At 39.7% G+C, this 72,089-nt stretch overlaps 1 protein-coding gene across 1 annotated transcript; it reads left to right on the plus strand.

Moving 5' to 3' along the window:
* Positions 1–5,418: 5,418 nt before the first annotated feature.
* Positions 5,419–50,451, plus strand: tafa5l (TAFA chemokine like family member 5, like; the record flags this gene model as incomplete). The annotated part of the gene is made up of 4 exons (XM_083894472.1): positions 5,419–5,515; positions 21,036–21,185; positions 34,874–35,001; positions 50,428–50,451. The coding sequence occupies 4 exons, from the start codon at positions 5,419–5,421 to the stop codon at positions 50,449–50,451; spliced, it is 399 nt and encodes a 132-aa protein (XP_083750598.1).
* Between the last annotated feature and the right edge of the window lie 21,638 nt (positions 50,452–72,089).

Genomic DNA, 72,089 nt, shown 5'->3' on the forward strand with positions numbered 1-72,089 from the left:
TAGTTCTTGTAAAGTAAAGGAATATGTAGTTTGAAATTTGATTTCTAAGGCTCCATCCCATTTCTACCCCTTAAAATTTCCACTTGGTTTGGAGTAACCTCAACTGTAAATTCCCCTGGCTGAGGGAAGTGGCTTCCCTATGGAATTGGGACACCAATATATGCAAATTAGAGTAGTGAACGTAACGAACGTTCTACATTAGTGTTCAAAGCTTAACGGTCCTTTAGATGTATATCAAACCAACAAATGCCAACACATTTCTACATTTTAATGTGCTTATTTGCAAAAAATATACTCACGCTCGCAGAATTCGCAAAGCATCATGGGTAATTTGGGTCAGTGCATGGTTTACTGTCATCATTTTTCGACTTTTTGCACACGTTAATGCCCGTACTGCTACTCATCTCTCGCAATAACATGTAGTAAAGTGGATGAGACAAAAGGGACGGTCGTTTGGTTAGAAGCCAGGGGACGTATGGAGGATATAAAAATTACAGTAATGAACAGACACTTCATTTAAAGTCTGTAATAAAGTATATTCACCACTTTTCAGCCAGCGCACAAACTGTACACTCACATGTCAAATATTGGCTCTAATGACAGACGACACTAGCATTAATGAAGTTTTGCATAATAATCACAAATCCAAGCCTCCGCAGTTATAAAGCATAGGCACAAAGATTTAGCATGAATAAATTGCTTTTTTTTTTTTTTTTATGTTTTTGTTGAGCACAGCGATTTTTAAAGTGCAATGTATTGTGTTTCTGGAATTACAATTACACTCCACTCATGCCTGAATGCAATTAAAAATAAGTCTGTATAATATTAGTAAACATGCACATAAATGTGATGGATTAAAAAAAAAAAAAAAAAGAAAAGAAGCGGGCTGGCAGAACTTTTGCTCCCCCTGTCAGTCACAGCGATGAATTATGATTAATTACATTGCAACCCCTGCTGCTACATCACCAAGACAGACTGAAACATGGTGCTGGAAAACAAACCTCTGAAAACAAACCTTGTCACAGCAGCTGAGCTCCTCCTTTATTTATTTATTTCATATCATACCTGCAGTAAATAGGCCAGAAATTAGATTTTTATCTGGATCTATGTGTGTGTGTGTTTATTTTTTTTAAATATTAACAATATATTAACAATAACAATTGCTCTACATAACATAAAGAAACCATCCGTGGCTTGCCCATGTTTTATTCTTTTTAAAGCACACAAACATCATTCAACCAAATTGAGAAGGCGGGTGTTTTCAAAGAAAATAGAACCTCATTTTGGTCGACTGTGAGGAAGATATAGAGGAAGATATAATATATCTTCCTCACATTATTATAGTAAAGCCAGATTCAGAGGAAGACGATCACATTCTGGGTCAGATTTAATTGAAGATATAACGTATGTTTGCAGGGGGAAGTGAGTTTTATGTGAATGTTTTTGGATTTTTAATGAAACAATTATCAGCCTGTCTGCTCTATTATCTGTGCGACGACAGATTTAAAGCACCTGGACTGGCATAAATGTTTGGGACCATAAAATCCCAAGTCAGTGTGTTCTTTTTCTTTTAAAGAAAAATACTTTTTGTTGCATGTGTGAGTGTTTTTTTTTGTCCTGGAACTCACATCAACATACTGTAAAGATCTGACAGATGAGTCTATTTTAAATAGTGTTTTGATTTTCCTAAATATAAATAACAAGGAGCATTAGACTGTAAAAATGTTTTATTATTTCAGGAGAAACCATCGTCCTTTGAGAGGTGGCATGGATGTATTTGAGAGATATTGCCTGTCAAATATCTGATATTGCATCAGTAAGATTTCTTTTACCATGGAATGGAAACAAAGCCTATGTTTTTCACCTTATATATCATTCTATAGGGTTTTCCAGGAATCTTATATCTGATTAACAAACACATTAAGAAATATGAAATTTGATGGTCTTATACAAGTGGTGTGTGATCACTTTCATCCTATTTTGTATACTATACATTGCTGCATTTTTATATTTTTGTAAATTGTTGCTCAGCAATATCTTGTTTTTTTCTTTTTTTATCCAAGCCGTCACTCCCTTCCTCCTGAGTACTGTAAAATACAGAATATGCCATAGAAGAGGTGTAAAGACAAGATTCCATACATCCCAATATAATAGTAAAATGTAACTCTAGTCCTTTAACACTTTGCATTACCGCAATTACGCAACGGTTTGTGCTATCGGAAAAATTCCAGAGGTTTCGGAAAGCTGTGTGGTTGCACGTCAAATCCATCATGTGGTTATTACGGTAATTTCACTCACGCTGTTGTAGGACGCCAGCGAATCAGCGTCTTTGTGGCCAAAGTGGGAAAAACACCTGTTCATAGTTTCCATTATTTGGCATTTTTTTAGACATTGAGAATTACATTTTATTTACAGGTTTTATATTGTTCAAATTCAAATTTAATATGCAAAATCTGGTGCTCATGTGCAACTACAGTGTTTTTGTTTTTCTTCATTTTAAATTTTACCATTCACCATTTTAGCCTAAGTAAATCAACAGTAACAGCCAGATATGGAAAGTTATTGTGGAAAAAAATGGGCATTTTATGGTTAAAATAAGCAAAAAACATTTTGAGGTTTAGGTCTTAAAGGGCTAGAATCCATTCTATGAAATTCATAATAATCCCTAGTGAATAAAAAGAAAAAACTTTTAAACTGTTTTTTGAATATGTCAGCATCTTAGTCAGTCCTGAAATAGTTCAGACTCATTAGTTTCCAAAACAAAGATTGGACACTTTGACTACATTTGGGATTACAGTGGTCAGATAATGAATCCATCACCTTTATTCTCCCCTACATTTGGCTCAGTGCAGTGAGCTGCTCCAGCCACTTACAGTGATGCTCAAAACATCAAACGTTCAAATATGTGACGCCCTGATGTGGCAGCGAGGGGGAATATCGACAAAGTATCACGTTAATACATCAACGAATGTAAAAAAAAGTCTTTGCAGTGCGAGTAATTTTTCATACATTACACTGATGATGTGACAGGTCCTTGCTTGGCCTGGGACAATATGTCATCGTAAAAGCCATTCAGTGAGAGGCTGATAGCACAGCAGTGCATTTGGGGAAACTTCTCCATCTACTAATACAGTGCACATTTACTGGTCATGGAGTCTGTGTGTGTCTGTGTGTGTCTCTCTGTGAGTGTGTGTGTGAGAGAGAGGGGTGAGTTATAGTAATGGTCTTTGAGAGGCAAGGGAGTCTTAAATGGTGCTCTTTCAGAAGATAGACTGGCATCTGCAGAGCTTTAGCTCCCCCTTCCTCTCTCTGTCACACACACACACACACACACACACACACACACACACACACACACACACACACACACACACACACACACACACACACACACACACACACACACACACACACACACACACACACACACACACACACACACTTGCACACTTGCACATACTGTGCACCTGTGTGCACACTTCTTATTACACACTGCATCATATGATAACTCCTGCTTTGAAGAGCTCTGAGCTACTGCCCGTGCTACGACACCAGTCACCTGAAAGCAACATCGTCTCAATGTTTTTATTATTTTTTATTTCCCAGAATGCAAGTGTGCTAAATGTTTACTGTCGTCGCCAGACCATGCAGCCCTCAAGGGCATTATTCTGTGTGAACGAGGCCATAAAGACACGCAGAAAAGTAACAGGTCGTCATATGGGGAGGTTTGTGCTGCTGCTGTGTGTCTGTATAAATAAGCATCATCATGCATGAAATCTCAAAGGATTTTTCTTCCACTTCCAGCTTTGAGAGGGGAATTAGGACAGTGTGTGTGTGTGTGTGTGTGTGTGTGTGTGTGTGTGTGTGTGTGTGTGTGCGTGTGTGTGCGTGTGTGTGTGTGTGTGTGTGTGTGTGTGTGTGTGTTTTCTCTTTAGGACCTTTTCTGGTATAAACACAGACTTTTTCAGGGACTTATGGAGACCAGAGCCTGAGCTTTAATGATTCAGAATCTCTTTTCTGGGTTGCTTTAAGTCATGATTGAGACGAGAATTGTAGTTAGTTTTGATTTGGCTGTCCAAATGAAACATGAATAACAAGAGGCTGCTGTCCTTAGAAGAATAGTGCAAACCTGAGTGTGTGTGTGTGTTGTATCTTTGTGAGAACCACAAGAAGTGAGGAGGATTTTTCAGGAAAGTGCGGACATTTTGCCTGGTCCTCACTTGCTGTCACACCTTAAAATGGCTGTTAATGTGTTGAGACCTACTTTTTCTTTTTGGGCTATTGGTAGAAGTGGGTTTAAATTAGGATTAGGTTCATGGTTATGTATATGAGTGTCCTCACTCACATAGATGAACAACAGTGTGTGTGTGTGAGAGAGAGAGAGAGAGAGAGAGAGAGAGAGAGAGAGAGAGCGAGAGATGGATTAGATGTAAATACCAACTCAAGGTAACTCTAGGCGCAGCAGCATCATCGCTGTCTGAAGAGCGAAATCCTCTTCGACGTCGCCTGCATGCAAATGGAGCCAACTGCACGGGACAGACTGAGGCTATAGTTTAATAACAACCTCCTCTACCAGCACTTGTGAGGAGGGGAGCTCTTCAGCAGCTCACCACCACCACAGACACATTTCCAGAGCCTCCTCGAAGGCTCACACAGGTGACGACGACTGTCTCTATAACTTCACCGCGCCACTGACGCGCTCGCCGTGCGTTTTCCACCCGGCGGCACTGCGCCGCGGGAGCCGCCGCTCCTGTTTGGACGTGACATTTTTGCTCCGCGCTGCGGCTCACACACACATGTGGCCACAAGATATGACGCATTTGCGCCTTTATAGTTGCTCTTTTCTCGGAGGGGGCGCTGGAGTCGTGCAAAGTGTGTTCGACATGTCGAAGTTGCGCGTAGACTCACACGGAGCCAGAGCTCAGTGCAGAAGTTGTTTGGAAATAAAGACGATGATGGGATGGTGAGAGTGCAGAGCGCAGACGAGGTAAAAAAAAAGGAGGTGACAACGGCGTCCAGTTGGTTTTGAGCGGCTGAATCCCGCACCAGCATCATCAACATCTCCGTGTGAGGAGTCTGCTGATGCTCACTTCTCTACCTCCACACTCTCCCTGGTTTTTGCACAAGCCTGACAGTGAATTTTCTGCACAGCTGCGCAAACTTGGCCAGACCTGGTGACAGCGTATGTGTGTGGGCGCGCGCGCGCTGGGCAGCCTGGATGGATTTGATGCTCACCGAGGGAATTTGAACAGCAAGTGGGGATTATATCAGTCCCTCTCCTATTATAACCTCAAAATGGATGCCGACAACAGGCTGCGGAGACGCCACTGGATTAGCCACTCACACACTGATCTACTTGTCATCTAAACGGCACAGGCGTTGAAAAGTTTGGATAATCTGAAAGGCTAAAGGTGCAGGATGCAGTCTGGAGTGAAGACGCTCTCCGCAGGTGGAGGTGCGTCACTCTGCTGCCTGCTGCTTCTCTGGCTCATCTACTCCCATCTGCTCAGAGAGGGTAAGGGCAAATGCAGCTGTTTATTACTTTGTGAGTCTCTGAGGGCTTCTTATTGGGATGCAGCTGCACATGCTGTGTAACATTATGTGATCCCGACAAAAGAAAAAAAACAACCCAGTGTCCAATAAAACTGCCCTACAGGGACTTGAAATATGTCTCAGCTCACAATTGATGGTGACCTTCTTGTACCTCGTGGTGTTTTGTGATACAGGGCCACCATATGGTACATTTGGTACATCTAGTATAATCATTTGTCTGGAAATATCGCACCTGCCACCATGAGATATAGAACGTGTTCATTCATATAAATGACACCTTTTAAAAGTTCCCAAAAAGCTTTTAGGGATCACACTCTGATATAGTGAAGCCACAACTGGGTTTAAAGAAGCAAACACACATAACACTGCTTTCATTTGGTGCAGACAGGAAAAGACCTTCAACTTTAATGTTTTTATAATTCCACTCAGTTTAAGGCTTTGTTTTCCTATCCGTGTTTTCCTCTTTAATAATAGATTTCACTGCAATTACACCCTCACCCTGACACAGAATAGAAAGCAAAAGGATGTTTCCCTGCACTTTATTGGCCACTGTCCATGTTAGAGCATTGTAGATGCCAGTGCTGTCAGAGACACAGAGAACAGACTTAAAGCACTGGAACTTGTTTGGAGAATGTTGAACACAAAGTTTGCAGATTAGATCTTTTAATCAAGAATTGACCAGCAGCATAATTACCCGTGTAGAGAGGGGGGGGGGGGGGCAGTGCTTACATCAATGTCTTTGGCAGTAAGCCAGCTAACAAAAGCAGACAGTGATGTGAAAAATGAACTGCCTGTGCACTGAAATGTGCCTCCTTTGCCTTTAATTTGCAGTGTTTTCTCCCTGAATGCTACTGTCACCAGCAGCTTATTGCTTCCTGTGATTTGAACCGTGAATTGTTATTTGTCTTTCAAGCCTTTGCGAGGAGCAGCAGCAGCAACCCTCCCCTTCCCCTTTGTTATTGACTCATTTTCAGCTGAAAATGATCTCATTAGTGAGTTACTGTAGAAAATCCTTCATTCTCCTGTGAACTTTATTACCCTTGGTAGTTCTAAAGTAAATATATTATCTGGTGTTTAGCCTGATAGTTAAAACCACTGGATATGATTTGGGCTTTGACACTATCTGCATGTTGCTCTCCCCAATTCAATTTTAAGAAGGAAGCGTGTCATGTTTTTAATCCACAATCCTTGTCTTTCAGTAACCTGTGAGTTATTGGACCAATCACTGGTGTGGTTTAAGTATTCCTGTATTTCACCATTTCATCAGCTGGGCTAATATTTGACCTTGGCTGATGAATATTTCACTTATTTTAGTGTGTTTTGTGCTGCACATCATTAAGAATGTCAAATCGCCCTTAACTTTCCAATACCAGATACTATCTCTTCCTCACTTCCAACCTCATGACCCCTAAGGCCCTGGAAACTGTGACAACTGTGGGTAAAGCATTGGGCAGAGAGAGAGGTGAAGCTTTGTGGTGGTGAGTGGCTGTGTCGCCTCCGCCCTCTCCATAGCTCATCTGTCATGGTGGCAAGACAGGAAATCAAAGCACAGCAGTCCTGTCCACGCACACCAGTTGGCCAACGCCCGCCACGATGAATGGCCTGTCAGCAACTCTCAGTGTTGCCAGTTTATTCTACAATAAATTTGGAAATGTCTGGATTTTCCTCGCCGGACCAGATTCCGGTTCAGCGGTGCAGTTAGAAAGCGGTGGCTGCCTCTCTGCTTAACCGCAAACTGAGGAGAGGTGGTGGAGGTGGCGGTGTGTTCTGCACGTAGATGCTCACATGGTCTTTGCTCAAACTCAACTCATAATTCAACCTCAAATGGCAACACGAAAGCAACTCACTGTTAAGATTCTTAGATCAGGAATGATATGAATTAATACCTTAATTAATGTATTACCAAGTTTTTTGATAACAGGTTAATTGGCCTGGCCATAAAAAAAAAATAAAAATATATATATATATATATATGTATATGTATATATATATATATGTATATGTATATGTATATATACATATACATATATATATGAGTGGTTTGAGGGCATCCTCATTTACAGCTTTATGAAACATGGATAATATTAATATTTCACCAGCTTCTGATATTTTATGGACCAAACAACCTATTGATTATTTATTAAATAATCAACATTTTAATTAATCAACGATGGACATAATAATTAAATGAAGCCCTTTACTTAGCAGTATAGCAAGTCAAGAAGTCATGAAAGCGCTGTATCTGCCAACAAACATCATATAAAACCCTGCTTCAAGTTTCCTATTGAAGAAGTTTAAAGCACATCTGAAAGTATCTCTTAACTTGGGATTAAATGGACTGGCTTTGTAGAAAGTGTGTGGTTGTGAACCCGCAGAGAACTCTGCTATTTAACCCCTTTAAGCTCATTGTTGTGGTTTTCAAGCTCACACCAGTCATTTGAGGCAGCATCAGACAGCTGCTTTCAACAAAGTCTACCTGTGAAACATTAAACAGAATAGAGATAGAGAACTAATTGTCAAGCTATTCATTTAGCAAGTCAGCATGTAGATCATTTAAAACAGGAAACGTAAAGGCATGAAAACTAAATTTTCATTTGCATTAGGAATAAACTAGTGGATCAACGTTAATGCATGACGCGTTTCCATGACGAGCAACCGGAAAAAGACGTGTGTACTTTAGACACTCATTTTAACAATCGGAAGTCATGTAAGCATGACGTCACACGCGTCTTTTTCCGGACAGTTGTCACAGAAACGCGACAGTTGGCGCTGCTCCATGTGTGAGGTATATGTTAATAGGCAATTGTTAATTAATGCTATTGCATTAACTATTTGAGATTAACATCGTGTCAGTTGCTGTGTTTTGATGGCACAAAGAAACCAGCTATTGCACCTTTAAGTTTCTGGTAGTTGTCATTCTTGTGTTTTTCCTCTTAGTCACTTATGCCAATCACTTTCCCCCCTACACGGCCTTTTCAGCTTCAAATAATGTATAAATGTTTAACATCCCTTTCTAAAATTTTGGGAATGACAAGCGGCAATTTGTATGAATCTGAGTCAAGAGACATTCTAAAACTGGTGTCACATTAGGGCTACATAGTCGTGCTGCTTTTTACATTGTGTCAAAGTTAACGTGTGGTACAGTATGATCGGACCAGTGCTTCTGAACAGAAGAAGCAGCGACTGGAAGGTGAGAAGCAGACACATCAGTACATCCTGTTATCCTGATGTGCAGTGCAAGCTGCTGGTGAGAATGACGGCACCCATTTTATGAGAAATGTCTACAGGCTGTACCTGTACCTAAATTTTGAGGTGACTCACTTTGGCTTTTACTGTCAGTACGTGGCTCCACTGGTGAAAAGACTCCCAACACGTTTCTGAGATTTCATGTCCAAATGTAATAACGAGACCAAATGGGTTTTATCCCACTTAATTATCCTGGATGCTTTCACAGCCTTAACAAATCAGCTTCTGTGTGCAGTTACAGAAAGGCGTCATGGGGTACCAGACTGAGAAATTCAAAAACCTTTACTTGGTATTCTGTTTAAACTCAGGGAGCATGGGGCTATCCATCCAAGCATTACAGTCATCAGAGCAGCAGAGAATTACAGACCTTTTGAAGAAAAAAAGGATGACTTTAATTCCAGTCTTCTTCAAGGCAGCATTAAGCATGCAAAGGGACCCCCACTTCGATTATGACCTTGGCTGTAAATTGTAAGCAAATAATTGCAGTCTGCTTCTATAGGCGGCAGAGCTGTGAATGTATGAGCAACTTTAAGGAACAAAAAGAAAATATTTTTTCTCCAGCTAAAACATTTTGGCAGCACAAAGCTCATATCTCCTAGCACCCTGAATATGAATTCTTTCTAGCCGTCAGCTTTGACCTCCCTCGTGGTTGAGTGTGGTGCACAGCTCAGTTTATTTCTGCATTGTTATTTTCTCTGCAAAGCTCAGGGCTTGAAATTGCTCCTTCATTGGCAGATTGGTGTAAATGATTTGTTATATTCCTGCAGTCTCATGACCTGTTCTGGTTTCTCCCTGATGTCATGATCGTATTTCTGGGAGGGCCAGTTCTTGAATATTAAAGCCGCTGTCACACATTACTGTACCGTTTCTTATGGAGCCATAATGGTCTCCTGAAACCCACCATTTTCTTTGTGTTTGTATTGAAGTAGGAGGGGATTCTGGAGGGCTATCTGAGGGAAATGTGAAGTGACTCACAATAGCTTTACAATTCTCTTTGTGTGACATTCAGCAGAGCTGTTTGCTTTTGCAAGGCATATTGTATATTCACTCTTTATGCCGAGAGCTTGTATTCATCCACAGCTGTTTTTTACACTCTACATGTTAATATCTCTGCTTCACTGTGCTGCATCACTGCAACAGCAATCTATCAGGAGCCTCCATCATGTGTACTGTACAAGACACGTTGAAGGCCAGACCTGAATTACAGCATCAGTCCTAGCTGGTGGTGTATTGTATGGGGAATAGTTTACATTTTAATGCTGCCCTTGGCAATGTCACACAGTGGCAGCGTTGAATGTTGGTGAGTGGTATCTCACCAAAAAAACCCAACAACAATAAGTCTTGTGCAGTGACGTTAGCAAGCCATATACATGCACGCTCTTGCTTTCTGGTGCGCGGAAACAATCTTGCGCTTGTGAGTCCGGCTTCCTCCCAAGGGAGCGCCATGCTACTGCTGCTACGAGAAGTTTCAATTTGTCATTCCCTGTGGGTGGAGCAGTGCACACACCTGACATGAGAATTAAATTTGGGCAAATAGAGCACATCTCTTGCGTCTCAGTTGTTTTATGCAGGCCTACTGGGTGTTTGTGGTGGCATAAAAATCATGCTTGGTGCAGCTTTACAAAAAAAAAAAAAACCTCTCCACATATAAACACAGCATCACATATAAAGGTTATTTTTTTTAGAACAGAAACTGTTTTTTTTTTGGTGGACTGACCGTGGGCCACCATAGTGCTGATTTTACTGCTTGCAGATAAATGAGCTTCATCCTATAATAGCATAACATAACCCTCATCTCCAGAAGTCACCACAGCTGCTCCCACACTTTCCCTTTGCCAGCGTTCCAGATTCACTTCTGTCAGATCCAGATTAAACTGCATATTTAGGTGCTATCACAGGTCCTCCTACACTTCAGTAGAGTTGCCCCCTTGCATAAATATTGATTGGGCTGCTATTGAGCACTGAAATGGTATGTGAAATCACGTGTCAGTGTTCCATGTAAACTGAGCACATTAAAATTATTCTTTTTTTTTAAAGGGTGGTTATATGAGGCACTGACACATAGTCAGAGCTGACTGCGCTGTGAACACACATGCACGTGCTTGCTCTCAATGAAAACGTGGTTGTCAGCAAGGATTTTAGCCATTTATCAAAAGGCACGCCTAATACAATCTCTGTAAATCACTCACTGCCCTGCACCAAAGTCAAGAGAGAAAATCATCATTTGTAGTGCTTTTACACTGGCAAGAAGCAGCACAGTTCCTGTTTAGGTTCAAGTTCATCTCAGAACCTTTATGCTCTTAGCAAACCAGCCTCCACTCGCACCAGTTAACCAAAGTGAGAAGCTCCGGCATTCTGAGGAGGGACGTTATTACGTGAGCAGAAGTGTACATGATAATGGCAACATGGCACAAGCTTTCCTTCTGTTCATTCAGAACATTGGTTCTCAAACGTTGGTTCTCAAACTGGAAATATGCTGTAGATAATGTGCCAATGTATGTGTCCTTCCCTCATATAATCACACTTTAAAATAAAAAAATCATCTGTCCCTCTAACATCAAATGGATGCTTTGCTCCACTGCTCCGCTGTTGTACTAGTTAAGCAGCAGCAGGTCATGACGGTGTCAGGAAGCGTATGGCGTGGGGTCAGTCGAGCATCTGCCTCTCTCACCTGGTGTCGTATTACAAGCTTCCTTGTGTGCTGTACATGTCAAGTGGTGTTAAGGTAATGAGATGCACTTGGCAGTGGCTACCTTGACGGGCATATGCTCTGTCAAATTGCTGTTTGATGTCAACCAGAGTTGTTAATGGGGGGTTGTTGTTAGACTGGACTTAACATGAGGGACGATTTGGTCTGAGAATTGCAGCAAAATAATTATTATTCCTCACTGATATTCCTTCCTGAATATATACGAGTTGGTGAGATGTTTTAAAGACCAAAAAAATATTGAGGTCGCTGTCCAGACTGTCTCACAGAGCTGTATTGGGACAGAAATAAATATGGATGGTTTCACATATCAGCTGCCATAAAGTGCCCTTTAAATCCAAGTGCTTTGCAACGTAGATGGGAGGCACTAAAGTGGATGTGACTCTAACAGATATAGAAGAAGGGTATATGCACGTATTTCATTGCAGGTGCTATTGGGTGTTATGAGGAAGGATGTTCACTATAAGAGAACATAAATGGATGCAGGTTTTCTTAAATCACAGACATTCTGATTCTTTTATATGGCCCATTTTCCAGTTTCATCTTCTCAAGTATGGGGATTTGCTACTTGTGTTGGAGGGAGTGTAATGTTGTGGGGTTCTTGACTGTTTGTGGACAAAGCAAACAAAGTCATTTCCATTTTATACTACACACACCTACCAACAACGACTTTTATTTTGTTTTCTTTTTTTCTTTTGAATTATCAAATATATCAATAACGTCAAAATGACATCGATTATCGTCGGAAATTTCGATAACGATTTAACCATTTTCAATATATTGCCCAGCCCTAGCAGGTCATCCATAAATTCTTAGATTTTTCTGAATCGTGTTTGTTTCTGAACAGCAAATCTCGCCACCCCTTTGTCATCTAAAGCATTGTATAAATGAAGTGTATTTTAATGATATCTCGATGACAAATAATCAGCTCAGCCCCACATATGAGGCTACAAGAGAATGAAAAAGACATCACTGTATACACTGACCCTGATGTAAACCGAACAGATGTCTTATTTAGGATTTTGTCGTGGTAGCAGTAGTTTAGTGAGTGCCCATTATGTTTGAAATAATGGTAACTGCAGCCACTACAAATCAATGTCGACTGATTACCTGCATCATTAATAATCGCAGCATCCCAGTGTTTCTGATCTTCCATAAAAGATGAGTTGAATTCATATCTGATTTGATGTGTTAATATGATTGTCATGCTCTCTTGGCTGGTGTATTGTTGGCAGCACTGCTTTGATCCTTGAGGATGGCACTTCTATCAAAAAAAGAGGGAACATGCAGTATTAAAAAGAAGATATTCACTCAGACCTTTTATTGTATGCCAGGGTAGTGATTAGATGCTGATTGGGCCTCTCAGGGAAAACTGGTTGGATTTGGTGCCAGGTTGTTAATGCTAAGCCAGCACAGAACAGCTCTGCATTATCGCCGTCTACTCATTAGGAACAATACTGAATACAATACATACTGTAATGAATAATTAACTGAATTAGCTGTACAAGGATTCTTAATAAATACGGTTCAAATCTGTAGTTTGCTAAATTGCCCTTCGTATAAAAACCACTGTCAGACCTAACTTCCATCTTTTGCAGCCCACAAACAATTACAATCTGTAAAGGAAGATTATTTTAATATGGAACTGGAATCCCTCTCATTGTTCACTCACTTGTGCAGATTGTCATAAAATTTAATGGAAAACTCCCAGAGGAGAAGCAGACCCTTTCTCACAGCTTCCATATCTGGGCTGAGTTGCATGTGATTGCCTGTTAAATCTGATATAACTATTTTATCAGTTAGTTGTCGTCTCAGTATTAATTAAAAACTGAGGAGGTAAAATGCAGTTTGTGGAAAGATTAATAGAAAGAGTATTTAATGCATAAGACTAACAACAACAGAAACACAGAGAGCTGACCAGGAACACATAAAAAGCAGAATATGAAAAAAACCAGAGCAACAGACAATAAATAAATATAATACTCTAGAGAGGCAGAGACAATCAGACACAGGTGAAATAAACAGACCATCAAGACAGGACAGAAAGTCAAATTAAACAATGTACATACAACGAAAACTCAAGCTAGAGAAAACAACAAATAGTCCAAACTGAATAAAATGTATTCAGTTGTTGAACATTTAATGTTCAACAGAAATCCAAACAAGTGAAAAGCTTGAATGAATCAGTTGAATTGTCAAGTAGTTTTTTAGATTTTGTTGTCTCCCAGAAAGACGACAAATGATGCTTTCCTATATCCACTGTTGGCTGTTGGGGTCAGCCGGTGCAATTTCATCTTCGCTTAAACAGCCTCATCATACCCACCAGTTTTTTTTGGCAATTTGTCTGGCAATGACGCACACTGAATCAGTGGAACATTGTGAAAGTGATTGTGGACTGCTAGCAGCCTATTCCAGGCACAGATATTAAGATATTTGTGCTCCTGTGCCACGGTGATCAGTAGTGTGTCTGATCAAAGTGCTGATATGTGCAGCACAGACACATCTTTACTCTGAGCTTGTGTGTGCATGGATGCCTGTGTGCATATACAGTATGCTGCCACTTTGTACTTGTATAGTGTTGTGATTTAGTGATAAGGTCACCCAGCTGCCAGTCAACGCTCAAAGCCACTGTGTGTGTGTGTGTGTGTGTGTGTGGGGCTTTGTAGTGGCTTCCTATTGCCCTCTATATGTCGGTTCTGACAGAATCCAGAGCCCGGACAGCAACGCGCCATCATCCTTCACTGGGCACGTTGCTCACTGTTGCTGCCTCCGTATACACATGTCATCATATGAAATAGAGACGGGGCTAAGTGTCTTCACGCTGCTGAGTGACAGAAACCCCCTGTCGCATGAATTAGCTCGTGTATGTTTGATGGAATGCCGGCCGTGGCTAAGGGCACTTTGCAAAGCACCCACACACACACACACACAACTCCCCGCTTCTACTACCCCTCTGCCGTACTACTCTCTACCTTCAGGCTTATTGCATGAAGCCCATTTATCTGCTGTGTGTTGAAACACGGCAGGCACGACTGATATCTGATGGCACCTCTGTCCTCCAAGCACCCACCACGTACACAAGGACTCGCCTCAGCAGAAAGAGAGAGTAGGGTGGGCTGAGATGTAATGGTGATGGTAGCTGGTGGAGAAGGATGAGCTGTCCACCTGATACTATGAAATGAAATGAGGACTGCAGTTCTCTGTAGAGGTGATTGTGTTTTATGACTCCCGACTCTGGTCCGGGTAATAATTTTCTGAAACAATACACCTATCCTATCAGCCTATATTGCAAAGTGCGGCGGTGGCGGCTGCTGAAAACAGAAACTCACCAATCCATTATTTGAGACGGAGAATTCTCCCGACAACGCCGTAAGAGTTAGGCATCGAGTATTGTTACTGCTAATGGAAAAAGGTTTAATCCCTTCTAGTTCAAAAGATGTTATGCCAATTTCATTATAAGATGTGATATTTGTGGAAGGTTTTGGCATTTGCTATAGAAAATGTTTTGTCAACAATGAAAGGGTCTTGTAAGTAATAATAATATTAGAGCTATATTTGACTGTGTTTTTGTCTCTTCCTCCTTTAACTGAAATTGGATGATAGGTTTTGCGTGACGATAATCTTTCAGTTGTATTTCCAGATTAAATGCATATTGCCTGTCAGTCTGAGTCTGACATTTATCTACATTTAATGGGACAGTGGTGCAAAACATGTTTCTTTCATAAAGAAATATCACAAATCAGAGGAAGATTGTTTTTTCTTTGGCCTCACCCCCAGAGAATGATTTGGGTAAATATCTAATTGTGATCTTTCTGACATACACTCTTAGAAATAAAAGTGTTAAGTAGAACCAGGTAAGGTTTTTCGGCTTGTTCTCATAGGAGAACCATTTTTGGCTCCAGGTAGAACCTTTTTATAAAGGTTCCTCCCTTTTGGAGGGTTCCACCATGAACGCTTTTAAAACCCTTTATTCAGGAAAGGGTTTTAAAAGGGTTCTCTGGATCAAAATGGTTCTTACTGGAACCATTAGTGTTACGAGAACCCTCAAAAAACCCTTTCTTCGGCAAAGGGTTTTTCAGAAGCAGGGAGAACCTCAGCCCTTGTAGAAGGACCCTTTTGGAACCCTTATTTCTAAGAGTGTATATTGGATTTGTGAAAGGAATTTTCATTTCACACTTCTGTGATGCCAGGGTGAGAATTTATCTTTAAAACATAGAACACTCAAACATGGGAAAAGAATTAAAGGTGCTTTAACAGTGCATAACAAAAGCTCTGACAGAATATAGTAACAGAGTAAAATCCAATAAAAAGAGACATTCAATAGAAGAAAAATATCGATCAGGGAAGTTAAACAGAGGACCAACTAAAACTGATTAAGTAGAAATTCCTCTGGGGCTCATGTTTATTGACTCAGACAATATTTTCTTTTCACAAAATTTGATCACAGGCACAGTAGTGGGGCCTCTGGATAAGCAGCAGAGAGTAAAGAAATGGATGTACATTTGACCAGACAAGCTACTGTATGTATTCAGATACGTAGCATTGGCTGTGGCTCAGTGGCTACAACTGCGGGTCATATTCTAACCAAGAGGTCAGCGATTTGATCCCAGACTCCTCTGCGTCTACATACTGACGTGTTCTTTCATAGCACTTAACCGTAATTGCTCTTGGAGACTCTGCTGTCAGTAGAGAATAGATAGAAATAGGGCTGCATGTACAGTATAGGTGAACAGTGTGTGTGTGTGTGTGTGTGTGTGTGTGTGTGTGTGTGTGTGTGTGTGTGTGTGTGTGTGTGTGTGTGTGTGTGTGTGTGTGTGTGTGTGTGTGTGTGTGTGTGTGTGTGTGTGTGTGTGTGTGTGTGTGTGTGTGTGTGTGTGTGTGTGTGTGTGTGTGTGTGTGTGAATGGGTGAATGGCAAGTTAAGTGGGAAGTTTAGTACTTTCAGTGGTCAAGAATAGAAAAAAGTGCTTTCTAAAAACAGACCATTTATCTGTCACTTGATTTTATTTGAGCCATTAAGTTTTACAGCACATCCACCTCTTCCAAAGTACAATATGAACTGAAGTGGAATGATGGAGGCTTTAAAGGAACAGGTCAACATATTATTAGGAGATGTGCTTTTCCTCTTTCCTGGCAGAGTTAGATGAGAAGATCAGTGACTTTGTGAAGTTTGTGCTGGTTGCCTGGCAACTAATCAGGAAATAATCTAGAACATGAAACTCCCTGTATAAATGGTGAACTGACATTTATACACGCTCTTATTCTTAGGTTGAGGAGTAAGAATAAAAGATTTTGACTTTTAGTTTTCAAATGAGACCAAAGCATGTGTTGAATAAACCTGGCGTAATAGAATCCAATGGTTGCCTAAGACTTCTGCACAGTACTGTATATATAATTTTGTTTTTTAAAAATCACACAAGTAAACATGCAATGAATCTGGACGTTTTTTAAATGTCTTTCAATGCTCGGGCAGTCATTGGAACGTTTAACATGAGACTACTAATATGCTGTTGCTAAAATAGAGATTATAGAGTCACAATGATTGGTAGAAATTTATACTTTTTATTTTAATGCAATGTCTTGCCATGAAACTTAGCAGCCTTTGCAGCTAAAAAAAAAAAAAAGTCTGAAGCCTTTTTATCATTCATGTGTGTTGATCAACAGTCTCTCCCACCTTTGCCATTATTAAAGTCATTTCATGCTATAAACACAGTTAGCGTCTCAGTTAATGAACCTTTGAGAGTGTTGTGAAGCGACTGAATGTGGCGCTGTACAGGACTGATGGTTGGTGAATGCCAGGGATTGACCTTAAAGGAACTGCAGTACATACTCTTTTCTTCTCTACCTTCACTGAGCTGATTTTATTTCAGTTTCAGCCTGAATGGCTTTCACTGGCAGTTTTCCAGTCAATAAAAAAAAAAAAAAAAAAAAGACAAGGCATGACCTCACCTTTTCCACATCATTACAAAGAGGACAGAAGTTTCATCAACTTTTTATCTTGGCTGTGCTGGTCAACCTAGTCTGGTCATGTTGTGATATTTTGTATATATATTAAAAAGAGCTACATTTATATGACACTTCATAAAGATGGAACTTGGTGACTTTGTGTGTTATACACATTTTAGCACTGTTCAGCTGCTGTGCCTACTCTTTATTCCCCAATACCTCATGCAAAAATAGTAGAAGGATGTGTGTGTGTGTGTGTGTGTGTGTGTGTGTGTGTGTGTGTGTGTGTGTGTGTGTGTGTGTGTGTGTGTGTGTGTGTGTGTGTGTGTGTGTGTGTGTGTGTGTGTGTGTGTATCTGTATATGAAGGTATCCGCTAGGGATGTGAATCTTTGGGTATCTCACGATTTAATTCAATTACGATTCGATTCAAACGATTCAAAAATTAATACAATACATCAAGGCAAATTATAGCATGATACCAATACAGTTTGTATAAGATAATGTGATTTTTAATTAAACTGATTCCAATGATGTGATCACACAAAGGCAAACTTAAGACAAAAGTTAACATTTATTCATTCAAAACAAATAAAAACTTACTTATTGTACAAAATAATAACTTGCATAAATAAAAACTTTGTGTGGTTTTTCAAAAATAGAAACTTGAAAGAATAAATAAAATAATCAATTTTTGAAGTTTATGAATTGATTCAGAATTGTGGATGATTAGAATCCCAATTCTAAAGTGAATCGATTTTTCACCCAAGCTCTAGTATCCACCCAATTAATAATAAGTGTGTCATGTGGTGTCATTATAATGTGACAAACAGTCAGAATATTATGTCACACTGGTTTAAAATAATCTTTTCTAGGTTTGTTTGCATCCCACAGGACTATAGGTAATTTATTATCATGTGGTAGTGGAAGTCAGTTGTGCTGGAATCCATTCATTTTAGCAACCAACAATATTATAGTGACAAAATGTACTTTATTTTGCTTAACCAATCATCCGTCCTTATATGCAACAAAACTCCCCTTGATTTTAAAAGACCAATATGTCACCTACTTTTCCCCAAATATTTGCTTTTCCAAATGTGTTTTTGAAAGCAGCAGAGACGCCCCGGAGCAGTCTACCGTGACTAAAGCTTGTTTATCTATGCAACACAAGACTGTTAACGGTTAATAACTCCCTCAAACACACCAGGAAGCACTAAATGAAAGACAATTAAGTGTTCCCGCAGGTTTCCAAATAATTTATCCAAACAAAACTGCTACCTCGACACAAAGTGTTCTATTTGAAATTGTCAGCTGCAAATGCAGTGGGTTCATTAAATATAGCCAAACACTAAAAACATGATTGTTCCAGCTCTTTTTTTTTGTGTTCGCCTGTGGCTATTGAAAAGTTTTCAGCGTGACTCATCAGAATCGTTTATCAAAGCCGTGCTGAAGCTCCTCACCTTGACACGATTCATATTTGAATGCTGCGTGGCTTTTTGCAGTCGCCCTGGTTTCAAATGAACACAATTAAATTTAGAATAACATCAAGATGCAATTGGCAAAGTGGAAAGTTGAGTGAAAGGTTTTGGAAGAAGTGATTTGTGAAACTCCACTGACGTGAAGAAAGTTAAGAGAATGATGAACGTTGACTCTTAATCATTTTTTTTTTATTCAACTTTCTTTCTACCTCCCAAGTAAGGAGTGCATTTGCTGCAAGGACACCCTTGTGTGCTGTAGATGTCTACAGTGTGTGTAATTAATTTAAAGGCAAACATAAAACCCAAAACATGGTTAACCACAGGTTCCTGTCCAGGGAGTTGTCCATCAAATGTGTAATGCCTAGAGAGCTCTGAGTTAATTCTCAGAGCACGGATAGAAAGTCTTAAAATATCACACTCGCATACTGCAGAGATTTCAGAGCAAGGTCATCAACACTCTTGTTGTTTTAGTTGAGCTTCACTTGGCTTGAAAATTAGTCTTCTTCTGCCTTTGCTGGCTGCATCGACCATGCAGGCTGAACCCAAATAATAAGTGTTAGGGCTGTCACCTAGCAACAGAGTTGGTGCTGGACACGACACAGATCACTAACATAAATGATTACTATACTATTTTAACATACACCTATGTACAGTTGGATATTCAATGAGTAGAAATCTGGAACTGAAATGTATCTCCTCTGAATTAAGTTTTTTTTTTTTCATAGATTATGGCTATGATTTAAAGGTCCCATTTTATTCATAATCAACATTTTAATAATTTTAATCCTCATATTTAGGACTCTGGAGGCCCTACCAGTTGCCAAAGTGTGAAAAAAGATGATTCACTCATGTTTTTGTGGTCCTCCAGGACACAGGACACGAGATGAAACACGCAATGTTGACTTCCGTGCTCATTGAGACGTCACAATGCGCTAAATTCCTGGAATTGTTGTCTGGCGGAGCTCGGCTTTGTCCGTAAAACACACAAGAGTGCTGGCGAAGGCAACGGTATCTGAAAACCGGAAGTCTGCGAAAAGTATTCTTGGCAGTTTTCCAAATGCTAACTGCTGTTAGCTCCCAGTAGTTCATTAGGGGAACCAGGGAACTAGTTTAACTTGGAGAAATAGGATATAATATGTTTGTTTTTTCCCCAAAAATAGCTGTAACAAAAAAAAAAAAATATTCAACAGAATATAGAAATATTATTCAGTTCATAATATGTATGTTCAGCCTGCATGGACAAGTTCAAAATGGTCATGGCAGTGGGGAAAAAAAACCTGTCCTTGTCTCTGTTTGTTTTACTTGTGAATAAACCTGTAGTGCAGCAGGTCAGTCACTGTCCTTCACAATGTATTTTTTGCTCTGCTCAGGCAGCGGGAGTTGAAAATGTCCAACGACTTGGTTATAGAGATGTGAAGATCAGGGTCATGGACCCTGACCGTCAGTGCAACACAAGAAACACACAGGGGTTTTCTTTCATTGAATTCATTTGTTTTATTTACCCAAACCACCCATCGTGGTGTCTGGTGTCTGACAACAATTCTCTATTTGCAAAGCACTAGTCCTTGTCAGGCAGATGCAAAGTCACAGAAGGCTGTAGTCAATTGAATCAAAAGCCCATACTGTCAGTTTCACAATGTTATGGGGCTGATTACAGTGGAATTTGCTGTTCACAATCTCAACATTGTTTTGATTTGTATTCCTAAAGTTGTATGGAAACAGTCAAACTGACTCTGCGTGTGTTGTTCCTTCCTTTTATATCTTGAAGCTTGATGATTGTTAACTTGCAGTTATGGCCCGACCAAATGGAAAATGTTCTTTAAACAGAGGACCTTTTGTTTTCCACATGATCACTTGAGGCACATTTATGGCAGGAGCAGCCAGCCATATTAAAACTGACGACGCATTCTCGCCTTCTGCTTTAACAACAGTGCAATCAGCTTCTCATTTTTTCTATCTGGGACTTAAAATGAGAGTAACAAACTGCCGTGTGACCAGGTCGCACATTGTTAGTACCTTCGAACACCAGTTTCCCCACTGTAATATGTTTATTACGGTCTCATTTAGCTAATGTGATGTGCTTTGTTCCTCACTGCTGTTTATTACAGGCCAGTTGGCGGTGGGAACCTGTGAGATTGTGATGCTCAACAGAGACAGCAGCGTTCCCAGGCGGACCATTGCCAGGCAGACAGCTCGCTGCGCCTGCCGGAGAGGCCAGATTGCTGGGACCACAAGGGCAAGGCCGGCTTGTGTAGACGGTAAGTTCAGTCACCTCTCTAAGCCAGTGGAAGGCAGTTGTCCCAAAGAGGGCAGCTTTTACAGACTTCATTTGGAATGAGTTGAGGCAACAGGCCAGCAGGTTAGAGAAGAAAAGAGAAAAAAGAAAGTATCTTCCACTTCTGTGTCAGTCCAAGCCCTAGTGTTTGAACATGAGGTATCTTTTTATGAAGAAATAAATGTTAAATTAATGAAACAAGGTCCCTCAGATTCTCTTTAAGAGCTTTCTCTCTGGCAGGCATTTTGACATAACAAGACCATAATGAAAAATCATGACTGGAAAGTGCTGTTCCATTATGTGTCCCACTACAGTGAGCCAGCATGCACATTAACACGTTTACATCTGGCACAAATAAATAGAACTGTAGTTGTTATTATTTCTGTTAATTAAATCCATGCTTTTCCTGTTGAGAAATGTCAAAATCATCGTCACATATTTATGTATATATGTTTGTGTGTATATATATATATATGTATATATATATATATGTATATATATATACATATATATATATATATATATATACATATATATATATATGTATATATATATGTATATATAAAGTGGAGGAAATAAGTATTTGATCCCCCACTGATTTTGTAAGATCATTCACTAACAAAGAAATGAACCTATCTATAATTTTAATGGTCGGTTTATTTTAACAGGGAGAGACAGAATATCAAAAAGAAAATCCAGAAAATCACACTACACAAAATATTGAAATTATTTTTGCAATACATCGAGTGAAATAAGTACTTGATCCCCCATCAAGACATTACTTAGTACCTGTAGGAGAAACCCTTGTTGGCAAGTACAGAGGTCAGACATTTCTTGTAGTTCATCACCAGGTTTGTACACATCTCAGGAGGAATTTTGGCCAAAAAGAGCGTTAATCTTGTGATAAAAAAAATGGGTTTGCGTTAACGCCGCTAATAACGCATTTGCCACGTCAAATATTACATATATATAATATTTGACGTGGCATTTTGACACTATATATAATGTATACTACGCTTGACTGGAAGTTGACACTATGACCACTAAGGTCTGTGCTCTCATCTTTAATGTATTCTTCTTCCTGTCAATCACTGTCTTCTTTACATTCACGTACTGAAGCCTGATTTGTCCTCATTGACCTGCTGTCACGTCTAAACCTCGCTGACATGCTCTGTGCAGCTCTGTGGCTGGAACATTTTAGAACACGCTGTATTAAGATATCAGTTATAAAGTGATAATTATTGTAGTGTGAATCTTTTATTCATAAAATAATGGCTATTCTGTATTAATGTGGTTCTGATAAGTAAAATAGCATATCACTACTCTGTTCAATTGGTGACCACAGCCGAGATTTCACTCTGCAGACACGGATGCTGTTTGGCTAACTTTAGAATCTCTTGAAGGGAACTAATCAAAAAAAACCTTGCTAGAGGCGGACTTAATGCAATGACAAGAGAGAGGCTACGTCTCACAGTTTTTGTATACATCCAACACGGTGGTGACCGAAGAGCAGCTGTCTGTCGATTCGGTGGTTGTTTCCATTTTTAGCGACTTGCTCCACGGAGCTCCCTCAGGCGAATGTCGTTACTAGATAGCAACTGTTCCTAGAAATCTACAACAAGCATGTTTTCTGTCGCTCTGCATACAGCATCTGGCTTATTAGTGTAATTGGTTGTAGGTCTATCCAATTGTGTATCCTTTGTCCGTTGGTCACGGCTCGTGGACGTGGGATGTGACTACACCCTTACCAGATGCAGTTAACCAGGCTGGGATTATATCTTAACTGATCTGTTCGTAATGCTCTACAATAACTGATGCTTTCTCCTTTATGTTTTTATAGTTATACACCACACATGATCTGTTTTAAATCAGCCTCCGCGCTCATGGCTGCCTCTGATCAGTTCAGCAGCTGCTCTGGACCATTTGATCATATCAACACGTCCATACGTTTGTCAGGAAAAATAATGACATGAGTGAAAATGTACCATGCCTGGCTTCAGCAAAGTCTTAACCTCTATGTCAAATGGAGAATAATATTAATATAAAAAATGTCTTCATCCTCTCTCCATTGAAAAGAAAGTGCTTTTGTCGTTTGATTTCCCAGCCATTCAATCAATAATCACCTTGTGTGTCAGCCGTTTTGGTGCCTTTTAGACTGTTAATCGTCTAAACATGTGATTGATGTTCTGCTTCTGGCCCATACTCCATCAGACCTAAGAGCACTTTCAGTGACTAAAATAAGAAAATGGTTGAACAAACTTTAAAAAAATGACTCTTATATCACACCAACTGTAGAATAAATGCAATTTCATACAAGTTGAATTAATCGGGAGCTGTAGTACTTAGCTTATAAATGTAAACAAATGTCTGTTACAATTCAAACCATTGTGTAATGAGTTTACACAATCCTGATGAAGTCTGTCAGCTCCACACGTCTCTGTTCCTCAGTGGAGCAGGTGATGGAAAGTGCCAGGAAAGTGAGGCAGCTGCAAACTGGAGTGTGACTGAACACATAAACAAGTGCCCTCAAAATGTTTCATAAGTGAAATCCACTCATCCAAAAAAAAACCAACAATGGTTCAGCAATTTAATGGGATTAACACTTGTTACCCTCGCCCGCCTGTGCTCTGCAGCTGTATACACAGAAATGCTCCCTCAGTCAGGTCTGATGGTGTTACTGACACAACAGTGGCATCAACAAGTACAAAAACAATCACCACAAGTCACGCACCCCAGTTATAATTTTTTTGTGTTACCAGTTAAAGTAGAATTTTAATGTTTGTCCAAACCCTTTTCTTGTTTCAGTTTGCACGAGAGGATTTTATACTGAAGAGCTGTCTCTGTGTTATTTGACAGTATCTCGTGGTGGTAAGGTGATAAGAGCGATGAAAAGACTTGTTGCTGGACACAGTCCATCTGCGACGCTGATTGGATCTCACAATATCACAATCACATGCATCAGATGCACCATTAGTTCCATCACACCAGTGACTCATGTTGGTTTTAATCTAATAGCCAACGATACAAGACTGCAGTCCCACAGCCTTTGTCACACTTCCCACTCTACTTTTAACCACCTCTCCTTCTCTGCAGAATCCTCTTAACAGACGCTAATTAACTTACAGAGATCCATGATTACAGCAGCAGGAAATTGATTATTACTGACTTCCCGTCGCACCACACCCCGCACTCCATTAATACCCAGCACTTTAAAGGTGGAACCTGTTGCTCGCAGGCTCATTTAAAGGCCTTCTGTTGACGGCTGTGATGATATCCATCATCACTTGGCTTTTAAGAGGAATTTCTGCATATTGCATGAGAATGCAATGGGTCTTATGCTGCCACTGTCCAGATATCCTCTCTGACCTTTACTTCAGAGCATATTCCGTTGTGTTTGTCTTTCATCTGAATTCCCATAAATGCGCCTTTGCCCTTCTAAGCACATAAACCAATTTACAGACTTATAAGCATGTTTATTTATTTGTATCCTTCACAGCGGCTTTGCTGGAGTCAATTTTTTTCAGTGGGTTGTTATTAACACACCAAGGGCTCACTGTCCTCAGGGTCAGTTTAATATAATGCTTCCACAGCAGCGGCAGCAGCAAGAGTGGATTGCTGGTTTTTTTGGATGTGTGGTGGACAGAGAGTGGACTTAAATGTAAGTAAAAACATCTCTAAGTGAGTTAGGGAAAAGCTAAGAGCTCTGCGCTGTTATTGTGTATTTAGGTAAACAGTAATCTGATCCTCTCTCTTGTTTGAGGGCATAACAAGCTGAGTTCTTTCCTTTTGGTCTAAAAATAATTCATGTTCTTTTGAACAAAGAACCAAACATGAACCAATATGATACTCAGAATTGGTATCAGTCAAAATCTCTGAATCAGGTATTGGAAAAAGAGTCATGTGAAATCTTATAGGATGGAAATGCTTCTCTAAACACAGACAATAAAAACAGCAGCCGCAGATTAACTAAGTCATGTTGGGGGCTGTTTTATGTCTTCTTTATGCGAGCAGAATATTTGTTATTCATTTGGAGCAGCATGTTTTTTTGAATTTTTTTTACTTGGTGTTGTTAAAAGATGTAAAACAACTTGTATCAGATCAGTATTGATAGATGCCTAAGGTTGTGATATTGGTATGAAAACAAACACAAAATGTGGTTTTGAGCCAGTCTTACAAAGAATGATCACTCCAATGTGAGAAATACCCTCCTATAAAGTCATGTAAACACAGAAATCAACACCCTGTCTCGTCTAAATGCCAGAGAGTATGGAAATCTAACAAAACAATATATAAATTGCGTTATCCAAAATCCATAGCATTGCAGTTACATACATAGCTCTCCTCTGCATTCATTTGTCAAGAGACACATGTTGTGGCCCACGTTTCCTGACGCTGTTACCCGACAATGAAATGCAAAAAAAGAAAAGAAAACCGGAGCAGGAGCAGCGATCTGTCAGGGCTGCGAGGCAGGTGGGACTGTGAGCGATTGTCAAGCAGTAATGTTGAACATTTGTCCCTGTCTGTTAATAAATTCACAGGTGAAACGATGGCAGAGCTAAAGACACATTTTTGCAGTCTGTTCTTCAACACGGTGAACACACGTGACTACAAAAAAACTGAATCTGCTGTTGTGGACAGATAAAGGAAGGTCTTGCAGACATTCAGCAACCAAACTAAAATAAAAAAAAACTCACCCTGCTGACTAGAACAAAGGATGCTGGTGAAGGGGGAAGACTCACACACTAGGATGTGGATCAAATAGTAGTTTAACAGGTGTGATGTGCGACCAAACTGAGGCAACCTATTTTTCCTCTTCATTCCCTGTCAGAGTGAATCCAGCATGAATGTGGATGAAGTCCTAAGACGCCCCCAGAATCAACACCATGGACAGTGATCAAGACAGATTTATTGAGTGAATTCATTTTCTTGGAGAGACTTTATGTGCGTGCCAGTTCCAGCACGAGGGCCTCCTACATAATTCTAACTGGATTAAAGTATGCAGTGTGTTCACACTGGAGAAGTAATCGCAGAAATGTCTGGACACATAATAAAATCCTTTGTTTTTTGAGCTTGTATGAGCAGACGTCCTTGTCCAACAATGTACAGTACGCACAAGGGAAAAACAAAATTTCTAATTTTTTTAGTGCTCTGACATTTGATTGGCATCTGCAGGTCTTTTAAGATTCCGCCTCTTTGACCTGGCTCCATGGCCATGAGAGTAAAGGAAGGTAAGGCAGCTTTGGTGCAAGTAAAAGAAAAAAGTAGTTTATTTCAAGTGAAACGGAAAATGATCGAGAAACATTACCTAAACTGGGAAGATGCTGTCTGTTAAAACAGTGGTGAATGTGGGTGTGTGGATGAGAGGCAGGGGTGAGAGACGCACATGCTACAAAAACCAAAATGAACTGTGCTCTAGAGTGTGTGTGTGTGTGAGTGTAACAGAGTAGCTGGAGAGAAGAAAAACAACACATACACAGTGTGGAATGGAGATTAGTAAGAAGCAGTGCTGAGAGATATGGCTTGTAATATCTCAATATTACTAGGTTATTTTTTATAAATCTGGACACAGGCTGTTTCTATGAGCTTATGAAAAGTTGTCTTTCTGTGCATTATGTAATAAATCTAAAGCAACTGGCCATAAAATCCTCCTAATATGTCACAGAGACTCAGGAATAATGTTCATATAACAAACTGAACTCACCAACAACAACAGTACAGCCAAAATATTTGCATTAAAAACAATATTTTGCAGACTGTAAATCATGTTTATGTTTTGAAATCATGTTTTGGCATGTGGCGCCACCTACCGCCGTCTACCAATCATTGCAGTCAGTAGAGTCTCATCTGCCGAGCAACCACGGGTTGCGAGTTACGTCAGAAAACCAAACCTAAAAGACCTCGGTATTTTGAATTTGAATGTAGTAACTGTTATTGGCCACATTCTTACATATGGCACCTTTAATTGGTACCTTTAATTTTAGATTATATCTGGTGTGTTTTTATTTTGACTTTGTGTAGGTCCAAGAAAACAAAGGAAACGTCTCTATATAATAATTCCTAAAATCTAAGATGACATGTTGTTATCTCACAATATTGATATAACCTCAACAAGGTTTCCCCGCCTGTCTTGTCTGAATTCTAAATGAAGTGAGTAGGCCGTAATACATCTGCCTGTTCACTTGTTTGTTTGTTCATCTGTCACATGTAATATCTCAGGTGCATCCGGCTGAATTTTAAATGAAACTCACAAAAATGACAAATCTTAACACCCGAGCATTTCCACTGCCAGTTAAAATGATTGGCATGTTGGCGGTGCCAGGCTTACAAATCAAAGCTGAATCTTTAATATTCATTCTCTCCTCCTCTGCAAGGTTTGACTGATGTCGAGGTTTGGTGCACATGCAGCCGCACAATGCTTACAAGAAGAGAATAGTTCAACTTATGAGTTCTGTCACATTAGATCAGGGGTCACCAACCTTTTTGAGACAGAGAGCTACCTTAAGGGTAAAAAATAATATGGAGGGCTACCATATAATATTTTTTTTGTTTGTTTACCATTTAAATGATTAATATTATGCATTCAACTGCATACACATTCATTCCAGTGCTTACTCCTAACGATTATCAGTTTTTATAAACAATATCAAAGATATTTTACTGAGCGATCATACGGATACATGCAAGTGAGGTGAAGTGAAGTGAGCCCGCGGGCACCGTATTGGCTGCCCGCGGGCTACCAGGTGCCCGCGGGCACCACGTTGGTGACCCCTGCATTAGATATTAGAAAGGAAAAATAAATGAATAAAGAAAAGAAAAGGGGCCGGCGCATATAATCGTCCACTTTGTTTTCTGCATTGATGTTTGACCACATTTTTAGTTGACCTTTAAAAATGCACACAGGAAATTCAATAAATATATATATAAAGAATCTCATCTGTGCAAAATATAACCTCCATCAGAAGCTTATGGAATTGAGCCACTCTGCTGTTTTCTGTAATGAATAAAAACTAAAAACAAAGGCTTATAGTACGTCTGATGCAGCCTCTGGGACACATCTGGTGACTTAAAGCAGACAATTGGCAGATATTTTCATCCCTCTTACCCTTGCTGTTATCCAGACTTCCGTAATGACATATCAAAAAGCTTATCTAAGCCCCACGGTGAATAAACTTTGTTATAAGGGAGTCCACTAAGAGTTTATCGTGTGTTTAGCCGTGACTGCGTCTGCTTTGTGCTCACATGATCACTCAGTTATTTCTCTTTTTATTTTAATGTACTGAACATATCTGACCACGCAATAAGTTTCTGTACAGAGCATAATGTCTTTTGCGAGTGTCCTTTAGGACACAATTCAGGCTTTCCCCCTCTTTTTGTGCTGCTGTGTGTTGCTGTTGTGCAGGTTGAGTTTGCTCATTGTCGAAGATGATGGGCTTTTCCTCGCTTGTGTCCCTGCCCTCGGTGTAATCTGCTCCCTGACTCTCTCCCTCTGCCTTTTCTGCTCGACTCATTGTTGCCATGCCACCACATCTCTCTGTAATCATGTGAAGCTTGATGGCCACCATGATAGTCCACTGGCTGCAGGGAGAGAGCTGTGTGTGTGAGAGCTGAAGCTTCCGCTTTTACACCCAACAAAATCGTTATTGACACAGAATGAGCTGAAACGTCCTGCTGAAAAGAGGCTTATAAAAAAAAAAAGCAGAAAGGCTTTTTTCTCAGATTTATTTGCAGACACATAACCAAGAACAGTCATTTTATATTATTTGTTTCTACTGCTTAGAAAAGCCCATGTAGAAAACATGGCTACAATGGAAACACGCTTTGAATTTGGAGCTGTCCTGTTTCTGATATGTTCCGATTTAGATTTGCAGTAAGTAGGTTAATGCAGTAACCACTCAGGTGCTTTGACTTTCCCTTCACCGAATCTTGTCTTCATTCACAAAGAAGCTCAAAAAATGTTGGCAGTGCATGTCAATTCTGCTCAACACCCACTGCTTAGATTTTTAGCTCCTGGAGGCTCAAATATAGCACATCATTCTGGATGTTATTTGAGAATTTATGGAATACTCCTTGTACATAACAAATGGGCCACCAGTGCAACACTACTCCTCGATTTAATATCAACAAGCTTCTCCAGGTGTCTCAATTTTAATGGAGCCTAAATTACCCAACCAACAGCAAGACCAAAGGATTATATATATTTTTTATAATGTTTGAAGGGTATTTATTAGTGATATGTGAACATTACTATGAATCGTCAATGATTATGATAATTTTTCATTATTAAAAACAAGATTTCTGATTGTTTTAGCTTCTTAAAATGTGAATACTTTCTGGTTTCTTTGCTCCATACAACAAATAAATCATTAAAACTGAATAATTTTCTTTTGTGGACAAAACAAGACATATCAGAACATCATCATTTCCAGGTTTGACAAACACTGATCCCTATTTGGTAACATTTTATTTGAAGGTATCTACATAAGAGTAACATGACACTGTCATAACTATGACATGACACTGTCATAAACGTTATGAACTTGTCATAAACATTCATGACCTCTGTCATTCGGTTTTGTCATGACAAATTGACATTGTTTGGGTTGTTTTCATTATGACAACTTGACATGAATCAAAATGACAATACCAGAAGTTGTTTTTGTTATTGTTATTGTCTTGACATTAACCAGGATGACATTAATGACAGTGTCATTTCATGCTTATGTAGATACCTTCAAATAAAGTGTTACCCAAACTGAATGTCCTGTCATGACAAAAACCTAATGACCCTTAATGACAGAAGTCATGAATGTTTATGACAAGTTCATAACGTTTATGACAGTGTCATGTCATAGTTATGACAGTGTCATGTCACTCTTATGTAGATACCTTCAAATAAAGTGTTATCCAATGATTAATCAAGAAAATACTCTAGATGAATCGATTATGAATATAATCATTATCTGCAGCTGTAATACATCGGTACATACGCAGTCCAATATTGTTGTCCTTCAAAAGATGAGCAATATTAGTGACGATGGCAGAAACAACGTCACTGGTAGTTCATGTCCTTTTGACAACAAAGGAAAATTAACATGAAATGTCTTTTTTGAATTTCAATAATGGCAAAACAATACTAATCATCTAACTCAGTCTAGCTTCTTAATATACATGCCACCGAATAGTTAAAAACATACCAAATGACTAACTGCAAATGCACTTGTTGGGGGTTAAATTGGACTGTTAAAGGATAATCATCTCTTATCTGAATTCCATACAACTGATTTGTTTTTAAGGATTAAATCCAGCCCAAGTGTTACCAGTACGTTTTACAAAACAGCAACAAAAACACCAAAAACACTTTGAAGGGAGGCAAAAAAGTTAGAACAGAAAACTCTCCCTTGTAATCCCTTGTAAAAGTCTATGATAAAATGTGTCTGCTGCCTGTGTTTTAAATGCATTCACTGTGGCTTTTTCCTCTTGTGTGATAATTGGAAGTGAAAGAACATTGGGCCTCTGGTAGCAGGATGGAGGACAGAGGCCTGAAAATCTGGCTGCTACAAATTGATTCATGATTGAAGCTTAATTAACATCAGTCAGGACCCCTTAAAAACCTGTTTCTGTGTTTCTGGTGCTGAACTAAGCTGTAAGTTAATCTTTGTGGATACTTAGCAAAAGAAGCATCCACTTTAGTACACAGTTAATTGTCATGGTGATTCATGTGAATTTCTCTCAAACCTTTTTTTTTTTTATTATTTGTTTTTGTCTTTTCCAAAACTGCCTCAGAATAAGCACCAGTATAAGTACCATTATTAAATTACCAGAAGAGACACACAATTCATTGTTGGAGGGATTTATGCTGCACATTATGACAGTGAACCTTCCTATGGTGTTGTTTCTTCTCTGAGTTACAAGGACTGCCTCTAAAGCCACGTCTTCTGTTTGTTGTACCTCAGCCTAAATACATTTTAAATGAGCTGCCTATGGCTTTAGTAAAAATGTTATATGATTTTTTGTTTGTTTTTTAGCTTGAGCAGAGACTGAATTACATTAGACTAACAGTAAGTCTGCTTTAAGTCACTGTTGTGCCTTCTGCCTGATTCTGAGTCCCATCTGGCAGTGCTGTGTAGTGCAGGGCCGGGCAGGGCAGGGCTTGGCACTGTGCACGGGGGGGACAGATGGTCTTACGTGTGATCTAGTTGGAGGTCCAGAGCGGTACCCCAGTAGGGACCCTGGCAGCTGAAAGCCTGTCCCGACGTCCACTTTCCTGAGTTAGTACTCCAATGATGATTGCAACGGGACGGGCCACACAGGTGTTATCCAGCCAGTCAGACACACCCTCTCGTAGCCACCTCATCCAACTGTTTTACTCCTGCTTAAATATTATTTTCCAACATATAAACAAGCATCAGTCAATGCACCAGAAATGATGTCAACTCCACCGGCGCGTTTTTGTGCTAAGACTCCAAAAGATGGACGCATCCAAGGGAAGACTGACAGAGTGGATTTGTCTTCATTAGCACAAGACCACAGAGACACTGATGTGGTTCTGGATTCTTGGAGATGAATTTTATGGCATAATTAACAAAGCAAAACAGTGAAGACGTTGTGTGAGCTGCATCATTGTTTGAGACACAGAAACTTCCCACAACTATCACATACCTCTTTTACTACTGTAATGTAGGATATTAGATGTGAGTTGTTACAACAAAACTTTCACTTTTCTCTTCTAATGTAACCACTACTACATAAGCATATGCATCTGCAGACGTTATTTTGTTGACTTCCAGCTTATCCACAGACTTTTTTCTTTGTAAGCTGCGTAGTGATTTTGGAGCATGTTTATGCACGTTATGCACCGGCATACATGTTTACATAAAACATCTACTGGACTCAAATAATGCCATAATTCTTCTGAAGCATTTGAACTAGTGTGACTGATAACCAAGTAGTCAGCTTTATAAGAACATCATCATGGATTGTGTAAAAATAAAGCAGCATGCTGTCATTGACGGCATTGAAAAAGCAACAAGGGCAAAAATATCAACTGCCCTCATACTGTGGCGGCAGCTGAAAAAATGCATTTATTTCAGCCAACCTCCGTGACTCCGGGCTGGCTGGGCTGATGTACTCCACGGTTAGTCAGCACTCCCTGCCACTTTGCCAGCTCAGCTTTTATTCCGTAGCCTGGAAATTGAGTTTTGCTTGCCCTGTAATGTACTCAAAACTACATCTGCAACTGACTGATAAATCTGCGCTGTGTTGCGCCTGACGGGTAGCTGTGAAAATGAAAATTCATCACGGCATGTTGCTGTGTCGGGGGGGAGGTCACATTAGATTTTCATCTCTGCTCCGAGTGAGGCCACAATGACCGTTTTGTCTGAAAATCTGCTTTTAAAGCTTTAATATTTTCTCAGCCTTAATTGGTTCGTTGAGATGACAGCTTCCTGGCTCGTTTGTAGCCACAGCTCTGGCTCCTAGCTGCGTGACTACACTCAGCGAGCAGATTCTTCTCTGATGTGTCAACAATATCTATTATTTGCTGAGGGACAATGGCTTTATATCTGCAGAGCAATAATTCCATGCTTGTGTGTGTGTGGTTACATACATGAGTGTGCTGCTCAGTCACCTTGATAAATACCACAAGATGACAGATCTTTATTGCAGAGCAGCAGGCGGGGTCTGACACACTCCAAAGACCAATTCCAGACTGTTAACAAGGCCTGGACCAGGAATACCTCACAGCGAAATGTCACAAGGCCTCCCTTTCCACACCTCTTTACTCTCCCTCCCACTCCCCGTCCACTCTGCCCTCAGCTCTCCCATGGACATTCCACGAATTGTAGTTCCTCTCTTTCAATTTGCCGACCATGTTACCTTGTTCCACAATATGCTGCCCTGGGGGATCATGGGTAGGCAAGAGCAGCAGCCCCGGCCAGGTCCGCAGAGAGCTGATAACCTTTCAGTGTTGCTTTAGCACACTGTGTAAAGAACAATCAGAGCTTATCACCACTGACGACAGGCGAATGCTAATTCAATATCCTGCAGACAGACTGCAGAGGCAGAGGGAGAGAATCAGTGGCTTTCACTGTGACAGGCCAACATTTTTCAGCAGACAAATAACTTTTAGAAGATTAAGGGTCTTTGGCCTTTTCTGCGCTGTAATCCGCTTCCTCAAAACAATACAGTGCCGAGAAAAAAAGTCACAAGCTCAAATGTTTTGATGGACCAGCTTGATAACAGCCTACCATGATGTTGTTTTTGATAAGTTTTTGCAATGTCCCAGCAATTATTTCAATCCATTGTTGCACTCGTTTTTTTGCCATTATGTTGTGTTTATGAAAGCAGAGATGGAAAACTGTGTTAATCCAGATTTTCACTTGGGTTTAGGTCTTGAATGTGTGTTTGCCATTTGCCAATCCATGTGTGAAAATGATGTCTCGTGCTCCCTGAACCATTATTTCACAATTTGAGCCCAATGCATACCGACGTTGTTATTTAGCTGACCTCGTTTTTCTGTCAGAGTACACGTATGTGACCTTTTCTGACCAGGCAGTGTATTTCTAAAAGTATATATCAACTTAACAGAGCCTTGTAGACGTCAAAGTGAAATGTTAATCATTTGTTTGTGTATACTTTTGCTTTTAAATGTATGGATGATGACATCACATGGCACACACTTGTTTTTCATTGTCCGGAACAAAATTTTATTCTGTTACTTTTTTTTATCATCCAATATCCACATTAAATCATTTAACGCTGCATTTGGGTAAAGAGTGATTTATGTTCTGACTGACAGTGTTCCTGAATCGCAACTGTAAAATTTCTATTCAATAGCCTAACAGTATATGATTTAAAAGCATTCATTACTTTTAGACATATTAATTCCAAAACACATTTGACACTCTAATGGTCACACTTGTCATTTTAAACATCACATTCTGCACACAGATCTCAGAGATTACTGCTGGCAGAACCATGTGAAGCTGAAGATTTCACTGTTTGTTCCCTTTTTCTCGATAAAGACATAAAGTTGTCTTTTTTGCTCACAGCTCAGTTGAAGAAACCTGTCACATCTCTCCCGCGGCTGGGATGCTGACATTGTCAGCCAGTGTTAACTTGGTGCGCCACAGGTAGTGTCTGCTTTAGCTGTGCACGTTTGGCAAAACACCTGACAGTTACAGTATGACAGCGGAGCAAGAGAAACACCTTTGATGCTGTAATAGTAAGTGACAGCACTGAACCATTCTGAAAGATGTTTCCTGTTTTGTCTCTTCCCTAATTTTGTGTCATCCATTTGATGTCTGATTTGAAACGATTGTATTCTAAACCAACATTATCTACATGTAGACATTTAAATCTATAACATTTGACACATGTCTCCATTGGATGACCTCAATGCAGACAAATAAACAAATTGTGACAATTTTGTGCAGCTGCAGTGAGATCAAGCTTTAGCAGGAGAATAATTTATGGACCAACAGCTGGTCTGTAAAGGTTACAACCAGAGGCAATTCAGACATGATGGTTCAACAAGATCCTAATTAAAATCCTACAGGCTTGTTCAACAACATGAAGATGCTTTCTTGTTTGTTCTAGAAATTCATGACATGTTTAAGTCAGTACCTGCTCTACCTTTCTAATCTGCGGCTTTGCCCTCTTTCGTCCTTTCAGCACGCATCGTGCGGAGCCGTCAGTGGTGTGAGATGGCTCCCTGCCTGGAGGGGGAGGTCTGCAGCCTCCTCTTCAACCGATCTGGCTGGACCTGCACCAAGGGCAGCGGTCGCATCAAGACCGTCACGGTAATTTTGAACACACAATATTAATACATGACATATGCACTTAACAGAATCACGGCCCCACAACATACCCCCCACTAACTTCCACAGTGGGTGGCTCCCACTGGGCTGATAGTGTCATGTGTGGCTTTAGCCCATAGCCAGAGGCAACGCATTCACTCTGCAGGTCAGCGACTATTTTTCGAAACGCTGCAGCACATCACTGTTAAATCACAAAGGGAAGAATACTTATGCTGCGCTGCTCTCTCTGTGAGCTGAAACTCCAAAGAATTGTCAGTGCATGGCCTCACTCACTGCAGTTACAGCACGTGTTAATGGCTTGATAACAATCCTCAGTGTAAATTGTCATTGCAGGTTACCTTATTAAAAAAATAACAATCTAATAAACAAACTGCTGGGTATTTCTTTTAATTTATTAAACAATTTATCCAAAGAGACGAACAAGCGTAATATCTTAGATATCGATATAATATCTAGAATGTGAGATTTCAGCAATCTCATAAGATCATTAAAAATCTAATTTTCTAAGACATAAATTAATCCATACAGTCTGGATAATACTGACACCTATTAAATTGTAGGCTACAGCAAAACTCATCAGCTATTTATCATTTAATGTTGCATTTTCCTGGTCAGTAAACATAGATCATAGCAGAGCACACACACACACACACACACACACACACACACACACACACACACACACACACTACACAAGCTCTGGTCCAAATCTTTGGTCGCTATAGACCGTGACAGTGGCCGTCTTTTTTTCTGTGTGGAACAGCCCAATTAACGTGCAGTGTATACCAGGTTTTAAAGGACTCATATTATACCCTATTTCTCCAAGTTAACCTAGTTGCCTGGTGTCCTAATGAACATGTCTATGACATGCTTTGGTCAAAATACCTTAAGGATGAAGCACCACAGCAGTTCAATCACCCTGCCAACACAGCCCTGCTCGGTTTTGAGTGCCTGTGTCTTTAAATGCAAATGAGACACAGGAAACTTCAACACATTGCCATCATATATAAAATGTATCCACTGGACATGTAAATCCTCTGAGGCTGGAAGATTGTGCAGAACTCTGTGCTGCACTGTGCAGCCAAGAATAGAACACTTCGCAGACTTTAGCTCTTTCGGATACTATTGCCCGCGTCTGCACTGTCGCGTTTTTTAGGAACAAAGTGGAGCTCCACAAGGCAACAATTCCAGGAATGTCTCATTGTGACGTAGCATTGAGTGCAGAAGTCAACATAGCATGTTTTATCTCCTGTACTTAGACTGAGAAGGACCACAAAACATGAGTGAGTCATCTTTTTTCACACTTGCCTACTCATAGTGCCTCAGAGTCCCTAATATTAGTATTTAGTAGTAAGTATTAAAATGAATAAAAAAGTTAACTTTGCATAATATGTCCCTTTAAGTGGATGTTGTTCTGAAGATTTTTAATGATCAATTCAGTTATCAAACTAATATCACATTTGAATCTACACTCTTCAGAACCCACTTGGATTTGAGCTGATATTGTAATACATACTGACACTAAAAGTAAAATAGTAAAACATACTGAAATGTAGTGCTGGTAATATAAAGTGTCCAGTCTTCAGCCTTTGTTTAAAAGCTGAAACTCTGCTTCTGTGGTCAGTTTTGTATAAAGTATGATTGCATTCACATGAGTGAACTACTCAGAACAGTTTCTTTCCTCCCTTCCCCCAAGTCTTCACCTTCCCTCCTACGCATCCAGTCTCTTAAACCCTACCCTCTGTACCCTTTTCTCCCAGACCTGTCACCCAGGGAGAGGCATGCAATAGTATTATGATCTTTATAGCAAAAATACTAAACTCATTCATGTCTATTCCACATGTGTATGTCTGGACCCTGGGGAAACTAGCAGCACAATGTTGTGCTGAGGGGCGAGCTTCTAAACAATAAACATCAATACACAGCTGATGGAAAACGACTGTGACATCACTCATTAGGATGCAGCCACCAAGCCAACGCAACATGCTGAGCTTGTTTTAATCACTGGTGTGCAGTTCAGCAGGAGGTTTGTGTGCCATTTGATTCATTGTCAGTTTACCTATTACTCAAAACAAACCTGTGCATGTGTGTAAGTATCAGAGGTGGTTTTTTTTCCCAGTAACACTGATGGAATTCAAATTTAATATGAATACAAGCAAGTTGGGATCAGACATTTGACATATCACTCGAATAATGATGGAAATAGCAGGAGCTGGTAACACCCTGTGACCTCTCTGTGACTCTGTGGGAGATGTAAATGAAAACAAAGCATGGTTAATATTTAAAACCTTCAATATGGTTGTCATCTGCTCCTCTGTAGGCCCCCTAGTGCTGAAACGTGCACCCAATGCCTCAGAGCTGCCAATTAATGCTGCAGTGATAACTGAGCCATTTCAACAACACACAGGATGATCACCTCATTTTAATTAATCTGATTGTTAAGTTGAGTTTTTTGTAATTATTGTTATTATTCATTTCAATGTAAAATAAGTAGCATTATAAATTAGGTTGAATGCAGATGAATAATAATTTTAAAAGGCACCTGCAGACTGATCAAACCCCTGCAGGCAGTACTGCTTGTCCAGTTAATGACTGAGTCACCATGGATACAGGTCTCACTGCCGCTGTGCGGTTCACTCCGTACCACTTGGCAATTTCACACTATGCAACTATATGCTCTAACTATGGAAACAGTCACCATCTGAAACAACATGATGTACATTATGTATTTTTGGGAATATAATATTCTTCAATATCAAATATAAATTTCTCCACAAATTATTTTAAGACCTCAAACTGTTTCTTAAATCTTTATTTTGATTCTTAATTTTAGCAGTTATCAATATTGACTTCCCAACAATGTCTAACACATGCAAATCAGATTTCAGATCAGATATTTGAAGAAGATGTGGTCATTTGAATGTAGGCACTCCTCAAACTGCTTTATGGAGAATTTTAGCCTCAAAGATGTACACCTTCTGGGAGCCAAGAGACAGAATCATCACATTTACATAGCACAACCCCCTACTTCTCATCACAGAAACTGAAATTGGAGCACAGATACTATTTTGTGGGCTACACAGAACAATACATATACAGTACATAAAACAAACTGGACATAACCTCTTAACATTTGAAAGGAAATAACTTCATCATCTGTTTTAGTTAGACTTAAGAGTTAGACTAATCTCAAATCAAATGAAATGCATTTATTACAAATATACAATACAAATACAAATGTTATTTATGATTAAATTATGTTAAACCAATGCCTTTTTTTTTAAAGAACTCTGAGCTCAAAAAGTTATTTTTTCAATGGCAACCTTCTTAGTCTTTACCCTTTCTGTTGTGCCTGCCATATCAGCCCACATATCAATACAAAAGTATTGGTAATAATCTATATAGATTGCGGTAGACTTTTTTTCCCAGCTGTAATCAAACAGGAACAGATACACAAAAATGTGCCTTTCATCTATGAAGATGTCAAAATTAGAATGACATCTTCACAGAGGGGATGTAACTCACAAAGTGAGTGAAACAACACAACACAGCATGTTGATGTCAGCAAGCGACGACAACATGGCCAGAGCAGGAGACACTGTTTTCCTCGTCACCAGGTACACAAGGCCAAAGGTCGGGCTGTCACTGTCTCTGTTGATTTTCACTCTCCCTCTTTAACTCTCTCGCTTGCTGTCTATTTATCTCTCGCTCCCTCTGCCTCGTCTGTCCAGCAGCTCCCGGGCAGCTGCGGCACATTTCATGCATATTTTCCCACTGTGTCCTAATCTATCCCGACGGCAGCACACACAGATGACTGAGTTGCTCTCGCTCTGATGTTTACAAAATATATTAAAATATCATATTCAGTGTCAAGCAGTTGAAGCTGAGCATGTTCTTCTTTCAGAAGTTAAAGTAACTACAAGTTATGCTTGTGTTTTTCTTTTTCATTTCACAAAAGAACAGAGGAGATATCCTGATTTTTTTGTTGTAAGACCTAAATTAAGTGTAAAACACACTTGAAGATAAAATGAGAAATCAAAATTAAAAATAAGGATTAATCAGGCTGGAGTGTGAAGGGGAGCAAGTACATAGAAGAAATATGTTATGATTACGAGAGAAGCCACCGCCTCCCCGGGCACATAACTGTGTTACATTCATGTACAATTAGTGTGACATTGTGTGATTTCAGAGCTGCAGTCGCTTTTCACGCTGTGCATCACAGGTTTGACGCACAGTGGAGTGAGCCGCTAAGTGACAAATGTATCTGATGGTGTCAGATCATGCAGGAAATCATGCATCCAATAAAACATTTTGTATGATGTTGATATCGATCTATCCATGTGTGGCCTCAATTGTTTTTTGCAGAATCTAAATGAGTGCCAAATCACCCATTGAATCCAAATGATTACTGCTGCTTTTTTTTTTTTAAACCCAAGTTCAGTATTTGTGACTTAATTACAGTTAAAAAACGACTTTGAGGTTCAGTCTGATTTGAATCCATCTGTATTTTGTGAGCTGACGAGGCGGAAAAACACTTGTTTGAGTGGCAGCCTCATTAATGTTTACAGGGTGTGCAAACATCCTGCAAATGTAATAAGCAGCAGATGATATGAAAGCTTGATTCACTTTATTTGACATGTTAAATAAAAGGAGTAGCCTCCTTACTTTAAACACTATTTTCACTAATTAATTTATTACTATCAAGTTCTTATGTCTGTAGGCCATAAACAAAAGTAGCTTAGATATGGACTGGGTTCTTCCTGAAGCCAAAAAGGAAGAAAGAATATATTAAATGGCCACTAGTTTTAGATTTATGAGTTTGAATGAGCCTACTTCTCACTTGATTTATAAAATCAGTAAACATTTTCCTGACAAGTTAATGGTCTTTTATGCTAGTTTCATGGCTTCCTGATGCCAATTTCATAAATTGTGTCCCCCTTTATAGTTCTTAGTTTTGCATTTTTCCTGCGGAAATGATTATGAGCTTTGAGCTGCATTTTTCAATTCAGTGGCTGTTTGAGTTAACCACACAACATATTTAAATTTTAAATTTCCTTTCTTATAGATGTATGCAGCATTTTTGGGGTGCAGCACCTGTCTTGTCTGCGAGTTTGTCTCAAGTGTCCAGTAAGTAAAGGACGTAGTAAAGACTTACTGTAAGAGACAGAATTTCTAATCAGATGACACATTAATGCAGGCCAGTCTTAGTTTTAGTTTCTCAGTCATCAAAAATAAAAAATAATTTAGGTACAATATACACTGGAGCATATAACTGCACCTGTAAATATGGTGCAAAAATGTTAAACATTGCAAACAAACAGCAATAAATATAAGTTAATTTCTAAATTCATCATAAAATCAAAAAAGAATTATGGGTGTTAATGGGTGACTCATTATCCTTTCATATATGCTGAAAAATGACCTTGATAAAACAGCTTTAGACAAAAATCTCAGTAGCATACTTTATAGGATCTTACCAGGTAAGATTGCTGTATTATAAATATTAATAAAAACAGATGAATGATGTGATGTGTTGAAATAAAGCACCAACCGTGTTAATAAAATAATATATGGCCTGTATACCTGCGTTTCACACAGACATATTTCAGTTTGCCCTCCTGAGTGTGTAGCTCAGGGTGGCACTGCCAGGTCACACTCTCCAGCCTAACCTGCTAATGGAGTTTGCATATGCAGCCCGCTCTCCTCTGCCAGCTCGCCATTAATATGAATCACTCTCTGGAGGCCCCCCAAACAAGCTGGCAATTTGTCTTCACTAGTGAGCTGCTGAAATATCTACACATGATATTCTTGATGGCCGAAAGTGCATTCAGGAGGGGGCGGGGCGAGGTGTTATGAGATTGGTTTCATGCACTTGACAGGGAGGGTGTGGATATGAATTGCAAGGTTACACAAAAGCGTGTGTGTCGTGTGCTGTATGTGTGTGTGTGAATGTATGGAAGGTCGAAAAAGCCATCAGGTGGAAAATTGGCAAGACAGAGAGACGAACAGACAGAATTAAGGTGATTCCTCTGCTTTCAGGGGAACAAGTGGGCTGTACGATTGCATCACTTGCTTGGTGAGAACTCTTCTGAAGTCTCTTATCGTCGTTTGCTAATCAAGTGATGGACATGAAATGAAACTCCAAAATGTCTCTTCAACAATCAGACTTTTTTTCCCCAGATATTATGTTCCTGGCTTCATGTGTTTTTCAGCAGAAAAAGCTGAAACTCTGATTGGATCATTTTCAGACTGCAGTTTATTAATGCTCCGCCCCTGTAGACAATTGACTACAAACCAAATCTTCCAACACCCACAGAGGAAATGCTTTTGCTTGAGCTATTGTGCAGCCTGGACAGAAAAAGTTGTAGTTGGAAAAATGAACAGCAGACATATACACACTGCACCATCTGGGAGGTCAGAGGGGCTTGCATCATATTTTTTTTTCCATTTCTTTCTCTTTCTGTCTTACCCCCCACCCCCCCACTGATGGCTCTCCTCCAGCTATGTTGTCTTTGTTCCAGTGTCAGACAGGCCGCAAAACTAGTGTGTGTGTGCTCTTGTCGCCGCTTCTGTAAACATGAAGTCATCATTGCCAGTTAGCTCTGCAAGCTTTTTGAAATGTGCCACAAAATCTTGATGTGCATAGGACAAACAAAGAGGCAAAGGGTGTATATCTCACTGACAAAATAGAATAAAATAAAGCACAATAATTATTGGTGGCAGTGCATCACAACCAATGCGAACCAAACACACAACAGACAGAAGTTGTGAAATTCTCACCTCTTTCATAAAAGGTGAGAATAAAAGGACATGATGGCGTTCCTCCACAGTGTCATTATGTAACACTTTTCTACCACCTCGCTTTTAAAGGCCTCACTATCCACAACAAACAACCAGGCAACCAAGTCATTTATCACCATGGTCACTGCGGTGCTGGCAAACCATCTGACCTGAGAGAGACTTATAATGAGTTCACTTCTCAATGCAACACGGATCTCAGAAACACGACTGCTTGTCTGCAGCTTCTCCAGATGCGTCATCCGACCGGAAAGTTTTGGGTTTGATCCCTGGCCTGGTCTATAGTGCCGATGTGTCCCTGTGCAAGACACTTAACCCCGGCAGCATGTTGTTATGATAGATGTATGAGAGAAAAATAGCTCTGCACATTGAGCGCTGCATGAATTGTGAGAATGAATGGGTGTGAACGGTTGAATGACAAACCTGTAAACTACATAAACATTTACATTGAAGTCTTCTGACAATCCATCCATCTTCTACTGCTTTATCCTCCACATGAGGGTCGCGGGGGGTGCTGTGCCAATCTCAGCTGACATAGGGCGACATAGCTGGACAGTTCGCTAGTCCATCACAGGGCCACACATACCAAACGATGTATCAATGAATCGAGAAAATAATCCACAGACGATTAGAATAATAATAATCGATTATGAAAATGATCATTTGTTGCAGCTCTCCAAACAACCATTCACGCTCTCATTCACATCTATGGTCAATTTAGAGTGTCTTGCCTAATCCCCAAATCTGCATGTTTTTCGACTATGGGAGGAAACTGGAGAACCTGGAGAAAACCCACACACACACAGGGAGAATAAAGGCCTTTGTTCCAACCCCGGGTCTTCTTGCTGCGTCGCTTACAATACAGTATATACTTAATCAGAAACACCAAAAATAATGAATTTATCCTGCAAGGTGTGTCTGTTAGTACTTATCGTTTGTCCAAAAACTACACACAAAAGAAAAGAAAATGGTTTGCCGAACTTTACAAAAATTACTTCATTTACATTTAAGCATTTAGCAGACCCTTTTATCCAAAGCATCTTACAAAAGAAGAATTAGCTACGTAGACGTAGTCTTGGAAAGAACTCCACTTGATAGGAACAGCAGACTGCTAAGTGCTAGGACAGAAGATGCTCATGGAAGAGCTGGGTTTTCAAGAGCATCTGTACTTCTGGGCTTCTGTTCTGAACTTTAATCTGTTATGAGGACAACTTGATTATCAAAAGCATATCAATCGATAACATAGAATATCCCAGGTGTAAATAATCACATGAATGATGGCTGAGTTCCATTTTCTACAGTTTTGTCAGGATCAGGGTGACACTGTTTTTTTGTCACCCCACACCAGTGAGGACAGGCAGGGAAGGTGGGGAAAGAGGGACAGGTAATTGGGAAATGATATGCGACAAATGTTTCAGTAAAACTGGGTGACTTTCTATGCAGGTACAACGCAACGATTAACCTCTGTCAACGAGGTTATGTTTGTTCTGTTCTGTTTGTCTGTTTGTGAGCAGAATTAATCACATCTGATCAAATCTGGGTTGTAGGTTATGGCATTTGGTGCTGTTGTGTGTTTTTTTTGTTCTTGAAAGTGAGACAGATAGTGAGGTTTTCCTTTACATGCTTGAATTTTAAAATTTTAATATGCTACTAAAAGATGCAGATGCAGACACCCACACAGCTCACACGCTATACAAACTGCTATCTTGCTGCTGATGCAACACAACCGCTTTAGACAAAAATACAACATTAGTCAACCAGAAAAGCAGAGCTTTCTGTGTCTGATTTATGACTTTAAAAGCTGCTTTGTCTTTGGGAAAAAACTGTTTTTTTGTTATATTTAAACCTCAACTCTGTATGTAGTGATTCATAGGTGCTTCATGTGTGTATGCCACCAAATAGCATTTTGCAGAAACTGATGAATTACAACAGTGTTAGAAACAAACCGACCACAGTTGGTTCTGTGCAAATGAAGACAATCTATCTGAAAGGAGTGTGTGTGCATGTGTGTGTGCGTGCGTGCATGCGTGCATGCGTGCGTCAACCATAAAAATTAACCCTTAAAATGGCTTGGGTTTAGGGTTAGAATTACATTTAGGTTAGGGTTAAACACGTGGCTGTGATGATGATGGTGAAGGTTAGGGTAAAAGGGATAGGGAATGCATTTTGTCTATGACTGTCCTCACTAAGAATGCTGCACAATGTCCATGTCAGGCCCAGTAGTCAAACCTCGTCCTAATGAGGCAGAATCTAATTTCTGAGGAACGAGAACTGGAGTTAGCATGTTCTCCCCAGTGTGTTTCTCCGAGTTCTACAGCTTCCTCTCACAGTCTAAAAACATGCAAAATGGAGATTAGGTAAATTGGACACTCTAAATTGACCGTAGGTGTGAATGTGAGAGTGAATGGTTGTTTGGAGAGCTGCACAGAACAAATATTTTCTTAATCGATTAATCTGTGGATTCTTTTCTCGATTCATTGACTAATTGTTTGGTCCAGAAAATGTCAGAAAATGTGTAGAAAACGTTGATCAGTGTTTGTTAAACCTGTCGAACGTCTTGTTTTGTCCACAAACCAAAACTATTCTGTTTTAATGAGTTCGTTGTTATGTGGAGCAAAGAAACGAAGAAAATATTCACATTCACAAGAAGCTTAAACAATCAAATATTTATTTTTATTTTTTTGTGACCCCATCTATCAACATGTCAGCTGAGATTGGCACAGCACCCCCCACATCCCTCATGTGGAGGATAAAGCGGTAGAAGCTGGATGCATGGATGGTGTAGTTAAGTGCTAATAATTGAATCGTGGTTAGGTTAGGTTAAGGTTAGGATTAGGCATTAACTGGCTATGGTTATAATTAGGGATAAGACTTTGTTCAGGCTGTCCAAATGAATGGAAGTCAATGCCTTTTCCTAAGAAGAACACACAGACTTCTTTGTGTGTGTGTCAATGTTATTTTAATTTTATAGCGCTATATTTATATTCTGGGTATATTCTATCAGTTAATTTCTCTGAGAATAAATATATTTTCCAAGATTCCTTTATTGCTCTTTTGGCTCTCAGTCTAATTTGTACTTGCATTAGTGTGTATGTGATATCACACTTACCCTGATCACACTCGTGTGTGTATTATTTTTTTTTTAGCTTATGTAAATTGCAGATTTTTGTTCTTCAGCGACTCTCGTGTTTGTCACTGAGCTGCCTTCTGAGGCTTCTTGCCAGCAGATTTGTATTCTCAGTGGGTTGCCGTCTCGAGATAAAGGTGGTCTTTGATGGTGAAATCACTTTCATCAGGTGCTGCAGCGCTGTGACCAGCAGCATTCATTTAGTCTAAATAAAATGCATAATGAGACAAGTGAAGTGGGTTATTTCTTGCATAGAAATGCGAACGTACAGTAAACAGTACAGTATGTGCCCGAAGTAATAGGATTTGGTATGATTGATCTAGTATCTTATACAGCGGGAAATAGTAGAGAGAGGAAATAACACTGAAGGTCATCAATGTTTTAATGTTGACAAAAAGGAAAACAAGCCTGAGCATTTACAAATATCAGACATCATGTCCTCCTATTGTCTGGTTTTCAGTCTCATTTGCAGTTTATTAAACCCTGAGCGCCAGCAAGTACATTCCAACACATATTAACAGCTAACATCATTAAGTGGACAGTTATGTTGAGCAGCAGCAATTCAAACCTGCAGTTTATTGAAACTAGAAGCTGTAGCGCTATAACCAGCAGCATTTGTTTAACCTAAGTAACATTGTAATGAGAGAAATAAAGTGGGTTGTTTCTTGCATAGAAACGCAAACATAAAGTAAAAATGTGCCCTAAGTGAAGGAATGTGCTATATACGGTCTTGTTTCTAACATAATAAGAGATGTTAGAGAGGAAAAACAGCAAGTCAATTCCAACATTTCTTTATATCTTCGAGAGAATATTGTTTTTATTTGATAACTTTATAAAACAGACTATGTTTTTGCTGCAGCAGCAGGCTTTGCAACAAGAAAGATCCAAAGCTGCAATTAACTGAAACTATTATTTTCAATTAATTGTCAGTCTTGAGTGCACCGCCATACTTTCTGCGATACATACATCAGACAGAAGAACATTAGTGTCCAGCTCATTCATTTTATGTTTTCCTGGCTCCCCTCCAGGCTTTCATATACATTGCTGTTTCGTGAATTAAAAGTCTGCCTGCCATATTGTATGCAAGCACTTCTCTCTAGATCATCATGGAAAAACATACGGTGGCCTTCCACTGTACATTTCTAAAATGACTGATGTTCAAACAGTATGCCTGTCGCCGGTAAACACACGTGGAGTTCACAGAGGTTACCGTTGATAAGCAGATATACTCTCTCTTTCAGTGTCATTCTCAGATCTCCTATTTATCAAGAGGAAAGGAAAAATGTGCTCCTTGGGCTTCACCTCATCTGTTTGTCAGATGCTGTGGCGTGATCATCAGTCTTGAGGAGACAGCGTGTGGACTGATGCAGAAAATATATTGAAATAGGTTAGATTGATAGAGTTGTTATGAACACGGAGAAATGGCTAAACAAAGCCCTGGCGTTGTGTGATTGAACGCGTACAGTGTGCTGCATAAAGTGTGCTTCGTTATTACATTTACATTATCCTCTATCTACTTTGGAAGGCATTCCGATTGAAACACAGCAATGTGTTGTTTTGTTGTTGTTGGTTTTTGTTTCCTGTGCTGCTGTCATCATCTATTAAAGCAGTTCTTTATTCAGTTTTACTTCAGCAGTCATGAGTTACACCCACTTTCTTCTTTGCCTGTGACCGCGGATGAATGTGGTCCCATCTGCTGTCACTTTTAGCACATTCTACACCGCTTACCTTTTAGAAAATCTGTCATAGCCAGGCTTTGTACTGCCATTTTTTTACCCATGCACACAGCTCGACTCTAGAGCTTCATCTGGTGTGAAAATCGTCAGAGCCATAGGCCACGTTTCAGCGTTGGCTTTGTGTAATAAGCAATGCAGAGAGCCTCTTTATGGACTGGACACATTTCAGTGAGCTCAGCGTTAACCCTATTTTAAAGCTCTGACGCTTTCTGTGCCCTTTGGATCTTTTGTTTATGCATTTTTAATAAATTGTTTAGCGCTTTTCCACTGATGCAGAGTAGACCGCAAACGTTTATTCATTATTTTACCAATTTTAAATGCTGTAGTAGCCCCAAAAACCTTTAGTTGTAAACAGCAGATACTCATGCACTTACAGTATGTTGATATTTATTCTTCGTTAAATGACTTATTTCTATATATATATATATATATATATATATATATATATATATATATAGATCTATATCAGGATCACAAATGTATGATTGGAGATATTAGGCTATAATTAATTAATTAATTAATTAATTAATTAATTAAAAATCCTTTAGTAAGTTTCAATGTGTTATATGTTTATGCTTGTTCCTCTGCAGGTCAGTGTTTTACAAACTCAGCCAGTGATCAGATGATAAATGATGATCTTTAAAGATTAAAATCACCTGCTCACATGTTTAATAACAATACAATTATGGAATATATTTTATTATGACTAAGCCCATTTACCACATTTTACATACACACCACAGCTAAGAACTTTTAAATGCATGTTCAGGCTCTGGAAACTTGTTTGAGTATTGTTATACATCATCATTTACAATATGTCTGAATGTATTTTCATCAAACTAACTAATTAATCTGCCTTTAAACTGCATCATTATGCAACTATAATGTGAAATGTATTTACTAAAAAAAAAACTCAATGACCAATATAACAAACTGGGAAGACGAAGAACCTACAACTGTGAATGGGAAATAAATGGTGTACATGTCAAATACATGTTAAAATATATTAATTGTTTCTATTTCTAATGGATCATGTGAGGGGGGTTCTAGGAGTAATCACAAACTCACTTAGTCTTCCTCCAGGGTCAGCCTTATAATATATATATATAAGATATAATTTGTAACATGTTTGCTTTAAAATATCTAAAAGCGACAGAACTAATGTTATATCTTACAGCAGTCACAACATTCCCAACAGTCTTTAAATCCATATAATTCTTTTCAAGGTAACAGACAGGATCATTTTTGTTGCCTCGTCCATGTCCCCCATGTGTCCTGTTAGGACATGTGGGACAAAAGTGAGGAAGGAAGGAACATTTTGGCACATTCTGCCACTGAAGCTGTCCCTGTGAAGTGCAGATGCACAGGGGAACCAACTGAGACAATCTGAGACATGTGTTACTGATACTGTGCCTTTTAAATGGTTTTGTCAAGTCTTAGGTCTTGAAATTTGAGTCTCAGAAGTTCTGCTCTCCTCAGCCGTGTTTTCAGCCACAGCACAGTAGGCAGTTGTTACCAGCAGAACCTCATGTCTGCGGCCGATGCCTTGGTACATCAGGCTCATCCACACAGAGTTTTCAGTGAGCCATAGCTGTGCTTGTTAACCTAATGACAACAGAAGCTTGAGTGGCTAGTAATGACCTGGACTTCTGTGAGTCTCCAGTGGATGGAATCAACTAAGTCCTGTGCAGGAGTCTACTTATTAAGAGGCACCTCAGGGAAAGATTTTTAGTTACTGCAGTGATGGCACAGTGCCTGTCTCTGTAATGGCTGGGTGGACTGCTGGTGAGAATTTGTTTTGCAGCTTGAAATGCAACCAAATGTACAGTCTTGGCTTTGTTTTATCTCAAGTGCTGAGAAAACAGGCTGTCTGCTCTACCTACAGTTGTGTTTTTCCCTCTCAGACATAATATATATATATATATATATTTATATATACTGTATATATCCCTGGAAGTTGTAATGCTACCCTGGCTGTGGATGTGTCTTTGATGCGGAGCATAGTCGATAGTAAAAAAATACTTTGATCCCTAAATATGCCGTGGTGGTGATAAGGAAAGGAGTTAATTGAATGCCTTAATATTTTTTGACGGTCTCCAGCAGCACTTGCTCAAAGATCGAGGCTACGTGCATCTCATTTGGACTGTGAAACTTTTATCATTCATGCACACTGCACAATGTTTACATGTGATGGTGATATGAGGGCGCCCCCGAGCTCAGAGACAAGGTCCAAATGTTTGAAAATAACCAATTAGTGAAGCTGTTATTAATGTGTGCCTCATTTTCTCCCTCTCGCACGCCTTATCTGTGAATCTTCCTCATCCTTTATGCCAGCGGTAGATAAATGTGTCTTCGGTGTCCTTGGATTTCCTGTCGTGTAAACAGCAGAGGTAGGGAGCTTTGTTTACCCCTCTGCATAGCAGGCAAACAGCCGGCTCTGTCTCTCCTGCACGGTTACTCCCACGGGGCCAAATTCACCTTGTTACCCTTTTAATTAGTAGGTGCAGTTAATAGTGCTGTCCACTTCTGCCGCCTTAGCACTCTGCTCTGACTTCAAGTATCCCTCCAATCGATAGCCACGACTTGGACTGAGACAGGGAAATGAGTGAGTGGTAAGGAGATCTATTGTGGGAACAGCTCAGGTGCTAAAGAGAATGCAAACAACATTCCCTTTGAAGGAACTTTTGAGCCCATGTAACACCAACTATTCCTTCTCCTTGTTTTCGTCTACATTGGAAGGGATAACAAGGTCATGGGTTCTGCACATTCTTCTCACCCAATGTCTCCTCTTCCACGTTTCCTCTTTTAAAAAATGAATGTAATAAAAAAAAAAAGCCAAGGGTTTGCTCTGAAGATTCTATTGTGTCCTTATAAGCGTTTATCCCTTCCAACTGCTTCGCCTGCACTCATTTCTCCTCTTGTTTTGATTTAAAGATGCAGTGGAAGTACTTAGCATTTAGATGACATGCTGCTGGAGAGGTGTGATGGATCAGTGCCTCTTCAGAGGACTGAATTTCATCGACAGTGCTGCAGCCAGTCGGACAGACAGAGCGACAGATCGCAGGACATCAGGGTGGCCAGGCAGCGGAATACCAAGTCTGCCTCACTGCTGCAGAAAGACTGGCACAGGCGAGAGGAGGGAGAGAGAGCAGCGACTGCTGGGAATGCCAATGCAAAACCCAGGCAGCTGTCTCGCCTTGGCTCCTCTGATTGGCTAAACAGACCATTAGCTTCCTGATTATGATTAGCAGAGTCATTATCTCCAAAAAGTGACTCATTCACCAATATTAAGAAGGCGAGGGAGCTATTTGCTTCCTCTGGTCAAGGGGGAAACTGTGTGTTTTTTGTGTGCTCGCTCACATTGTTGATCACTGAGAAACAAAGTAGAACACTGTTTATCACGTTGCCCTACAGCTAATGCGATAAAAAATGTTCTGTCTGTGTGATGCCACTGAAAAAAGAGTCTCACTTGTTAGCGTCGATGACGAGGTGGCCATTATTTGCTTTGTATTTTCTACTCGAGAAGGGAAGAGGTGTCCTCAGAGGTTAGAAAAACACAGCACCAGAACGAAATAACCTTCATCGTCCTCCGTCTCGTGTTAGATATTATGGGAATACATGCCATCTGTGCTTTTAAGCGGACATATGCTACTCCAAGGCCAATATGCTTAAAGAATGTTGGATAACATGTGAGTGAATGTCGGCCCTCTGTTCCTCTGATGCTGACCTTCTGCTTTTCTTCTCCAGCCTTTGCCCAAGGAGCCATCGTAGGATGCAGAGGAGCACAGCAGGTATGTGGGGTTTTTTAATGAGGTGTTTTATTTGAATCTGCATACTGGCTGTAAGTTCAGGTCACTTTTTGATCACTGCATCTTGAAGGAAGCAGAACCACTACGTTTTAATGGAAAGGTCATGAATAGAGTCCATACCGCCCTTCTGCGTTTATAAAAAGGTCAGTGTAGCTCAGACCTGGAGTGAGTCTGCTGTTTGTGTCTTTTCTTCAAGTATTCTCGAGGACCACTCTCAACGCTGAGATTTAATAGAGATTGTCCACGACTTGGAAAAGACACAATGGAATCCACAATTTCTTAGGATGCAGTCACGCAAAGAAAGAGAAATCAAAGGACTGAAATGCATAAGGGTGGAAACTTAAAAGCTCCACTCTGGTTACATCAAAGGGAGCGAGGCTACTTTAAGAGTCTGGGCTTTCTATATTCATGGATCTTTTTGACAAACATGATGACTGAAAGAAAATGGTACATAAAATAATGATTAAAATTCCATCTAAAGATTATTGAAATATTTGTTGACTTCCCTACATTTCCCTTAAATCAATACCTGCATATTAAATGTCAGCGAGTAAAAGAGAGCCATTTAGCGTGACTCTCCCGGGAGGTTATCTTCCACAAACATTTCTCTTTTCTCTAAAAAAACAAGGGAATTTGCAAAAGATTAAACCAAATCCATCTCCTGCGAACATTGACTGAGTACCTGCGAAGCTTTTATGCTCTGCGAAACCACAGGCTTTGGAATCTGCATGCTTTATGTCTCCTAGCCAATATTCTAAGATTGATTTTCCCTCTTCCACCAAGAAAACAAAATGAATCACGCACAATTACCAAGGACAGGGGAAAGAGGGGAATTGGGGCCGTCATAAATATTTATTTGCCATCCCTGAGAATTTGTGCAATTCTGTGTAGATTTGCCAAGTCATATTTAAGTGTCTGAATGATTTATATGGTCAGTCCTGGGTGACACATTTGTCTACTGTCACCCCAAATCATTTATGTATTCACATTTATAGATTTATCCATATAACATATTCATGGCCCAGTTATAGCTATTATCATTCAAATTGGTTTTGTGATCAAATGATTGGCTAAATTAAGCCATTAACTGCAGAATATCACTGGAGGTGAAAATCTGTGGAGACAGGAATATATATGTGTACTCAGTGAGTCATCCCTTTTCTGAATCAGCTTTGTCTAAGAAGACTTTCCTTTAATACAAATCCATCTGTGAAATACACAGTGTAAAACAAACATGTTCAAAAATGTGCGGTGTTACTCGTACTGGTCATACACCAAATGTACACATGAAAAATCGGTAACATGATGAAGTAAAGATGTCAAGAACGACAAATGTCACAGGTGGAAAACATGATGGATTTGTTTGCTGAAGCGTGAATCGATGCCCATCATGAGCCTGAGGTTCGCTCACAGTTGTCAGTTCATAATATTTCTCATCAGTTTGGCCTATTATTAAAGAGAGGAAATGATATAATGTGTGCGTGTCCATGTATTACTAATGTTGTGGGGACATAAACCTGTTTACACAGTCGCATTATGGGGACTTGTTTTCCTTGTGTGGACAAAAACCAAGTCCCCATAATGTAAATGACTATATTTTAAGGTGAAGACATGTTTTAAGGTTAGGTTGAGGGTCGGGTTAGGATTAGGCCAGTGGTGATTATAGTTCAGGTTAGAGTAAGTCTCCAGGAAATGAATGTAAGTCAATGCAATGTCCCCTTAAGTCATGAAAACATCACATGTGTTTGTCTCGCATTCTTGTGTAGTTTTTTCAAGTAGCTTCATTTTCTAATGAAAACACAATAAATGAGGAAGCAGTCCTTGGATTTGACAGCTATGTGACAAGAATATGCATGTTGAAAAAAAAATCCTTTATTACAGTGATTATAAGATAGATAATTAAAAAGAAGACATGCCTTTTTTCTTTGTGTCAAAGACATGATAATCAAGTGAGTGCTGGGTTTATGAGGTTAATTGCGCAGGGACAAATACTTCATCTTGGCGCACATTTAACCTTGCTTTGTGATGTAGCCGTCATTTTAATGGGTAAATTAAAAATTAAAAACTGTCAATATAAATGTGAATCCAGCATCTGTAATTATTGTCAACAATTTACGATTCACATCTTATCACTGTTTTTCTCTCTCTCATTTTCAACAGGCTCAGTGACGTCCATGATTCCAGAAGGAACTGATGCCAGTTACTACAACCGAACATTGTGTCAATTCACCGATGAGGCCGACAGCAGGCCTGACTTTCTGTTTAAAAAACATACAATAAATAAATAAAGTTAAGTCACTACAGTGAAAGAGTCTCGGCAGACACTTGTGAAAACTCTGAAAAGACTGAAGTGAGCAGCATGGTCCACCCTCAGCAACATCTTCACTGCAGACACGTCATAGAACAAACCTCCTGCAAAGAATTGCTCTGAACAGACAGTGGACTCATTACAAGTACATACTTTCTTTCTTTTTCTTTTTTTTGCTAGCCACCATCCAGTCTGCAGTCAGGGGACGGCACCTTGAAGGTTTTTTCGTATCCTTGGTGGTTTGATTTAGACTTTGTCAGAAGATCTTTGAGAAACTCAGCCCCTTCATCTTCTTCACTGTCACCACTATGAAACTGCTCAGAGTTATATTTCAACCAGGTTTCTTTTCTTTTTTTTCTTCCCCCCCCCCGAGTCGTGGCTTTACTTTTGAAACCACACCGTGATGTTCATTTGGATTTTGACCTTTTGACACCTTTCTCTCATTTGGTTTGGTGAAACTTTACAAGGCCATAGCCTCCAAAATCTCTGCTCACAAAGTTTGGTTAATGTGAATGTGGAAAAGCATGAAAGACTCTTGGAATGTCACAGAAGAGAATTTACACTCTTTCCTCTCTCTCTCTCTTTCCTGAATGAAGGACATGATGTGAACATTTTGGATGATTTAGCTTAAAGCTCATGTTTTTTATGTGATGCCAACATAGACTAGAAATGCCGTTTTGTCGACGAGCCTCACACATCTTGTGTTCTGTAGTGTGCGCGTGTGTGTGTGTGTGTGTGAAAGTACATGCAGAGATACACTGTGAAATAAGTCATATCCAATGCATTATTCATACTCTTGTATATTTTTGGGACAGGCCCAGACTGAAGTTCTCCATCTGGCATTTGTGATTTTACACATGTTGGTTTTCATTTGAATCTTTGTAGATGAATTCTGTGTTTGCCTTTCCTTCTTCTTTCTTATCGTTTTCTTTAGCACATACAGTATATAGAGATATTTATTTTGGGAGAGATATTATTGAAACTGGGTAAAGATCTAAAGTATGTCACTTAAGTTAAATTCTGTAATTAAAATCAATTTACGTGTGATTAAATGTAGTTCAGAATACTTGACTATATCGATAATATTTTGATATGAAATATGCTTTTTGGTCATTTTTTTGCCATTTTCAAGTTTCACTAATGTATTATTTGTTTCGTGGATCCCGAGTATATATACAAAAAAGAGAGAGACGCACGAGTAATTCAAGCCGTGGACAAAGTTACATCGAAAAATAAATGAAATGAATAAATAAAACACAAAGAACCACACAGCGACAAGCTACAGTCATTTTCACAGACTTAGTGTTGTAGAAAAATTGCAGTTGATTAAATTTTATTCTACAGGTGTTCCCATTACTGTGTCTGCTCCCTGTATTTTTGTACTAAATAACCCTGCACATCTAAATGTATGCATTTGAAGATATAAAGAGAGCACCTGCCCCTGGGAGCTGTAGCATGCACGTGTGTGTGTGTGTGTGTGTGTGTGTGTGTGTGTGTGTGTGTGTGTGTGTGTGTGTGTGTGTGTGTGTGTGTGTGTGTGTGTGTGTGTGTGTGTGTGTGTGTGTGTGTGTGTGTGTGTGTGTCTGTGTGTCTGTGTGTCTGTGTGAAGTGTAAAAACACAAATTTCCTCCCGATCCCATACCTTTCATTTCACACAGTGTTTATTTATGGCTTTTTGGGTTTGCACTCACCATGAACACATTGTCCCTTTGATTCAACTCACTTTCACTGCTGGAACTACTGCTGCATTCACGCTCTACAGGGCTGTGACTGCTAAATCTATTTGTAACATAGGAAAAGAAAGAAAGAAACCTCTGGACCTCCTTCTCTATGTCTTAAAATGTCAAAGGAATAAATGGACATTCATACAAGCCAGTATCATTAAACTGACTTCTGTAAGTTCTTACACTCAGCTGCTGACGCTTGAAGTCTTATGTACACTCTTAGAAATAAGGGTTCCAAAATTCTACAAGGGCTGAGGTTCTACCTGGAACAATTTGTTTCTGAAAAACTCTTTCCCAAAGAAAGGATTTTTCAAGGGTTCTTGGTAACACTAATGGTTCCAGTAAGAACCATTTTGATCCAGAGAACCCTTTAAAACCCCTTTCCTGCATAAAGGGTTTTTAAAAGGGTTCTTGGTGGAACCTTTATAAAAAGGTTTTACCTGGAGCCAAAAAGGGTTCTCCTGTGAGGACAAGCCGAAGAACCTTATATGGTTCTACTTAGCACTTTTATTTCTAACCCTTTTGGAGGGTTCCACCAAGAATCCTTTTAAAACAGCATTTTCATTGACATTTCCTTAATTATGTTTTGTTAAATGTGATTTGTTAGTTGGACTCCGTGATTGAATTTGTAAAAAAAAGATATATTTAACAAATCAGTGGGAGAATCCATTGTGGACATACATGAGCTTAATCTTGTCCAGTACATATATACATCAAAATGTAACACTGATTACCACGTTTAACAGTTAACTAACTTCGTCATGGATCACTGGTATTTAACTCGTCACATTTTCAGTAATGCTTTCTTTACAAAGTCCATAAATCCATCACTAATCATTTCCACATATCTCCATATGCTTGACCTGAGATTCAAATAATAAATGACCGATGACTACATTTTAACTGCCTCACAACACTCACCGCCAATTAGTAATTTCCAGGAAACTTCTTTCAGGGAAGGGTCTAAATGTAACATGCAGTGTAATGAAAAATATTGTGCATTCCAATCGGCAGTAAAAAGAGACGACGTGTGAAACCTGTGCCTCTGAACCAGTATTATCGCTCGCCTCCCACTCAGAGATGTTCTTTCAGCAAGCTGTTGCTGCTGCTGCTTCCTTCCATTATGAATTTGTGCCTTGCCGTCTCAGGGTTTTTGAATGTGGGCTGCTGTTAGGAACAACAAATGGTACCACGGCGGTATCCTGCCTCCCTCCATCTATGGTACAGCACAGCTTGTTCCCAGGATAAGAGAAAACCCTTCGCTTTGCCAGAAGCAGACAATGAGCAGTTATGAAGCTGCTGAATGGCAAGTTAGAAACCACACTCTGTGCATTCCGACTGTAGGAAGAACTGTTCTGGTAACATGCTTTTATAATCTCTACTGCAAAAAGGAAAAAAAAAAGAAGCAAAAAGATATTCACTCACTCAGTGTTTTCCGCTTTATCCTCCACATGTGGGCTGTGAAGGGCTGAAGTCAGGGTCCAGTTAACTTTTGGACTGCCTTACAGTTTTGGAATGGCTTATAGACAACAAGAGCATGTGCAAGTCTGATGCACTGCATGTGTTAGTAACTCCTGTCGCCCCCTTGAGGAATTCTGAGTAATTAAAAGTCAGACACTGCTACGGCCTCTACACGATGTATTTACCACTTCTGCTACAAGCATTTTTTTTTTGTTGCTCAGTTTTGTTAAGAGATTTTATTATATTCTGGTGAACATCTAGAGTTTTTATTGAGCATTATTGAGCATGGGTGCTATGCTTCTTCTTCTTGCCTCTTGTCAGTCTTGTCAAATCACTTCCTGTGCGCAGCACGTACAGTAAATGTCTCTGAGTGACATAGAATCAAAGCCCTGCTACACTGAGAAACACAGAGAGAGTCATATGGAGCTAATGATCACCATTGTGTGAACTCACATGGCAATGATGTAAGGGACATTAATTTATATTTAAAATGTACGCACTGCAGCTTTAAAATGTACTAATATGGGAAGAGAGATTGTCTTGATAGAAAACGATCGTTCTACACAGAACACTAAGTAGCCCAAGCACACAGGAATGTGTCCAGTAACTGATGAATTAAACAGTGTGTGAATATGTGCTGTGGATGTGGATGGACTGACACACACTTAATGTTTAACAATCATGGAATAATGGTGGTGCAGGAGCAGAAGGAGCTTCATTTCAGAGTGCCACACCTGCTCAGTGTTCATCACGTGTCACATATTTTTATTTCGTGACAGCACCAGCGCCAGGCAGCAGCAACAACAACCATGCAACATAATAACATCTGACAAGTGATGGATTCAGGTCTTATACGCTGTTATTGTACTGCATTGAGAAAAGTAACTGTGTCTGTGGCCTGTCATTCTCCTCTTTAATGAAAAGTTCAGGTGCAGGAGGGACAAGTGTTTCAACCCTGTAGGCCTCTCATCATTGTGCTCCTGTTTGTCGTCCACAATAGATCCCTGGCCGAACCTAATGAGACACAAACATACCCCAGAGGTTCTGACTGACTTGCTAAACATGGCATCGTTGAACACAGCAGCAGTGTAGCGAATTAGCATTTATGCCCACATAAAAATCCATTTACTGATCCATTAGCTTAGCATAGTGCTAATGACTTGCCGGTGATGACTCGCATGGGACATTGGTTAGCAAGTGAATCGTCATTAACGCTGACAGGTGCATGTTCAGAGTATGCCTCCACTTCTCTGACTGAAACTTGCAGTATTAATGTCACGTTCTTTGTGCGTGCATGTGTGTGTGTGTGCGTGTCACTGCTTTGTTTTTCCAACATGTCAAGAACTTATTTTTTCATATCTTCTCAAATTCTGCTCAGGCATCTGCACGTTTGGCCAGTGGGAGCTGGAAGTGCTGCTGTCACAGGAAATCTGTTGCTCTATCCCTCAAACTAATGCTGAGAAGGTGGCTGCAGTCAACAATTACAACTCATCCCAGATAAGCAGAGCAGCACAGGCTTGCTCCAACCCCCCAGACATAAGTGAGAAGTGGAATATAATCAAAGGCATCACTGCACTGAACACTAAGCAGCTTATATCGACCGAGCGATTCCTGAAGAGATTTCTGACTTTCATTTTTTGACCTCTCTGTTATTACAGAAGATATTTTTTGTGTCACATTCAGACCTGCTTAGGTGAAGTTATGTGCTGCATGGCAACGCGCCATACCCACTTGACATCGATGAATGTGTAAAGCAGACATGGAGCTGAATTAAATGTCACTCACACCACTGAGTGATTTCCTCTACGGAGAGAAGCCGGCATAATGATGAACAACGTCACCTTAAAAATGTTTCCACCCTGCTAAAGCTTCTCAGCGCTGGCCCTTTGTGGTGCCTCCACGCTAAAGGGGAGTTAGCTCCGGGGGTGGAAGATGAAGGTATAAAATGGTCGTTTTGCTAGAGCAACACAAGCTAATTTATCATTCTCTAGGGGTCAGGCGACGCTCCCCTGGTTGTGAATTTTAATGTTGTTTTTTATGGGTCTTAATAAACTCTATTTTGCTGCGAGCGTTTATGCAGGAGAGCACAACATCCTTCACTTGGCTCATTTAGTGAGTCAAGGAAAGAGGGTCCGCAGCCAAATTTAACCAACTGAGTCATCATTAATTTTCTTTTAAACCCCAAAAGGACAAAGTGAGGTGAAATATTGACAGCGTTATGGAAGGCGCTCACATGTTTTCAAAGATCTTGGTTCACTGAACATTGTCCACTGCTTTAGTTTTTACATGATACATAAAAAGAGGAGAGAAAAGAGCACAAATGTATTCATTTTATGTTAATTTAAAAGTGACAGAGCACATTAATGAGCATCAGTGTACAATGCACATGTAAATTATGCCAGTTAGCAGAATATGCTAATGCATGCCTGTAGTAAGATTATACAGACAACACAACATAAAACAACATAAAAATGGTGCACATAATTCATTAAAGAGTAGTTCATAAAAGTGCATTGGCAGTAAAGTGCAGTAACAGAGCCTGTGTAAACTGTAAGTGCATCATTTGAAGTGCTTTGTGCAGTTTGTGGTTGTTGTTTATCTGTGTTTGCAGTTTTGAGCCATGATGACTTAAGGTGGTGTATGTGGAGGTGTCCCATGTTGAAGGAGGTAAACCATTCCAGATTTTAGAACAACTTAAAGGGACCCTGTGTAGTATTTATGGGTTTATATTACCCAAAATCCACTCTTTTATACATATTATGTGCTCCTGCATTGTCTAGTCGCTGTATAATAATTTTTGTTTCATTTTCATAGTGTTTCAAAAAGTCATGTAAAATAACATGGTCGCGGGCCGCTGTTGCATTGCCACAGCAGCAAGACGCCATGTTTCTACGGGAGCCTGTGTAGACAAACCCGAGAGAACAAATCAAGCGTCGCTTTACTTGTAGCGGAACTCTCAACTCTCTCCGCTTCGTCTGCTACGGCCGTGGTAGCTCGCCCTCTCCCTCTCGTCTGAATAAATACTAGAACCTCATCTGCTGACACGGAGAAAGACGACAAGGGCGACATTTGACTGGCTGAGGATACCGTAGCGCTCAGGGAAGGGAGGGGGTGAGCAGAGGAGCAGTTTGTTGTTGTAAATTTCAGCCTCTCCTCTAGATTGACTGAACACATGTGGTGCTCCAGTAGGGCACCGTATGTAATGGCCCTGGTGGTTGGGCCAGGTGGTACACCCGTGCACCCAGCACTACTTTGTGTTTTATTTGTAAAGTACAGAAATACATGGTGATTTTATTTAGCGACTATCGTATCCATCCTGATTCTTCTTTTTCTTTTCTTTTTTTTGGATCAATTTTTTATTTATTTTCTTACCATCATTATTTACACATTGGAGACCTCTTTACAACCGGAGACAAAAAAAAACAACAAAAAACATTGGGCTAATTACAGCGTCATTGAAAATATAGCAGAGGCTCAATGAGGTGTCGCATATTCCTCTTTTTCATAACTTACTCTAGTTATAGTCACTCTATAGTTATAGTACAACCATGGTAGTTTGCCAAAAGTATATTTGCAGGAATATCACGCAGCAGACTTCTGCCCCATCTCTTTTCTTTTTAATCTTCTCTTTAGAGCCGATCACTCCATGATGATAACCTGCAAAACCGGTCCTTGCACCACCTATCGGCAACAGGAAGTTTGCCTTCAGTTACAAAAATTGTTTCATTCCCATGAAGCTTTTCAGGTTGTGGTCTACATGTGCTATAATGGAGCAGCACAAACAGTACAGGCCTGTAGTCACATTAGCCAATATTTTTGCTGCACTCAATCGATGTATAAAGCTCAAAGAGAGGGAGCCGAATACAAATGAGGAGCTGGAACCCGTTATAAACTCTGGTTCCAGCTCTGTGTTTTCAAAGTCCACATTTTATTTGTTTATTTATTTTATTGGCCAGGTAACTTGATAAGTGTGGTACAAAATCAGTGATCAATGGGAAAAAAAGCAGGAATGACATCATATTATTATCTCTGGTGTGGCTGAATACAATTGTATGGCGGGCCGGATGTGGCGCGCTGGCTCTCGGGCCATGCATGGGGGGTGTGAGGGCCTGTTCAGTGCTGCCTGCAGCCCTAGTCTGATACTGCATTTATCATTCAAGACAAGACTACTGTAATTCTCTCCAGGTGAATTGTACCAGGTAGTCCTGTGATCCACAGCTTCTGGAGGATCTTTAGCTTTTCCTCGAAATGAAGTGGGTTTATTTTTGTTTTGTTTTTTTAGCTGCTATCAGCCTGTGGGAGACAAAGTGTTTGTTGAGAAACAGCAAGTTTACTTAAAGCCTCTGGTTTTTCCAAATATAATCACTATAGGATTTGGCTCCCGTGGGACTTTGAGAGAAGACACTGAATTTTTCCTTCCAAAGGCTTTCTATTCTGGGACAAAGTACAAAACTGCGTTCTTAGAGGAGATATTTGTTGTTGGGAAAAAGCATTTGGAAATATTTAACTGAGTTTACGTTTTGAAAAGTGTATCCCGTGCAGCCCTTTATATCAGTGCTTCTATCAGTATAAGTATAATGTTGTAAGTTTTTGTCCCAAATATTGTTAAAGATTTGTTGAGCCAACTCTTCGTCTGATTGTAAACCTCAGCTGGAGGGGCGTTAATGATTTACTGAACACTGTAAATGCATGATATTTACTTCTCTGTTTCTCTCCGCCTCTTCAAACATTCATCAAGTTTATCTGTACTTTATCTGCAGTGTTGTTCTCTTATATTTATGTATTCACATAATCCCTGACCTGAACATATCTAAATAATAATAATAATAATAATATTAGTATTCAAATTGTTTTTCACCTAACTCTCTTGGAAGGAGGAAAAGATGCCATTTCATAATACGTCGTCTACAGAAATCCTTTGCTCCTCCTTTGGGTGATATTGGTTTGGTTTGATATTGAACTTCAGTTATTTACAGATAGTACCACAAATTATAGGATGATAGTTAAATATTGATTTAAGCCACTGGTATTTGGCATAACACAACTGTGGCTGCAGAGAAAAGAAAGCAATTCTCTTTCTTCACTTTTGGTCACTTAGCCCGTTAATGCGAATCATCCATCCAGAAGATTATAGTTTTAATCTTTGTTGCCCAGATGAAATTGGGTAAGCCTCCGTGCACTTTTGATTTGCGCAGGTGTCGTATATGTATTTTATGGCTTTTATAGTCCCGAATAAAGTTGGTGACAATTTAATCGAATTTCTATTAAAAATGATTCATATTGGTATGTGAAATAAATGTAATAGCTGCAGGAGAAACATCACTTTTTATGTAATTTACTCTGCCAAGAAGAGATATAGACAGCATTTCCCAAAATGTAATGTTAGACTGTTTTGTGAGCACTGGAAGGAATGTTGTCTTGAAAAAGAGAAAGAAAATTCCAAGATATCTGAAAAGAAATACTGGAGCCATCCTGAGTGGTTGTTGGCATGTTGAGTATGGAGTATGTTGTCTTCATAAAGGATAACTATTAATCTGGTACTGTTGCACTCAGGTGGTTCTGTGGCCCATAAATAGAATTTAATGTACAGTAAAACAATGATGACAATGTGTTTTAAATCCAAAATATTGAAGCATACAAGAGTACAACAAAAGTATCAGCTGGATGAGCTTGCGTCTGACTGGGTGTGTTTTATATGTGGAATGAAAATGGTTAAATGGGATAATAGTAAGGAAAAACAACAAGTAATCTTGGTGAAACAACAGAAGAAAATCAACATGATAGAATAGTGTGCCATCTAAACCATAAAACATGCAAGGCCTGTATGTCAGAGTCATTTGTGAGAGTGGCCCCGCTGAGAAAATACAACAGCAGCAAAGAGGGAAAAAAAAAGAGATCAGACGGGGACGCCTGACAGTGAAACATGGACATCGTGTGGACATTTTACCACAAAGAATGGAGCTCGCTGCTGTTGATTAAATGGACAATTTAAGGACATAAACATTTGTGAGCAGTCCTTTAAAGACACAGAGAGAGAAAATCCATTGAGGAAATCCACCTATAAAGTGTGTGGTCACTGGGCACTTGGGCAGGGAGAGTAATGAGACTCCTCTGGGCTCAGTGACTGAAGCTGAGATAAGCTTGTCTCAGTTAATCATGACATGAATGTAAATGTCCGCCTCCAGAGAGAATGACGTGGGTTCATTTACATATGTAGATCGACGCCAGAGCTAAATGTATCAGTTTAATGCTTGATTAAAAAAAAAAAATGAAATTACCGCATAAGTACAAATCAAAAACAGAAAATAATCAAAGTAAAAATTAATTTCAATGATATAGAATCCGATATTTAATTAAATAAATAAATCTGTATATACAGTACTGTGAAGAAGTCTTAGGTCACCATTAGATTTGTTGTTTTAGCAATGCTAATGACAATAGAGGATAATTATTATAATTATTAAATATTATAATAATTATTATCTACAGGTGTCTAAGCGTGATCTAACCTTACACTTGAACAATAACACAGCTCTGTTAACACTGTAGTGGAACCTTAATTAATGTTACTGGTGAATCCTGTGTTTGTCCTACTATTTCATTTAAAGAAATATCTGCTGTAAAAAAACGTCTATTACACCAGGTTTAATCAGGACATGCTTGAGCATCACATACACATGTTGCATGAGTTAAACTCATTGACATCTCACTAATATATAAGACCAGCTTTAAGGTGCATCACTTTATTCACAATTCCAATGATCACAGAATTTGACAGACAGAAAAACAACAGAGCTGGTTTTGCACAGTACTATATATATGGTTATATACGTTTTATGTTCGCAAATCACTAGAATTTGCAACAGTGGCACATTTAAGAGAATGTTTATTGCTATATTAAAAGCAATAGCCAACACATTATTTCAACATGTATGAGAACCAACAAGGTGTGCAGGACCTTAAATGAGGACAACATGATAAGGGCCATGATAACATGATGATAATTAGTGAAATTAGTATTAAAATAAATCAATAAATATTGAGACATCAGAAATGTAGAAGAATGAGAAGATAATATTTTAAGAAAAAAAATATTATTATTATTATTATGAGTTATATGGAACCATATAAGTCCTTAAAACTTTAGCTGCATTCCTTGGTGAAGATGTACAGTATGTGGAAGATCACTTCAACCTTCCCTTCCAGGTGTGTCGGAGAAACTATGTAAATGTCAGTTATCATCAAAACTTAAAAGATATTTATTTTGTCTTTTGTTGGCTACTGTAAAGACATGGTGATTCAGATCCAGAATGGTGATCAGAGGATTGTATGTATTTTATTTTTATTTTCTGCTTAAAGAAAATTGTTTCACCTACATTTTAAGATGGTGATTATGTTTTATTATTGTTTTTGCATAGTTTTTATTATGTACTGCATGGTTTTCTCTCTATAATACTAAAAGGCACTCCATGAAGTGTCTTGGGACAATATACAGTATGTTGTGATTTTGAATGATACAACCAAAATTACACTAGATTTAGTAATAGAGTAATTCAGTAGTGTATTTAGGAATACAATTTAACCCTTTAACACCGATCTTATCACCAATGACACGTTTGCATTGCAGCTCTTAGACGACAGTTTGTGCCGTTTCTGAGAGCTGAGAAGTTGCACATTGAAGCCAACATGAGGTTATTACAATCAGCGTCTTTGTCAACAGAGAGAAGAGAGTTTTAAACTGTTCAAAATTCTAATTTTACATACAAATATACATCTGTTGTTCGTGTACAACTTTTCGAACTAAAACATTTTGTTTTTTTCTTCATTTTAAATTGTGAATACACTATTTTAACATGCAGTAAATTGTAAATAAGTGCCCAATATTGGAAGTTATTCTGGAAAAATTGACAAAATCACTTACTCACAGGACATTTTACTGTCCCTTTAATGGTTAAAATAACCAATGTCCAGACAGGCATGTGAGTGTTAGGTGCTAAAGGGTTAAACTAACTAAACTGAAAAAACTTAATATCTTCTGATTTCTGATAGATGATACAAAACAAAGATGCTTCTTCAGAATGTTATCATCCATAAATCACCAGAACCAGATATGATATATCCTTGTGATTGCTGACCTCTGTAGTTTTCAGACAACAGCCAGAAGCATTTTTTTAACTTCTCTGTTTTTGGAGTTCTGAAATACTGGTGTAATATGAAAGACATGCTTTAACCATAAGGAAAGTAGAGTATTTATGTAAGTTAACCAGCATGTACCCTGCAACTGACGAAGCTAAATGGAACCCAGTCATCATTAATTTGGTTATTTCCACCTGCCCTTTTCCTGCTGTGACCTGTCAAAATGGCTGCTGTGCAAAATGGCGATATGCCCAAAGTAAAGCCACACTTTTCACCAAATAATGTTGCAAAAATACTGCGCATCAGTACAATACCTTCCTGGTACAGACTTACTGAACTGAGATTACCCTTTCAGCTAATTTGGCATCATATCTCTGTAAAATAGTTTATGTTAGAGCCGCTACACAAATCTAATGATCCCTCTAAGTGTCCAGTGTCACAGTCGTCTCATGGACCATCCTGAAAAAGAGGAGCCAGGGGTCAGATTTTGCCGTTGACCCATTAACACAGCAGGAAATTCTGTGTGATGAGGTTATGGATCTCCATGAAGGCTGACTTGTTTATCGAATTTTAAAAGGTTAAGTGACACCATTTAACACCGGGGTCAATTCATCACGACTGCTTCCTGCTGCATCTGTCTCACTGATCCCCAGCCCTGCATGTGGTGCAGGCAATTAACAGGCCTACTGCTGCGGAATCAGTTGTTTGTTTGAACACATATCGCCTTTGGACAACAGTGGCCACTCATGCCTGGGACACACACACAGAGAGAACATCCAGATGTCAAGAAGGACGCTGGGAACACGCGTAAGGATAAGGACAAATGTACATTTCATTATAAGGCAAAAATAGAGAGATGCTCAAGTCAAGTGCAGAGCGTCATTAGCTGTCAACAGAAACTGTGCTCTCTGTTCAAGGACAGCACCCAATTGTGTTTGTTTTGATAAACTGAAACAACAGCTTTATTATTCGTATGGGAATAAACAGCACTAGAGCTCCAGCTCATTGTTTGTGTGATTATGTTATTGATTGAAGAGGTTGAGGCTGAAGCGTCCTCAGAGGTTAAGGTCTTTGTTTTCAGTCTGTCAACAGAGCTCATGAAAACCTTAACCAATAAGGACTCAATCCAACTAACAAGGTTTGTTTGGTTTAGCCACTTGTACGCTACAGCTCAGTTTTCCTTCCAGCAAATGCACCATTTACTCCTGTTAGAGTGTTTTCCCAAAAAAGGCCTTTATTTTATTATTTATTTTATTTATTTATTTATTTATTTTAAACTAATATATTTGGAACCCGTTTCTCTTTTAAGATTTATGTATTGAGCAAAACCAAATGATTTGTCCCACAGGTAAAGATGCCATATAACTTTTTTCTTTTTTTACTGTATAACTTTATTCGCCTGTCAGAGAGAGTTTCAACTCCCACCTCTGACAGAATTTCGACCACGTCCTGAGGGAGGCGGGAGACATTGAGTCCGAATAGAGTAATGTTTCACGCCTCCATTGTCGAGGTGGCTGACCAGAGCTGTGGCGGCCGCACGGTGGTTGGTGCCTGTCACGGCGGCAAACCCCCGAAACCCGCCAAGCTGAAGAAGGAGTCCTACTGGGCCTTTTTCGCTTGTGGGACTCCAGAGGTAGCTGATGGGTACTGGCAGGCCAAGCGCAACGCAGTTTTGGCGGTCTCTAAGGCAAAAACATGGCCATGGGAGGAGTTTGGTGAGGCCATGCAGAACGACTTCCGGGCGGCTTCAAAGAGGTTCTGGTTGGCAATCTGGCGACTCAGAAGGGGGAAGCAGTGCAACATCAACACTGTGTACAGTGGGGATGGGGTGCTGCTGACCTCGACTCGGGATGTTGTGGGTCGGTGGCAAAATTACTTTGAAGATCTCCTCAATCCCACTGACACGCCTTCCAATCAGGAAGCAGAGTCTGGGGACTCAGGGATGGGCTGTCCTAAATCTGGGATTGAGGTCACCGAGGTGGTTAAAAAGCTCCTCGGTGGCAGGGCCCTGGGGGTGGATGAGATCCCCCCAGAGTTCCTTAAGGCTCTGGATGTTGTAGGACTGTCTTGGTTGACGCGTCTCTGCAACATTGTGTGGACGTCGGGGACAGTGCCTCTGGATTGGCAGACTGGGTGGTGGTCCCTCTTTTTAAGAAAATGGACCGGAAGGTGTGTGCCAAATACAGGGGTATCACACTCCTCAGCCTCCCGGGTAAGATCTCTTGGGCGATCCTGGAGAGGAGAGTCCGTCGGATAGTCGAACCTTGGATCCAGGAGGAACAGTGTGGTTTTTGTCGTGGTCGTGGAATGGTGGATCAGCTCTATACCCTTGGCAGGGTCCTGGAGGGTGCATGGGAGTTCGCCCAACCAGTCTACATGTGCTTTGTGTATTTGGAGAAGGCGTTCGATTGTGTCTTTCTGTTGGGAGTGCTCCTGGAGTATGGGGTTCCGGAACCCTTGGTAAGGGCCATTCAGTCCCTGTACTACCAATGCCAGAGCTTGGTCCGCATTGCCGGCAGTAAGTCGGATCCATTTCCAGTGGGAGTTGGACTCCGCCAAGGTTGCCCTTTGTCCCCGATTCTGTTCATAACCTTTATGGACAGAATTTCTAGACACGAGTGACGGAAAAATGGAGCGAGAGATCGATAGACGGATTGGTGCGGCGTCTGCAGTAATGCGAACTCTGCTACGGTCTGTCTTGGTGAAGAAGGAGCTGAGCCAAAAGACGAAACTCTCAATTTACCAGTCGATCTACGCTCCTATCCTCACCTATGGTCACGACCACAAGCTTGGTCATCCGGGAGAGGCTCAGAGTAGAACCACTGCTCTGACGCATTGAGAGAAGCCAGATGAGGTGGCTTGAGCACCTGGTTATTATGCTTCCTGGACGCCTCCCTGGTGAGGTGTTCCGGGCACGTCCCACTGGGAGGAGGCCCCGGGGAAGACCCAGGACTCGCTGGAGAGACTATGTCTCTCGGTTGGCCTGGGAACACCTCGGGATTCCCCTGGAAGAGCTGGACGAAGTGGCTAGGAAGAGTCTGGGCTTCTCTGCTCAAGCTACTACCCCCGCAACCCGACCTCAGATAAGCGGTATAAGATGGATGGATGGATGGATAATCAATGTTTATTCAGTATTTATTTACCCTTTATGATTATTAGTGATTAAAGCCTTTTATTTACATTTATACATTTATTTTAACCTTTGAATACTGTATACAGCTCACAGCATTTACCCTTTGTGATATTTCAGATAAAGAAGTACAGTTTATGTGAACCACAAAGAAAGCAATTAATTACAAAATAAAATCATTAGTGGTCACTTAATTATTGTTAGCAAATAATGGTTGAATAACTCGAAGCTGTCTATCCATTCAGACTTGTGTCTCTGTCCTGTGATGGGTGATTAAGCACAATCTATACTTGCCGAACAGGAAAAGTTCCTTCATGCTTCCATTCAACCAAAGAAATGAGATATTCTCAACTGTGAAATATGTAAAAGTGGGCGGGGGGGGGAGAATGTCTGTCATTGCAGGCCGTCTGTCATTGCCAGTCTTGCTCAAACTCTGCTGAGCTCAGTGTACTGTCCCAGCCCCCCTGACTCCAAGACAAGGTCCTCTGGGTTTTAGCTGTGACAGATTGAGGGTGTCAGGAGGGACTCCCAAGGGTTTCTGTGCGTGTGTGTGTGTGTGTGCATGTCGTACCTGTTTAAGTGTGCACATGCATTTGCCTTTGTGCAACAGTGCATGATCTGATGTGTGTTTATCTGTGTGCCCACATTCTAAATATGTGTGTATGCTTTTATATTTGCATGTATGCTTGTGCACGTACATGCATGTGTGCGTGTGTTTGTGTGTGTGAGGCTAAATGTACTCAGGCCCAAATTTCTTCTGTGAATCACGTCTCCCATCAGTCTGACAGCATTAAGCCGAGCCCAATCAATACCCAGTGAGCCTCCAATCTCAGCAACTGAACGACATGAAAGAGCGAGAGTGAGTGAGACAGACTCAAGAGCAAGGGTTCTCGATTTTTTTGCATCATGCCCCTCCCCTTTCATAAGCTCACTTCACTACATTTATCAGTCATTAATGGTAGGAGAAGCAACTGATCCAATCTTAGAGAATTAAAGGCAATAATAGTATCAGCAACTCCTGTATGCTTCATGTATTTTGACTTCATATTTTTTCCTGGTCATCCACACGTACACGCAAACTATTTGAAGTATTCTCTGTGCTATATTTTATTTGTATGAAAAGTGCTATTCAAATAAAGATTGTGCAGATAAAAGGTAGACAGTTGCAGAAATAGAAAGCAAACAGAATAAGAGAACAACGCTGCCCTCATCGCTACTAACAAGCAAACAAACAGCACTGAAAGTGACTGCAGAAAATGCCTATGGGAGGTTGCATTATGGATAAACAGTAAACTGTAGAGTAATTCAGCCTGGAGTCCTGCTCATCTCATCTTTGACAAAATGTTCCTCTGCTGCTTGTGGTTTCTCCATATCAAGCACTGGTGCCAGGGGCCTAAACCACTAACTGTCGAGCTAGCTGTCAGGACTGAGAAGCACCAAAAGTCTGTCTCTTTGCTCGCCTCCATATTCTCATTTTGACGTCAGCTTCTGGTTGCTCTTGACAAGATTGTCTGAAAATGGAAAACATATATTTTAATCATGCATATCAAATCAAACTGAACAGTTTATTCAAGGGAATTGAATTCACACCAGTGGGCACAGCAGAGCGGTGCAAGATGAAGCATGTACTGTATGCACCTGCTCTTTGTGAAACTGATTTCATTTGGATATTTAAATTCTGAAGCATTAATGTCACATGTGACATATAGGGAGGGCTCATAAGCAGAAATTCAAATTACTAACCATAAGTGAGTTTGTAGTATAGAATTGTTTGAAATAAGAATACTTTGGTCTTTATTGTGGCCACACAGTTGGTGTAGTGGTTAGTGTTACTGTTAATTGAAGAAATATGTTTGTCAACCATTTTCTTTTTCCAGTGTATTTGAAGAAGAGAGTGGAAATGAAACTGGCTGGGAGAGTGAAGAGACTTGTGAAAGATTTACATCCCTGAAGCACTTGTGAAATGGAGGGCTGAGCAGAAGAGTCCTCTGTTTTTTATACTCTACAGTCTCACCATAAGTTGTCACTAATTCTCACAAATTCTTACACATCTTTACAAATAAGTCTCTAATTGAGTCTCAGTCACGAATGTACGAAGACAATCTGTTACCTGGCAAAACTAATGTAACGTGGCATTTTAAAAAGAGTTATGAAATGTTGCATGAGAAAAATAAAGACGGCAAACAAAATTGGACCTCAGCTGAAAAATGAGCTTTCACACAGACACACAGTTGTTAGATGCTTTGTATGAAACCAGTGGTTTGCAATCAACTGAGAACTGACTACAGGTCAAAAGTCTGCACAGCACCGAACAGCAGACAGTGAACATAGTGGAGTATCGCAGCTTGTATAGATGTCGCTGAAGTAGGGAATACAGGATTGGTATTTGCCATGTGGACATGAACACATCTGAATTGAAATGTTGCTCCGTATCTGATGAATGAGTTTTAAATATGCAACTGAACATGTGCAGTATTCGCGGCAGCTTCACGGAGCGTGATGTAGCATTAATGACACGGGCACTGGGGCAGTGAACACAAACCATTTAGCAGCCTGTAAAGACACCAAAGGAAAAAGATAGAAAGGTTTTTAAATGTATCCATCAGACATGTGGACTTGAGTCACATGACTTGGTCTCGAGGGATTATTTTAATTACTTCAGACTCGACTTGATAAAATTCGCCATGACTTGTGACTCGACTTGGACTTGAATACTATTCACTCGAGACTTGACTCGGACATTGCCTCTTTGACTTGTAATGACTTGACATGTCTCGAGTCAAAAACTACATTTCCTGATCGTGGACCAGACACCCCAGAGACTCATTCACTTCTGCGAGGAAAAAAGAAGAAGAAAAAAAGATAGTCAACAGTCAGCAGAAGAGTTGATGAAGATGCCCATACCAAGAATAGTTATGTTTTTTAATCGCATTAATTTTCTTCTTCACAGTTGCCCCCGGTACCGGAGGCAGCGTCACACGCAGCAACAAAAACTTCATAAAACCATATCTAACTTTAATAAACACAGATATGCTGCATACCCACAGAATGGTCAGAAACTCAGTTAAAAGACAGATGGATCAAACCAGCAGGAGCGAAAAAAGGGGCACCGGAGCGTCAGCATGATTATGTAAACAAAAAAAGCGGAGAATCCACAGATTCCAACTGTACCATTTTTATCACTCTACGACCAAGATTCACAGATAAAGCCACAAAATAAGAGCAGAAACAACTGACTTTCAACAAATACAAGCAGAAATGTTGTCTTAAAAAACAAGTTATTTCAACCGGAACAAAACCACTTCTAATGAAGAACTAAACTTCCCAGCATGCTTGAGGGCAAATCCCGGTCTGATTGATCATTACAGAGCGACATTGGATCATTCTGATTAGAGAAGGACGAATGTCCGCACAAAAGTGTCATACGTGCTAACTTACAGTACTGTGATTGATGGGTCTGATTTTTTTATTTTTTTATTATCTGAAGCAGAGAAAAAGCATGTTCAGTGTTGTATTATTCAGAAATTCTTACTGCTTACTGTTTTCATGTTTACTTACAGCACATGATGTGGACCTGATTTTTATTTGTATTTTCTAATTATTTAGAGTTTGACAATAACACAGCAGAATGTAAATGGCATTGTCAAAATAATAAATTACTTTATAAAGCCACTTTTTTGTTATATATCAATCTTTTGCTCTGCCACAATAATGTAATAATGAATTGAAAATACCTCAAGTTGAGGGCTTTTCCCAGCAATTTTTTTAGGTGAGATTAACATTTTTATTAATTAGATTAATTAATTACAGATCATAATTAATTAATTAATTAATCTCACAATTTATTTAATCGCTTGACAGCACTACTTTTAATCTGTATTTATTAAAAAAAAAACATTACTGTAGATTAGATTGATATGTTGAAATGATGATTGTTAGTTGTTAATAATGGCATTATTATGTGAAGAGTACATGATGACTTGTTCAGGACTCGAAAAAGCTTGGGACTTGGACTTGGACTCGACTTGGCCTTCTGTGTCTTTGCTTGGGACTTAACTTGGGACTTAACTTGGGACTTGCCAAACAGTCACTTGGTCCCACCTCTGTTATCTATGTCTATGAAACAGACAGGACTAATTGAATTATATGTGGGAAGTTGACAGATTGAATGTATACTATGAGGAAAATGTATCCAAGACAATAAAGGTAAATGTAATGTATGATAGATAGATAGATAGATAGATAGATAGATAGATAGATAGATAGATAGATAGATAGATAGATAGATAGATAGATAGATAGATAGATAGATAGATAGATAGTAGATAGATAGATAGATAGATAGATAGATAGATAGATAGATAGATAGATAGATAGATAGATAGATAGATAGATAGATAGATAGATAGATAGATAGATAGATAGATAGATAGATAGAAAATGAGGGAAGGAGAGCGATGACAGATCCGGTATGTTTAGCTCTATGTCCCCTGGGGGCCCATGTCCAGATGGCTCATTGGAAACTATCCTCGTACAAGAGTCGCGTCTCTCTCATGTAACACAGATGGCTTGTTAGTCTTCCCTTTTCCTCCATACTGTGGTCTGTAGTTTTTAATCTACGGGATCGGTCTTGTATTTAATGCACTCATCAGCTCTGAATTTGTGCCAGTTGCTGTGTTTCTTATCAAGTCCCTGCTCTCAAGAAGAATAGCAACTGAAGAACTTGTGTTTGGTGTGAAATTGTGTTTGAGTACAAATGTCAGCCTCAATGAAAGCTTAATGAAACGTTATATTCTCTGCAAGTGTTTGCAAGTCTCTGCAAATGATAAAGGATCACAAAT

This window comes from Microchirus variegatus (assembly GCF_963457635.1).
Source record: "Microchirus variegatus genome assembly, chromosome: 9".
NCBI lineage: Eukaryota > Metazoa > Chordata > Actinopteri > Pleuronectiformes > Soleidae > Microchirus > Microchirus variegatus.